Consider the following 72,089-nt stretch of genomic DNA (forward strand, 5'->3'; position numbering starts at 1 on the left):
TATTACTTTTCAGCAGGGATCTGAGGATCATGCTGGGTTTTCCATCTCCAACATCACCATTAGTAATAAAGGCTATGTTGGCCAAGTTATGATCACAATAATCTGTGTGTAGTCCCTCTGTTATCAAGAGATTTGCTCAGACATTACTGGTGAAGAAGCCCCTGATTGGTAAGTGGCACACATGGATACCTTGGTGCACGAGGAGGATGAGTCCTACAGGCTCCCAGGGGTTTAAATGAAGTAGAAAGCAGCAAATGTTTCATTTCTGTCATTCAGGCAGGCAGATATGACTCTGAATACTCAACAGCTTGGTTCGTGCAGCCACGCACGGCAGCAGCACGCCCTGAGAAACAGGTGACAGTCAGTCAGTTATTCCTTACCTTGGGGCAAAGTCCATAGCACTGTCTGGGCAGGTAAAGCCCTGTTGCTGCTTTCAGGGCAGTTTAGGGGCATCCCTCCCCACTGCTCACACAGCCATGGTGTGTGCAGAGGGCACACGGGGCACTGCAGGAGCTGCCCATCGCAGGCTCAGAGCAGTCTTCGCAAGGGCATAGGCATGCAGAGCAGCACAGATGCCCACGCCGAGGCGCCAGCCATGGGAGGTAGGGACATATGGAAACACAGCTTCCACTGTGGAGAAAACATGGCCACATGCCTAGGGCACAGGGAGGAATTAACTCTTAAAGGGTTGATAAGAGATCGGCACTCTCCCATTGTTGGAGGCCACTCTTCGGACCCGCTGTCAAACTGGTGTGGAGGCACGAGCACCACTGGCAAGGCAGGACCAGCACAGCTGCTTGGAGGGACAAACACAAGCCATGTGTCTGGGCAGTGTGAGTTCCATGTGGCTCTGCATGTGCTGAGTGACACAGGGGCTGGAAAGCATTAGAAGAGGTTTTTGAGGGGCCAGGTGTAAGCAGGTTTGGGAGGTTTCCCTGTGACCCCTTTAGACACTCTTGCCCTTCGCTCTACATGACTACACCAGTCCACCTCCCTCAGGAGCTGCTTCGTTGTCCACCAGCCTTTTCCCCCTCTGCAGGGACATGCTGAGCCTTTGGGTGTATGGCAGCACCAGTGAGGTGGAAGGGCCGAGTTCTTCACAGAAGCGACCTCTTTTACCTGCCTTCTGCAACATCAGCATGCCTAAACTGGCAGAGTCACGAAAAAGACACAAGGAAATCCCACAGGTCTTTTCCCCCCTACCAGCTCAGGTGGTGCAGTCTGCCAGGACCCCACCTTACCCCAGACAAGCCTGTGTCAGCAGGAAAAGGTTAGCTGAAACCACAGTGTTAGGTCACCAAACCAGCACTTCCTGGCATGATTTCTCCCCCAGGAAATATTGAACTGCCCCGCAAATACCTCTTCAAAACAAAATCCTCCCTATCTTCCAATAAAAATTAAAGTACCTAAGGAAGTAACTTTGTCCTTGTTATCCATGACAGGCTGATACAAGACTTATCTTTTAAATACAGACTCGACTTTTCTCCATATTTAAGACTTAAAGAGCAGGCTTCTTTATAACACTACATCGCACAGGCTTGAAGTGTGGAGATGGGGACGAGCTGCCTACCTTACTCCGGTGACAAGGGACATCTAGCGGCATTGTGGCTCCCAGCACCTCTGCCACTGCTCGGCCTTTAGGGGCAGCAGACACAGCCACCTCACCTGTCCCCACGGTATCCCACCCCAGCGTGGGAAAAACCCATGGTTGGTACAGGGAGTGACAGCCCTCTGCCTTCCCCAGCCTCACATCCCACCTCTGTGCACAGAGCTACACTTCTGTGCATCCTCCTGTCTCCATCAGGTCTGCCCAGCTTTTTCAGCCTTGGTCCCATTAATTTTCCCAAATGACATAATCACGTGTTACACATATAACAATTTATTTTCAGTAAGAGGCTGGTTATCTCAGTGGCAAAGGCCTGCCATGGATTAGAAAGCATGGAGCCTGCTCCCTTTATTCAGAGAAATAAACTGCTTCAGAAGAATACCTGTCTGTGTGAAAGTAAAACAAATGAGGGCATGGTTAGAACAAGACTCTTGAAAATTGAAACCACATCTCCTGGAAAAAAAATATTTTGTTTAATTTAAAAAATAGTAAATAATGACATTACATCCAGCTTAAGTATTTACATCAGTAATAAAAAGTCAAGACATTGTCATTGGAACAGACCAGTACATACTGAAAGATGTGGGTTTATATTAGAGAAGAAGAAATTTTTTACTGAGGTTTCAGTTGCACAGGAAGAGTTTTGATGGTCCTGTCTATCAAGGCAGCATCAAAATGCTTTTATTTATTTATTTATTTATTTATTTATTTATTGTTTTTGCCTGGTTTAGATTTCTCTATCCAAACCCCAAAATACTACATGATTGAAAACTACATGATTGAAAGAGTAACAGAGGGCTGGAAGCAGTGCTAAACCTGCCAGCTATCCAAAGTTCTGCAACTTTGATTTAAGAGACCTCCTGTGGTTGTGGTCCACCTGTGCCTCAGCCTGGACTCGTCACATATGTTTAAGAATAGCTGATTTATTAGTTTTCCTTTCGTGTTCTGTTCCAAAAATAATGAAGAACATTTGTGGCTGAGAGGAAGTAAAAAAATGGCCTTTTTGGAGATGCAAGAAACCCACAGAAACCCTGACTCATCAAACTCACTTTTAGTTTGTTTGGCTGCCTCCTATCCCTCCCCCTTTTTTTTTTCCCTCTGCAAAATTCCCCTGATCATCTCTGCCAGGTTTATTGCTTTACCCGTTCACTGTCTTTCTCCTTCTTCTAAAAAGCTCTCTTAATTGTTTCCTTTTATACTTTTTTCTTCCCCAGTTTCCTGTTCCCCATATATGTGTCCCCTCTACCTCCACCTCCTGCAAACATTGTAACCCCCTTCTCACAGGAAACATTTGAAGAAACAAACTTGTCTTTCCCATTTGCTATTCCTCTTGGGAAAAGAAAAACAAAACACAAATACAAACTATTTTTTCTATTAAAACATTTCACTGAAATTAAATTAAAACTATGGTTATATGTACAGCAGTAGATTATCTCCTTTTTCTTACCCTCCCCCCTTTTTTTTGCTTTACTGAGTAAAAGTGCTGGGTGTACTCTGTGCAGAAATACATAAATCACCATCTTGTTTTCCCCAGAGTCCATTGTGGCTATAACAATAAGAGTGTCCCAAATACAAAGCTGGCAAATTGCTGCCACAACTGAATGAATAAAGAGCTTTCAGGCCGCACTTCATGGCATTCCACTGCTCAGAGCAGAAACCTCCTCCCCTCTTCGAGCAGCTGGTCCTGGGAGATCAGGAGAGACACACAGCTTTAAACCAACATGAAACAATTAGAAATGTCACCAGCAAAGGTAACCTGAGGCTTACCTGAGCTCAACAGAATATTATTTTGATATGGAAAAAAGGACTAACAAACTGAGATATTATTGCTAAGCAGCCAGACGGTCAGCAGAGGGGACACTGATGTGTTTTAGGCAGCACTGGCCTCAGAATGACGCTTGGGGGATGGCAGGCCAGGCGCAGCAGCCAGCAGTTGGCACTGTTGCTCCACTGGAGAAGGGATGGGCAGCAGCAGCAGCAGCAGCAGCAGCAGCAGCAGCCAGGAGCGCAGCAGTCGGGGAGTGCAGCCCAGGGACAGATGTCCCGAGGAGCATCACCTGCAGACACACGCTGCCTGCACATGAGCACACCCACGTGAAGCACACGTTCTGTGAGGACATGCCACAAGAAAGGAGAAAAGATTTCCATCGTGCACACAAATACCAACCTCACTTGCTCAGGCACTGCAAGTGCAAATCTAAATCTAATCTGTTGGTCAGGGCAGCTGGGAAAGCAGCGATGCACTGTGAAAGAGTTGGGAAATCCAGACTGTGTCACAAAGCAGCCAATGACAAAGTCCTTCACAAAAGCAACAAGATACTTCCAAACTCACAGCTTCTATTTTCTGGTCTTGCATTCTTCCAAATAAGAGGAACCAGCCTCTCCTTCAGGGATTTGCAGTTTGCAGCACTGCCCATAGTAGTGTCAGGTGGTGTAGATGAGTGAGGCAAGGCCAGAAGAGGGGATGTGACAATGGAAAGACAGCCCTTGCAGAAGACATTGAGATGAATAAAAAGGCTTTTGGTAATTTTTCCCATCACACAGCCCTTCAGTACCTCACAAGCCTTGGAAAAGTCACAGAACAGCAAAACATAAAATTAAATCTTGTGGCTTTACAACTACCTTACCTGCTCTCCCTGCCTCCTTCCAAAAACAAAATAAAACAAACAAAAAAACTCCAACTATGCAACCAAACAAAAAAGGCAATTAAACTACTTACACCTGTATGGCAGGGACAGGGAGAATCTCACTGGGGAAAAATACTACCTCCATCCACAGAATTGCTCCTCTTGGATTTCAGTACCTGTAGTACATGTTTCAGCAAAACTGTTAAATAACGAAGAATATGTAAATAATTAAATAGGAACAAGTTAAATTTAAAGACATGAGAAGATAATCAATTGGAAACATCTGGGAGGTGAGAAGAAAGGAACTTAAAAAACCAAACTGAAACAAACCCAACCACAATTTCATTGTGAATCCATGGAAAAGGAAACCACGTCAGTACTTCACACTGGGAATTTTATCCATCTCCAAGTGCAGGAGCATGAAAGCTTGTCTGAAGAAAGGGTAGGTGTCTGAGTTCTGCCTGAGCTCCCTGCTCAGCACCAGAACTATTTCATCACTGAGAGTTGCTCTGAAATCATGGTTTTGACTGGGCTTGAACACACCAGACAGGCAGGCAGAGAAAAGTCTGGTCTAAATGGATTAGATGGTTAAGGGCAAGAGGTTCTTAGTCTTTCTGCTGGTCACTGGTTTGAGGAGGGGAAAAAGACTTCATGATAGGAAAGAGAGATAAAGAATTGTTAGACAAAGAAGATAAAGAATTGCTGAGAAATAGCGAAGAAACATTCAAATAAATTAATTCGGATTTCCAAAAAGAAAATTGGCAAAGGTGCTAGAGCAGAAGTTTCCCAGTGCATTAAAAAAAACATCCAAGAACAAGAGACAGCTTTGTCTAATAATGTGCCACAAGAAGAACTTGACAACAGGAGCACCAAAATCTTTCCCTGCTGTGATTGCAGCAGCAGCAATTCCAGAGCACATTCCAGGGGGGCATGTATACACTGCATTTGGTTTAAAGCCTGAAAAATAAGTAATTAGTACCTTTATATTGAGAAAACTATGCAATTCCTAGAGAGGAAAATAAAAGGAGGCAGTTTAGCAATGCATTACCATGTCTGCCTGTTGCAATGATCCTCATCAGGGAGGAGCAGCCCCTTGAGAGCTCCACCTGAGTTTCTCTACCTGCTATTGGCACAGCCTCAAAGATAATTTTGCCAGAGAGTTGTCTTTGTGTGAGTACATTCCCTCATAGCAAGCTTACCACCAGCCATATAATTTTTACCATTTTGTAAATTCTAAAAGAAAATAGGATGATATTAATGATCCTCCTTTAATCTCCCTTCAGTATTTATTTACTGGGTTGTCTTGCACTGCTACCTATACTTATATTCATTCTCCTTAGTCACAGCAGCACATGAGCATCTAAATAAAGGTGATACAGTTTTGTCTCTTTTAGTTTTACCTGATACCAAGGCCCCAATTATTGTCTGAGGGGAGGTGATATATTACTGCAAAAATCAATGCACTGCATTGAGAGACCAGAGCTGTCTTCTGCACGTCTGTGTCACACAGCATTGTCTAAGCCATGGATGCTTCACATATCCTTGGTATTCACCAAAAAAAATTCAAACAACAAGGCTTAAATTCCTTGTGGTTATTTTCTGGGGTCTCCACTTACAGAGAGAGAGACAGAATGAAACCCATCAGGGCTGTCAGGAAGACTACATCAGTTTCACGCCAGTTATGTTCATTGAAGCCCCACTACCATCACAGGGTTTGCGGTACAGACTGGCACAAGCTTTGCCTGTATCCAGTAATAAAATTTGGCAGTTTGTTTCACAAGGGAAAAATGACACAAGATGCCTTTAACCTCATTTCTGACTGCCCATCACTTTCAAGGAAGCATCAGTTTTCTTAGTGGAAAAACTAGATGCCTCTAGTTCAAGGGAAACCTGGATCCTAAAATACCACCACTAGACGTCCTCTTAGCTTCAGCCAGCCAAGCAGAGGTGCTCCTGTAGCCCTGATGGCTTCTTCCAGCCACCCTTGGCAACACCAGCATCCAGGGAAGGAGCAAGGACTCTCCAGGACTCTACAATTTTATAGTCTCTAGACCACATTAGCTGCACCCATTATTTATGTGCTCCAATCACACCCCATGCTTAGGTGAGACATACCTCAAGTGATCACAGCTGGCTGAGGAGAATGGGTCCATTCAGGCCTGGTTGCAGCCTGTCTTTGCCTTTTTGACTGCCTGGGGAAAGCCACCAAGATGGATCTGCCCCAATCGTGATTCCATCAGGTCTAGAAATTTTCTCTGATACCCTAATGAAGAAGTAGACGTTCAATGGGTGTAAGGCAAAGCAGCTGTCAAGGAAGCAATGCCTGTGTATGCTGTCTGTGAATGGCTCTTACCTTTCAGAAGAGAAAATCCTACATTCCCCACATCCTGCCTGTGACACGAGGTTAGATAAAATATGTTTAGGAGGCATGGCCTGGCCTGTAACCCAGCTGTCTGACCACAGTAACCACACTCTTTCCTTATAAACAGGACACAGTTTATAAGGGTATATGGGTATATTCTGGGTATCTGGGATTTGCCAGTTCAGCTTTATTCAGCTCACTAGAATGATTTTTTGTTGTTGTTGTTGTTGTCATTGTTGTTCTTAATGAATTTTCAAAAATCAAAGCAATGGCTGTGGAACACTGTTCAAAACCACTGATTTTTCTGCAGCTTTGGTGAAACATGGAAAAATCAGCTTGAAGTGGGTTGATTAGCTACCAGAAAAGGTTCTCAAGGAAACTTCTCTGAGAAATGCCGTCATCTTCTGAGACTGACACTCATTTGCAGCTTATGTCATAGCTCACATAGCGAAATCATCACCATCACTTCAGGCATTTCAAGCTGCGATAGAAGGACAGTTGAGAGCTGAGCTAAGTTCTGCTCTAGCGGAGTGTCAGGAGAATACAGTTAATGACCCCAGGGAGGATTTTCTTTCTGGTCCCCAGTTAAAGCAACAACCACTTACCTCCTGCCTGATAGTTTTCACTCCCCATTCAAAAACCTCTATGTTTACATAACTCATCATGTAAGGTGCCTGGACGCAGTTACAAATTTTCCATTAATAACCACCACAAGATCTCCTGCTCTCTTGCTGTGCTCAGGTATTAATTCCACAGTTGATTCTGGTCCACACCCATAATTGCTCACCCTGACCTGAGTGAGGCTGCAGAATCACTGCTGCTCCTGCTCTGGATGGATGGCAGATCACAAGCACCCACTAAGAAAACACAATTTGTTTGTAATAAACCTTCTCAGATTCCTTCCTTTCTCACATAGTGTCCAAGCCTTGCCACCTATTAAATACCATCAGTCAGGACACTCTTAGGTGTTTCTAATCTGTTCTGGTATGGTAAGAGCAGAATTTTTTGTCTTTGGCCAGAAAGGCCTCTGAGTCACTTTCTGAGGCATGAGTTGGCTTTCTTCTGTGTTCTCTCAGGAATTCAAACATTCTACATTAGAGCGTATATAAAGTATACACAATGGAGTTTTTGGGGGTTAGAGCAAAAAGTAATAATCTTTAAACCGCAGGAAGGGAGGTTCAGAAGGGGTATAAGGGCCTTTTTCCAGCAGTAGGGATGATGAAGCAGAGAACCTAGGGGTGGTGTGGGACCTTGAACCCTGGATATCCTTGAGGACAGGTCATGAAAACAGTCACAAGAGACATCTGCCTGCAGTTGATTCTCCATCTGAACATATGCCCCAGCCCCATCGCCTGTCTGTGATACCTAAGTGTTACAGAGAGAACAGTCATGCTCCTCGAATTTAAAATGAGATATATTCCTCTGGGTACTGTGACAATAGCACTTCAGGAAGATGCAGAAACTCTCTCTCTTTCAGACCCCAGCTGGGGTTATTTTACAAGGACAACTTTCCAAACAAAAGGGGGGCAGATAAACTATTTCTCTGCCAACTCCACCCTCCATGAGCATATGCCAATCTCTCTTTGGACTTTTTTGGACTTTGTCCCTGAATTGAAAAGGTAACCAGAAAGCATCAGATAAGAAACTGGACACATCAAAATAGTCAAACAAAGCCTGAAGGACTTTGACAATAAACACACATGCAGTGAAGACACTTTCACACAGATTTCTTACTGCGGCGTGTAGGAGGATCTACAGCAGGAATTTCATTTAGGAGAACAAAATACAACATTGACATCTTTATAGCAATCCCTAGCCACTCTCTCTGGTATTTTTTGTACCACACAACGACTACAAGCTTACAGAAGTGTCAGCTTTTGGGCACCATACCAACATGGGATGAGTGCAGGAACACCCTGAGTTGTAACATAATACAGAGATAAGGGAAGAGGAGCAACAGTGAACAAATGCAAATGCACTCCTGTTGACCAGAAAAATCCTGACTTGCTTCCTAGAGAAGCTGTGGAGGCATCTGAACCAAAAAAGGCCTCCTGGAGCAGAGTTCAACATAGTGTTATCCAAAATGTGTTGGCTAAATAAATAGAGTAAGAACATCATCAACATGACAAAGCAAAAGATATCCAGAGAAGGACAACTAAAATGTTCAGTGTACTCATGCCACTGCAAAAGGCCACTTAAACAAACTAAACGTAAAACAGTTCAGCAGTTTTAGCTTGTCAGAGGATTCATAGAGCGGTGTTGTGCCAGCCCTGCAAGGCCTGCCCAGGGCCTGGGAATCATCCCAGCCCCATCCCCTCAACAAAATACCTCCCCTAGCAGAAGCTGGGTCAGAGATGCAGTGGTGGTGGTGGAAATGGGCTCAGCTGTCTCAGCCTGTGTCTCTTGGAGGTGATGCAGCTTTGCTGGCTTAGTGAGCCACAAGGGCACAGCTGGGCTGCTGCCACGTGAAAAACATCAACACACAGCCACTTACACCAGGTTCCTTCAATGGACTCAATGAACTCCTAAATCAGTCTGTAACCACAGTCCCCTCTGCATTCCCTCCTAAACTGAATATGGTTTGTGTCAGGTCCATCCTTCCTCTTCCTTCCTGTCTCTCAATCACGTCCACGCAAACAGACACACTAGAAATATATGCAATTCATAGTTTGTTCAGTGTGATTGCTTGAGTTCCACTACTTCTAGTGGCATTCCTCAAGACTGCTTGCTCTTCTTAAGGTTAAAATACAGACTTCCATGCTGGTCAGCTCAGAAATGATAGAGTTACTGCTTTTCCTCCAGCTAAGCAAACTAACTGAATATGCACACTACAAACCCCAGGTAGGTTTGCAATTGTAGCACTAACACGTGGAAAATGGTGGCTCGGCCAGGAAGCCTTTTAGCTTGTGGTGTCAGAGAGTAACTCTTGGCCTCATGAAAGGAGTTCTTTTCTTTCACTAGATCTCTTTCCTACCACTTGGATACCAGGCTGCTGTCTCTACTCAAGTATGCAAATCTGAGCAATCCACCAAAACAAGCCTTAAAAATCTCCCTGGGAATAAAAGTACTGTTTGCACAAACTCTCACATCCTTCTCCCACCTCCCAAGCAAAGGCTGCTCTCACAGCTGGTAAGATGAGGCTCTCCTGGTGAGGTGGGAGCGGAAACACCATGGCTTATCATTACGCACTGTCTTCGGTGTTTTGTTGAGTTAGGAAAGGACAGGACACCAAGCACATTCCGTGGCACTCTGCCAAGCAGGGCCCCAAAGGGTAAACAGAAAGTAATGTGCAGGATGCAAGAGAGTCTTTAAAAAAATAAGAGGGGCACCAGATGGTCACTGAAATGATCCACAACAGGGGAATGTGAACGAACATTTCAGGTTCTGTTCTAACACCTTATTAAACACATATGGATGTGTGTCTTAGGAGCAGGCTGCATTCTGGGAGAGCCATGTCAGGCTGAGATTTTGCAAATAATCCATCTCCTCCATAGTCCCCGGTGAAGTCACCACCTCAGCGCCCGGCTGTCCTGCTCCTTCCGGCACTACAGTTGAGCATAATCACCTCAATAATTTTTTTTTTTGCTGATTAAACTCACTTCCAGTGCCATTACAGTAAATTACCACAAGCAGCTTTTGTTCATTTGCTTTTTAACTGCGGACTCATATAACACAGTGTGCAAACCTTAACGAAGGGCATTTGTACACCAGTGAGGGTTGATACTGCAGTTTAACAGAGAGCAGCTTTGTAAAGGGAGAACAAGGCTACTGCAGTGTGCTCTAGGGCTTTTACTTCCTATGGCCAGCACCGGATCTCTGTTCCCTGTTAATGAACAGCTGCTGTTCATTCAGCTGTCGAGGTGGTCCGGTGGGACAGGCGGCTGTGGGACAACTCAGAGGGGATGCACCGCATGCAAAGTCTCCCCTCTTATCTGAACGCTTGGCGTGAACAATGCTCAACCATCCATGTATAACACAAAACTCAGGAAGTCATACAGAATCCCTTAGGTTTCATGCGTCTTAGTTCAAAGGTAGAATGGGCAAGAAAAAGGCTCTGCCTTTCAGAGAAATGAGCTCTCTTAGAGCCAAGATGTGGCCATCACAAAAGCTGTGTCCCTTCAATTGGGGATTCCAGAAGAGCTTTTGGGCTATTATGAGGTCTCCCCATCTGGTAGGACGCAGAAGAAATCACTCTCCCATACAACAACCTAATGTTCCTGGATTTTCATTCAGGGTCAACAAACTCTTAATTACTTAATAGAAATACATTTCTAAAATTTGAACACTGAAATGAAATTTCAAATGCCAGAAATTTTCATGCTCTCATCCTTGAGTTTCTTTACAAAGAAGCATGCATTTGTTCTTTAAGAGGTCACAGGCTAAAGTCTTGGGAACTCCTATAAGACACCACACACTGATATAATAGGAAGAAGCCTGGGTTCAGTGAGGCATAGCAGAGACTGCCTGGAGTTCACTTTGAAAAACCAGGTCCAGGAAAAATCTTTTCCTCTTCACCGTTCTGGAAAGGAACCAAAGTTTATCAAGCTTTGTCTACCATGATTTTCTACAAGTCTAAACACTGTATTGCACATTTTTTGAAGAAGGTGTGAAAATGGTATATTAATTGCAGTCTTCTCTTAACTGCTTTTCTTAAGCTAAAATAACACAAAAGCCAAACAAAAAAAAAAGCAAAACTAAACCAAAACAAACAAAAAACCCCCATTCCATGCTGAAATAAGAGTCCAGGCACATGTACCAGTTTACTGGAAACCTGCTTAAACACACAGCTTCAATTAAAAGGGTGTACCTCTTTTTTTACACAAGCCTCGAGAGACAGCCTTGCCTAGGAATGGTGATGGGGACAGTGGTTGAAGGCCAGCCCAAGGAAAACCTAGCCATGTGACCACATAACCTTTTGAGTTGTCATTTTCCTCCCATCTAGCTGTCCATCCTGTCTGGGAACCTGGCTGCCTCCCTAAGCACACGTGAAGAGTGAGCCATGCTCCCAGCTGGTGTGCTGCAGCTTCACTGACCTCACAACAGCCACAGTCAAACCCCCCTTATCTTTTTTCTCTCTCCCTTGAAAAAGCAAATAAAACCTGCCAAGCCCTTCCAAAGCCATTTGCCAAGCAGAAATGAGGCAGAAACCCCAAACAGAAACATTGCCACGAACTAGATTATTTACGAGCTCAGGGGAGAGAAATGCAAATACATGCATGGCAATTGCTCTATCCCTTTAGTTTCTATTTTCTCACCTTTTTGTTTTGGCATAAGAAATAGCCAGCATGTGACAGTAAGGTCAGGGTATCTCTGGTTACAGCAGTGCCTAAGAAGCGTTGTTCTAGTAAAATGACACCATGCACAAGCCACATTATATAAAAAGTGAAGGAGGCACAGGCATGGGATACAAAGCACTTCAGTGATGTGACCACTGCTACAGGCTCTGCCCAAAACGCAGAATCTTAGCCCATGCCAAACTTGGCACTGCCATGGCAAAATAATTAGGGATAGCTGAAGAAGCAATCCCACTTCTGCAGCTGCTGAGCTCATGCAGCCTGGGTCCCTATGCAGAGCTGATCTCTCCCACTGTATTGCAGGGTGCTCACATGCCTCACAGACCTCTAGTTTAGGCAGATAATGGGAACAGGACTAGGCAGCACTGTCGACATCAGCCACAGGGTAGGGGGAGAGTGAGTAGGATGTCCTTACCCAAAAATTTGTGAGGCAACCACTCCTCCTCCTCTGCACAGCACTCCTGCCAGTGCAACACAGCAAACAGCTGCTTTCGTTTTTGCAGGTGTCTGCACAAGATTTCACATCTTCAGTGTCCTTCTCTCCTCTTTTCTGTTTGGTCTGAATGCTCAAACTACTGATTTTCACCTGGTTTCAAAGAATCAGTGAAAAAAAAATCAGTGTAGGCTGGACAAATGTAGTAGAGGCTCCCCAGAAGGTCCATAAACTTTTCACTAAGCTGGCCAGAGCTTCAATTTTCTACCTCGGTGCCTGAAAACAACTTGTCTGCTTTCCCATTTCATCAGGAGGCTCTTGCACAGCTCTTACACTGATATTGCAGCAAGGACCTTTTGAAGCTACTGATTGGCATGTCTTTTCTGTTTATTTTCTAATAAAAAAGGGCCATATGCACTAAGCTTTCTAAAAAGCAACTGTGCCGGCACTCAGCCACAGAGGAAAGTCCCTGATGCTTTTACTTAACAATAAATTCAGACAGCTTTGTTTACAAATGGGACTGACCTTTCATTTAACTAACTTCTTAAAGAAAATTTGGGAAAATTTATTAGCCCAGAGTCAAATATATTCTCCGAGCTACAAACAGGCCTCTGATCCCTTTTTCCAGACATTTCAAAAGCAGTTCAGTAGACATGTTCCAGTTTTCATTTAGTGAAGGCTTATCATGGTTTATACACTGATCCTGTTCCCACTAAAATTAACCACATCCCCACCAATATCACTTGGAGGAAAAGTCAAAAGGAGTGCTCAAAACTATGTGCTCCTACCAAAAATCTCAGCTTTTTCCTTCACAACTTAGATTCTCCCTGGACTCATGAATCAAGTTTCCATGGTATCAACACAGTAACAAAGTGCAAGACTCTACCAAAATCCCTCCAAAAAAATCCCAATTTGCCTTCCCCCCCTCCCCCTCCATTTTTAATACAAACTTTGAACTATACTTGTGCAAAAGAACAGAAGATGTTGCTAAAAGGTATAATCAAATGAGAACCATCTTCTTCAAATCCTATTTGCATTCTTGCAAGTGTTGAAAAGCGATTTATGGGACCTTTTTCCCAGAAGAAGGACTTGAGTGGCTGCAAGTTCCCAGCCCCAAGGAAAGTCTGGCCAGTGAGAAGCAGGATGAGCTTTAGCAGTCACAGGGATTACAGCACTGGAGGAGAACATGAAGAAGACAGTTTAATTACTTTTTGTCACAGATTTCACCAAAGGCTTGAACTTCTGTCTCCTACATCACATTCAGGTGCTCTCCTCCCATGATTAAGTTAATCACCATTTATTTTCTCATTTTTCTTCTCACTTTTTACATCTTTAAACATTGGTCAGGAGGGGAGCAGCCCCAGCCAGCAATCTCACAGAGGCAGAGCCTTCAGGTCTACATCCAGGTCCAGCTGAGCTGAGGCTTGAAGTCAGTTGCTCCCTTCACCTCCCTCCCCAGCAGACAGGCTTTCATCTCCTGAAATCTCCCCTCCTCGGGTTTCTTCCCACCATCATTTACAAAACTCTGCTTTTGCTTTGATGAAAAATGAAAACCAGACTTGCCAATCCTCACTTTTTCATGAGGAAATCTTCCATCACCATGCCCTGCCAATCCCAGTTGCTGCCTTATTAACAAGCAAGTACTTCAAGGGTACAGTCTGTCTCATCAGTACTGGAAATTTAGGTAGGAATTGTGGAGCAAGGACACAACATGCAACACAATGAGGATCTAGGTGAGGAGAAAATTTGGGCTATCAAGATTTATACAAATGTGTTTCTATAGTACAGATGATGATTCCTGCAGAACGGAGAGTATTTCAAAAAATGAAATTGTCCTGAAAAGGACAATAAATGGAAAAGTACAAATAGGAGAAGGAGACAAAAATGAAGAGATTTGTAGAAGAACAGGACCTTTAAAATACAATGATGGAGCAGGCTACAGTGAATTTAAATACCAGCCTGCAATAAACTCCGTGTAACATGATCCCTGCACACAGCCCAGCTCTTAGGGAGGTTTCAGCTACACTTTCCAGGCATATCTCTTCGACCTTGTCTCTGTCACATAAACGAACTGAAATGAACATATGTTTTTAAGTTTGTTTCTAAAATAACCAGACCGAAGCAGAAATACTGCACTGCCCACACTAATTCTCCCCCCACCTTCCTCAGGGGAGAGAGCAGAGAAAAACCATGCGTGTTAGTCACATCAGATGAAGTGCTACAGTGACGAAGATTTATACAAAACAGAGACAAAAAAAGCCTGTCAGGTCCCAGCTGCGGGTGAGCAATGAGCTGTGAGACCAGGAAGGTGACATTGTGCCAAGCCCCGCTCACCTCCAGCCTTGATGGGCTCCCCAAAGCACACACATCAGCCCTGCAAGTGTGCAGGAAATCACCAGGCACGCTGCAGGGACATGTCAGCTTTCTGCAACGCACAGAGCTCAGGATGTGCGCCAAGAGCACCCTGGAAATGGATCAGACAGGGAGGAAGGTATTGCTGCCCCAGCCTCTGCTGCCCTCTCACAGATAGAGGCAGATCACATCCAAGGCACAAGGGTAACAAAGAGATGCTTTTGTCTCTCAGAGGATGCTATAGGCCATGAGGTGCCCTGACATCTAAAGTTCAAGGATTCTGGAGTTTTAACCATAGTAACAACTGAATAGGAATTACCCCTGGTATGAACAAAGGCTGGTGGATGAAGGGATAGGGAGCAGCCCTGAGGAGGACTTTGGGGTACTGGAGGAAGAAATGCTGGACATGATCCAGCAGTGTGAGCATGCAGCCCAGAAACCCATGTGCATCCTGAGCTCCATCAAAAGATTCATATTTCTCACATGAATGCAAGTACAACGCTACCTAGGAAAGAAAACTGTGACTGCATCTACATCCACCCATCTCCTTTCCACCCTGATCACTGAGCCTGGCAGATCCTTTTCCTGTCATGGGCTGCTTGCTCCTTGAAATGTAGGCTGAATGCTCTCCATGGGAAAAAAAAAGGACATTTTACACTTCACGATAAGGGAAACTATATACCTGAAATGGAAGCTTGGTTTTTATTGAAATTCAAGAATTCAGATGTGTGGATTTCCTCATAATCAGTATAACTCTCAGAAAAGGTCTCACTTCTCTGTTTGGAGACTTGAAGGTTTTAAGAAAGGCTTATCTGAAAGACACATCACCAAACTGGTAGGAGAACCCAAACCTTCCTGTCCAAAATGTCACTTAATGAGGCTTCAATTAAGATTTAAAATACTTCTGTAAATGAAGGAAGATAGGAAAGAATAATTTCTGCTTAGGAGCATTTTATTCCTTGTCTGCCCACAACAGTACTGTGCATAACTAGTTGAATTTTTGTCACAGTATTGGCTCAGCATCAGCAGAGAATATATAGCAATTTGCTTCTTAAATGGTTAAAAATTTCAGGATCTAGCACTTCAAAGGCAATTTGACTACAATGGAAAAAATTTACTTTGTAAAATCTTAGAAAGCTCAAATTGGCAGTGTCTCTTTAATTGGCTTTAAAACATTTAATAAAAGTCTTATGATACAATCCTACCCTACAGCCACCATTAATCCCATACGGCTGTGAGAGATACCACACAGCCTACGAAAACTGAAAGAGAACATTCTGTTTTGTTTCCCATCTATTAGTGTTTACTAAACCAATTACAGGAGATTTAACAAATCATCTCAGAAAAAGAAGCTGCTGCAAGCTCCCTTTCTTGTTATGACAGGCAGTTCCATGACTTATTCTGGGTTCTAGCCCCAGCTCTGCCCCAACAGTTCTTCCAGTCTTATGCAAACAAAGAATTGTTCACATCTTTCTATTTCATAATCCCAAACTGGATCACCACCATTTATTTGCAGAGATGCTACACAATGCCTTGGAGAGAGGAGGTTAACATCATGTTGCGTCATTGCACAAGATGACAAAAGGCATGGAAAAGTGGTAGGGCAGAAGGATGAGGCTTTCATAAAATGTAGATATTTGGGTTCAGGCTTGAGTAGACCTTACAATGAAGTGTCAAAAGCAAGGTGGCAGGGAAGGTGATATGGAAGTGATAGGCTGGTAGAGCTTGAGCTAGAGAATATAGTAAGGACATATCACAACACATGAGGAGATTTCTCAATCTGCCAAAGTACATACAAACATCAAAAATTCGGTGGCAATTTGGGGAAAAAAAAAAGAAGATGGAAAAAAAATTTCTGTCTGCAAAGCAGACAAAAGAAATGGCCACTGCAAAACTGAGAGCCTAATGAGAGGAAAAACGTGCCCTGTGATCTACATGCAGCACCTTGGAAATGTGGAATGAAGAGCTGTGCACAGCTGTACATCCCACCAGCCCTGATCTAACCTCTGCTCATAAAGCACAGATGCTCAAGTGGGACTTCACATCCTTCAGCAGCACTACTCTCCTCCCACCATCACTGCTCTCCTCCTGGGCTGCCAGCTCCAGGACAAGGACTAATCCACACAAAGATGAGCTTACCTGGCCCTTTAAAACAGTCTGGCACAATTTAAAGAGCATGCAGGCAAGCTAAAACACATCAATGTGATGTTTTAAAGCCTACTCTTCTAAATTCCCCGTTCCTTTTGACACAGAGCATTGCCCACTAGCAGATGGCAGCAGCAAAACCCACAAACCCATCTGTTTTTAAAGCATCCACAGGAAATACCGGCAAGCAAAGAACCCAGCAGGAGGTCAGACTTCACCTGTGAGGTTCTATTTACAAGCTAATAGCTTCCTCCTCCTGACATTGGCTCCTGCCCACGTGAGATGTACTTCAAAGGGAGAGATTCCCCAGTAGGGACTTGAAGCTGGAAGCGCTGTGGGGACTGGCCACTTTGGGACGCTCATCTCCAAGCCTGTGTTGCTTTCATTCTTTTGAATAGTAAAAGATACAGAAAAGAGACTGCAAGTGCCTGCTCCCTGTTATTTCATCTTGCAGGCAGTTGACGTGTGGTGTGCTGTATGAAAATGATGTGTGTTTTTCATGTTGTCCTGACTGCAAGAAGGTGCTGGTGCAGCCCTGCTGCAATTAGTCACTTGTGTCTGCTTGTTGCTGGAGGCAAGGAAAGAAACAATGTGCCAGTGAGGCTCCTAAAGCAGGTAACATGGAAAACAGCTGTTTACCCAGTGCAAGGGAGTAAAATGATCATTAATCAGAGCTGAACTAAGAACGCCTGTACAGCCCTGAGATGGACCCAAGGGAGCTGTGCGAGGTTACATGTCAAGTAATCATGGGAGTTGGCAGGAATAGTGGTGGTGCACTGAGGTGAACCCTGACCAAGTTCTGCATTAAAAAGAGGCAAGAGAAAGCTCACATTTTTGGAACATGCTAAGATCTGGTGATGAGTCTAACTCTGTCCCAAGAGCCTGATTTGAAGTAAGGGACTCTCAGTGACTCCCTCCCCATGAATGAGGAGTTAAAAATCCCCAAACCTCAAACTCTCAAAATGCCTTAGTTGCATGATACAGACAGTATCCTTCCACAGTAGCTATCCCTACTCTGGATGAGAAAGAGGTTACACGGAGGGAGCCATCACCACTGTGTCCTTGGGATGCAGGAGGGGCTGTGAACACACAATCAGCTCTTCCTGAGCTGCCCCTTCTGCCACTGCTTACTCAGCCCTGGGTGCAACACACAGGGTATCTCCCACCAGCATCAGGTGAATGGCATGCTGGAAATCATCAAGATGGGGCTTAGATTTGCAGGATGCCAAAGGGAAGGGGTTTATAATGGGCAGGATCAAATAGCAGGCCGCGCTAACTGAGGTGAGATATAAGGACACTGACTCAGAGCCAAAGGTTAATGCCTCCCCACATGACAAGGGTCGGTATCCAAGGAATCCAGAGGCCACCGTGCAGCTACTGACCTTTGGCTGGGGATCTGAGAGGCAGTGCTCACCAGCTCCCAGGTCGGTCATGTGCCAGAGCAGACAGTCAGGAGCAAAAACTAAGACACTGTTGCTAGAAGAAAGTGATAAATCAGTAAACAGAGTGTCAGGGGGAGGAAATAAAGCTGGCTTCTGGCTCAGTTTGCCACAAGCCTTGCTAACACCAAACTCGAGCATGAAGATGGAGCCCAAAAGCGAGCAAGCTCAGGAGACATTGCCTGTATAAATGACACTGGCAAAGGACTAGAGCATTACCTTCCCAAAGGATTAGGAGGATTACCTTTTCAAACTGAGCATCTTTTCCCTTTCCCAGCAGCTTCTGGTCTTCCAAAGGAGTTCCTCATCCTCCACAGGGATTTTCAACCCATACGTAGCAGTCTCTGGATGCTAATGGAGCAACTCAAGCTCCTGAAGCAGACATCAAAAGGGGAAAGGGCACATTTTAGGGGTTGTGCTAGTGCCGGCCCCTCTCCTGCTGTGCCATGGGAAACATGGTGGTGGTGTATAAACAGCCTGGCTAATTTGGCTCCTATGTTGTGAGATTTTGCTTCCTCTACTGTGTGTGTGGCTGCTGCTTCGGGTACAGCATCCACCACAGCTTCACCCAGGGACTATAACCCAAACCAGAGGGAGGTTCAACTGCTGAGCAGGCTCTGGCTATTTGCACAGCCACCCCCGCTGGAGGAGCACCCCACAGCACCCAGCACAAGGGCTGTGGCAATGGCATTCCAGAGGATGCCACAGCCCAGCACCCTGCACCTATCCCAAGGTGGCACAGGGATGTACCAGGATGGCCATGGGAGGCTGGTCCCTGGGGAAGCCCCTGTGCCTTGGTGCAGTGTGAGCACATCCCCACAGCCACAGGAGTGGTGGGAGCATAATCTGGAGCAGCTGCTGGCATTTTTCTTGTACCCCAGGAGCGATCAAAGGCTTGCAGTGGCTTCACTTTTCCAGTGTTACTACAAGCAATGGAACAGCATCAAGGATACATTGGAATTTCCCTTTTATCGCAGCTGTAGCCACAGAGCATTTATAGGAAGCAGAAGGGGTAAGTGACCCAGCCATCAAGTATTTTCCTAAATCTCTCCACAGATACAAGTGGTAGGCACATTTTCTCCCTGTCCCCATGATTCCTTAGGGATCCAGCAGAAGTGCTGTACCAGTGCTGGAAAAGTCAGGCCAGGTGAGGTCTTTGGAGGACAGATACTGCTTTGCAGAACTTGCAGTGAAGAGTTTCACTAAAAGTGTACATATATCATATTCCCATCACTGCCAAGCTGCAAGTCTTGAAAATTTGAAAGCAATCTTTGGTCTATCAAAGAAGAATTTACCAAGAACTAGTCCTTAGCAGATATAAAAGTTATTGAAATAAAAAAATAACACGTCACTTAAGTGTTTCATTGTTTGCCACACAGTTTACATGGACCAGTGGGAGCTAGGGAAAAAAAAGGTGTTTGCATAAAACCTGCTAGGAATGCCCATTACATCACACTTCCCAACAAAGCCCAGGCTGTTATCCTGGCAGTGATCAGCCTCATTGTGCAACAAACATCACCAAAGGGAAAAGATCACAAATGCTTCCATATGAGGAATCCTTTGGTCACTAAATGAAGGAATCATGCAGGCAGTGTAAAGTACCACTCATCAGGTGCCCTCTGCCCTCGAGAAGTATATTGAGATATATGTGATGATTATTGTGATAATCTGTGAAAATAGAATAAAAAGATTCTACAAGTTTGTTTTTTTTTACCAGAGAAGTGTTCTCCAGGTCAGCTTATATCATTCGTGGCAGAAGTAGCAAGAACTAAAAAAGCAATCTCACTCCATGTACAGGCCCTCTGCTACACAAAGCTTATTTTGTTAGAGTTTAAAAATGAAGCTAGAAGTTTTCCTTTTTATGTGCTAGTTTATTACAGGTAATGGCAAAATAGAAAATAAATATTAGTCTTGACACATGCTACCAAAATCTCTAAGCTAAATAGTTGAAAATACATCAGTAGATATTCCACATGCAGGATGGACACATGCTATTTTACGTGAGTTATTAAAGGACTAGGCTGAAAAATATGCAGACTTTAAGACCATGTTTTAAGAAATTTTAACTAAAAACACATGCAGAGTATGCATTCTAGCAGATAATTACACAGAGTGGAGCACGACTCATAGAGAAAATAGAAACTGTAGCAATATGCACTTTTTATCGAACAAATAGAAGTATTATAAAAGTATTTTCAATTTCCTTTTTAAAAAAAAGTTCATTTTTAGGCACTAAAGGTCACCCAACTCTAGAATCTCACTGATCTAATCTACAATGTGTAACACACCTAGATCAAGAAGATTCAGGAGAATTTTATTTTTAACATGTTCTCTTGTCGAAAACAAGTTAAAAAAAGAAAAGGGGAGGGGGCAACCCATGAATGTCCAAGGGAACGTGAAATCTGAATGATGACAAGGCCAGTCCTTCTCAATCAATGACTCTTTCTCCTTCCTTCCAAGAACTGGGGATTCTATATTTAAAGGCTTCACACATTTTCTCCTGCTCCCAGGATACTTAGCAATTTGAGATAAAATGAGTAAAAAGGTGACCTCTTTACTTCTTTAAAAGATCCCTTACCAGTTTTGCCCAGGTAAGGAGGCCGTTAAGTACTTTCTTTACCTGAGATTTCAGAAAATTTTTAACAGCAAGAATCCTCAAATGTCTGACCCACTTTTCCTACAAAAAAAACTTAGATCTAATTTTTCCTTTTATTTTTTTAATCTACCGTATTTGTGTGGAGGTTCAGGGGGTGGGGAACAGAACACATATAAGATGTTGCTTTTGAAATCCGTGCTCTTTACTTAGGTCTGAAATGACTAATGCAATTCTAAAATCCTGCACCACCAAGACATGAATCACAAACCTACCTAAGTTGCCTGTGAAGCTGTTTTTGTGTGATTTAAGAGCTTCACTAGAGAAGGCAAACTTGTGTTGATAGGATGGCAGCACTCATTACTTGCTAGTCAGGCCAGGCTGGAACTTCATTGTTTTTGTTTCCTAGAGAAAGAACCAAGATCACATCTGCATTTTATAAAAGCTCCTGAATTTTACTGATTGACAACAACCAGCAGCCAACACCTTGCCTCTAGAAACTTACGTTGTTTTGCAGTCAGAGTTGCTAGATACCGTGTCCTCGTAAAAAGCCTGGTTAAGTAATTTATGCTCTGAAATTGAGAACTGTGCTTCCCTGAACAGCTAACAGAAATTATTACTAATAAAAAATACATGTGACAGGCTCCAGGCTCCATTATTTAGCTTCCTTTGTTCTTTAAAGGATATTCATTATCAACTGAAAACCTGCTAGTATTTCTAGCTTCTATGAAATAAGTGGGTTTTTTTAGTTAGTAACTTGGATGTAAAGGGGGAAAAAATGCATTTTCTCATCTGTTTTCTGGGGTTTCATATAAAATCTGCAAAGGGAGTGGAACAATAGGGTAGGGAGCTAGAGCAGCTATGGGACTTTAAATGTCTCATTTGTAAGAGGTGTTCACACTATTTGCTGTCAGTTATGGTGTAGGAGTGGAGGGAAGGACTTGTAAAACCCTCTGCCTCTCTCCAATTTCTGGGGCAAGCACATTGGCAAGTTTGGTAAGGACCAATCTAGCAGTGAAGCTGGAAGTGAGGCAACTTTTGCCTGTAACCCTGATGAGTGCTGGGAGCTCGTGCTTGTGGCAGGGCAGGAGTGCCTGGTGTGGCTGGCTTGCCTCGCCAGTGGTGGACCACTTTGCCTGCCTGTTCCTAGAAGCACAAGTCCTTCTCCTGCCCAAGCTCCCCCACTCTGTGAATTACAGCAAGTCCATCAATCCTTCTTTCACAGTTGTTGTTGAAGGCTATCACATATCAGGCTCATAGTACTCCTGCCAGAGAGGGTCCTTGCACTTGCTCTTCTCCCCAGGACAGGCACTGCAGACACAGCCGTGCTTTGCTTAGCTCGGAATCACGCGCAGCTCTGGGCATGTGTTGCTCTCTTGCCAGAGCACATGAGTAAACTGGATGTGCTCTGAGCCCAAAGCAAATGAGCCAAAACTGTGCCTTAAAACTCCCCAAAAGATGCTGGATTAAGAGGAATTATGGAAAACCAGGTTGTGGAGTGGACTTGGAGCATAGAAATTAAGGGATAGGAATCAGCCCCTGAGCAGCAGATCCTCTTCATGGAATGCTAGTGTGGGACTGGAAATAAGTAGGTCTCTGAATGTCCTCTGCCACATCAAACTCTTCTCTACTCACTTTATTTCCATCTCTCCATGTGTTTGCTCCTCTGTTGGAAATACAATAGAATGATGGCTATAGCTTAGACATGCACTTGTCCTCCTACAGAGTGTGCTTGGCACAGAGAGAGGAGATTGGAGATGCTCCTGTAGCAAGAAAGTGGTAATCAGTTACATGGGAACCACAGGGGAGCATGGAGGTGGTCACTGGTTTTCCTTTCTCCTACAGGTACCCACAGCTCCCAGCAATGCGCGGAGAGGGTCTAGCAGGATGAGCCTGCCCACAGTAACTACAGTCAGGCTGCAGCCTGCCTCAGCTTCCCCCCTTGAGATGGAACCCAGCCACTTCAGAGGTAGCTCTTTGCACTGCGCTGTCCACATAAAGCACAGGCTCTCAGAAAACCTCAGTCACACTCTGTCCACTTTCCAAGGAGTGTTTTACACACACCACCTTTGTCCTGCAGGACATCCTAACCAGAAATTTTTGGGTTGAGATCTAGTTGGCTTGCACTTAGTCCAGAACTTCTTGGAACATTCCTAAATGTGGAAGGGGCACTTTTCCCATCTTCTCAGGGGACCCTTGCAGGTATCTAACCAGTAACACTGGTAGGGTATCATCCAGGTAGTTTCCCAGCCCTAGCAGGAACTAACCCTTTCCCTGAATGCAAACTAGTGCACACCTCTTGATTTCAAGAACTGCAGAGATAACTTATCATGATGGATCCATTAACCCCTCTTGGAGTTGCATAACCTGATGAACTATTACCATGCACAGAAAGCCAAGTAGGGTATTAGAAGAGATAAACTGCCAGGCAAAGACCATTGTTATGGCTCAGGAGTAATGTTCCCTGAGGGCTTAATACAGGTTGATCTAGGAAGGCATAAAAGACCATGCACTTCCAGATCAAATGAGGAGAACTTAGCATAGATGTCACAAAGCAGGTGGCTCAGAGTGGTGTAAAAGCATGGCCCCAAGTGTTTTATGAGGACCAGAAAAGACAGTAAGAGCTGTGTGATGAATTTCATAAAGGATATTGTCTCCTTCTGGGCTATCAGCATTAGGAAATACATACATTTTTTACACTGTGGAGCAGAACCAGACCGTGAGGAACTTGAGTCCATTCACTGTAATTTGGGACTCGCATTGAGGCAGAGAAACTATTCCATAGTCTGGGATTTCCTTCCTTCCTTCCCTCCTTGCCTCTACAGTGGTGGGTTTCAACCACTGGAATGGAGCGGTGGAAACCGTTCCACACCTCTGTGGGGAAATTTCCAAGACCTGCCACCCCAAACCACGGGAAGCCGGTGCCCTGCTGCCGGCAGCTCCGGGTAGGGCAGCCCGCGAGGGCTCCCTGGCCCCTGGGCAGCAACGCCCTAAGCCGCTCAAGGCGCTGGTGGCCCACGGGCGCGCCTTGAGGCTAGCACGGAGCAGCCCTTCCCGTGCGCGCAGCCCCCGCCGGAGCCCCCCGCGGGGGTCGCGGCGGGGCCGTCACCGCGCGGGGCGGTGCGCGGGGAGCCGGTGGCCGCGGGGCCGGGGCGGGGCCGGGGCGGTGCGCGGCGGGGCGCGGTGCAGGGCAGCCGCGGGCACACGTGGCTCAGCCCCCCAAAAAGGCGCTCCCCGGCGGCGGGAGAGGGCAGTTCGTCCCTCGGTCCCCCCAGAGCCACCGCCGGTCCGCTCCGTCCAGCCGTCGGTGGGTGCCGGTACCAGGAGCCGCCGCTGCGTTGTTTGCGAAGAGGCGGCTCCCGCCCCCTGCGGAATCAGCCCCAGGTCCAGGGCTGCCCTACCTGCCGGCACGATGAACCTCACCGCCGAGAGCCACCGCATTCCGCTGAGCGACGGCAACAGCATCCCGCTCCTGGGACTGGGCACCTACGCTGACCCGCAGAAAGTAAGTCCGGGGGTGCCAGGATGCTCCGCGCCGCGGGCGGGGGCAGGTGCCGGCTGCCCTCGCAGCAGCCCCCCGAGCCGCGGCTACCCTCCTCCTTTCCTCCCGTCCCGGCTACTTCTCTCTTTGCTCCTTTCCCCGTGCGAAGTTAAATACCCAGCTCTACCATGAGCAGCGCGGGCAGTGCGCGGCTCGCAAATGAGGAAAAGGTGGGAAGAAATAAGAAAAAAATCCCGCCTAGCTTGCGGTGTGAGGCAGCTTCCACTGTCGCCCACTGCCCGGCGCCGCTGGGCGCACGGGTAGGGGCGCGGGGGACCTGCATTCGGGATGGTGCCGTGCAATGCCTGGGTCGGGAAGGGATGGGACCCCCGGCAAAGGCGGCCGGGATCCCTCGGCCCCCCGGAGTCAGGAGGAACGGTGCCGTCATCTCCCCTGCCTAGACCCCTGCGACGAGCGTAGATAAGATGAGGGATTTCGGACCGCCTTGCGGCTGCCCCCGACACTTTCCAAGTAATGTTCCTGAAACAAAGACCCAAATTCCTGCATCCTGATTCCTGCGGCTCCCACAGCTGACTGCCAGCGGCCAAACCACTCTGAAATATTCTGCATCCTTCGGTTTTGCGCCGGGCAGGCATCCCATCTGACCGTGCCGGTCGGCTGCACCCGTGGAGGATGGGGAAGCACACCTGATGCTTCTCCCCTCTGCGGACCTGGGAGCGCAAAGGCAATTCAGTAGCCGCTGCCTTTCAAAGCTCTCCTAAACTGCCTGATCTTTCATCAGTTCTCTTTTTTGTTTGTTTGAAGAGTTGGAAAAGAGGCACCGTGGCCAGAGCCCTTCTCTTGTAATAGCTGCGATGCAATGTGTGTGTATGACTCCACAGATCACAAGGTATCTAAAAGTACCTTTGTAAAGAAAACTCTTGATTAAAGCCATTTACCAACCACTAAATGTACCATGGTACATCAATAACGGTGTGGAATTTTCAACAAACACTACTGCAGGCAATGCATGAGTGATGCAGAAAGGGTGCAAGACGTCCACAGGGCTGCAGATCTCACCGGTTAACGATGCTGGTTTACATGGGGAGAATCAATAGGAATTAATGACATTAGAGCCCGGGCATCGTCCCCCACATCTCTAAACTTTCAGGAGATATTTTCAGCTAGTGCATTCTTTGAATAATGGTTAGTGAAACAAAATTAAGGTCTCTAACAGTTTTGATATAGCAAAGCAGAATGTTGCATAATTCAGTGTCAAAATAGCTCTGAGTGAACTTGAAGCATCTTATTCCAGACTTGAACCATCTTATTCCATCATGCCCCCAACCCTCAAGTTGCAATTTTTGCCCTAGTTTTAAGAAAAATGCAGCTGCCAGCACAAGAGCTCCTACCCTGCTGCACTTCCTGCCTGCAGCCCGGACAAGCCGTGGCCCAATACGGTGGCATCAGGCAGGGAGTCCAGAGTGGCAAGTAACCTGAGGGAGCTGAGAGGGGAGTTGGATGGGATTGCCCTTGCAGAGGCAGCTTCTCAGCACTGCTGTTACCCTGCTAAGAATTCATTCTGCAGGAATTCAGCTGTCCCAAAATCAACAGAGCAACAGATCTGCTTCTTCTCCCCTCATCCTGCAAAATCCTGACGGTTCCTTCCTTTGCCCTCCCGTGGTGTGTGAAGTGCACAGCGAGCCTTTGCATGGAGCTCAATGAGCCAAAATGAATAATTTTTAGGTAGGGCTGGTTTTCAGCAGAATCAGCCCCAGGTAGTGGCTTTTTTGCTTTTTGCACATATGTCCCTTGTTTTCTGCTAACAAAAGGTAGGGAGGACAGGATAATGCAGGCAGGGCAGGCATTGCTGGGGCAACTCCAATTTAGAGCAATTGAAGCCACTGTGTAACTGTACCCTCAGTGGGGATGAGTGCACATATCCAGCCATCCTTTCTCCTTCCCCCTGAATTTGTAGGAGTTTGATTTTCTGAGCTTTCTCCTTCTACACGATAAACATGTTAGAAAGTTATGAAGTTATGAGTGGGAGGAGGAGCTGAGGAGAGGTAGAGAAAATAGCCATGATAAGGCACTTGCCACAGTCTCATTTTCACAGAAGACCAGGTGAAACAATGTGTGTTTATCTGGCGGAGCTGGGCTGGGTCTTTACGCGCGGATTAGGACTGCTATTTGAGTCAAAGAACTTGTCACACAGAGCAGCTGGGGAAACGCAGCGGCAGCAGTGTGCTGTGGGATTTGTTGCAGAATTGTGCTGCTGGTCAGTGATGGGGCAGGATGTTTAAATAGGTCACGGCTTAAAATTTGCCCGTTTCAAAAAGGCTGCTTTGCTGATAAGGGGGGTGGGAGTGGGGGCTTCTGTCAACTCCTTGCTGTGGCAGCGGAGTGCTACTTGGCTGGGACAAGCTGCTTTGCCGAGTGCTGACTTGTGCCTGTTGCAACTTCCAACGGGATGCCTGGCGAGGTGTCTGTTCCTCCTGCCTCAACAGCTGAAAGGCTTTGCGGCAACCCAGGACCGTTTCAAGGTTTATCTTGAGGAGTGAGGCTATAAACTAGCGCTGACACGTTTCCCTTAAAATGCTTAGCTGTAGCCTTTTGTAGCTGAATTGCTCAAGAAGCAGCATCTGAGCCACCCATTCTCCAGCGGTGGGGGCAGGCAGCTTGTGGTAGCGACAGCTCAAGCCAGCCCCAGCACTCTATTTCTGCTCATGAGTCAGATCCCTGCAACTTCTAGCTATTTTGTGCTTTAATATAAAATACAGAGCCATTCATTTGTCAGATTATTCATCTTGCTCTTGGAGGCAGGTTTTTGATTTAAGCTGTTTTGTTTTGATTTTTTTTTTTTCCCCAAAGGTTATTCACCCTGGCACCTCCATGTCAGAGCAACTTGTCCAAAACAAATCTGTTTTCTTAGTGTCAGGCTGTAGCCCAGAAGCTCATAATGAGCCTGGAGTTTTCTTCCTGAAGTGCAGGAATGTGCTCGCTGGTTAAGCCAACCAGGCAGATCTAGTTAGCCATGGAACAGGGAAATCTGCTTCTCCAGCAGTCAGTTAGAAGAAAACAAAGGCAGGAGGCCAGCTTTCACGTTTTAGGCTTTGTCTGCATAAACTGAACAGCAGTGTCTTCAAAACTGAAATGTGTCAGCAGCTTGCCTTGCTCATCTTAAATAACTTAATTGTTCTCCCAAAGACAACTTTGGGAGATAAGTCATGCTTCTCTGGTTGTGAAACACTCAACAAAAAAATATACCTTTTGACAGAAAGTCCCCCTGTATAAGTTCACTGACTCAAAGTAGTACATGACGCAACAGGAGCAGAGCTGGACCACTGTAGAAAAGGTCTGTTCTATAATCAGACTAATTTAAATTGAATGCTCTTTCCCCCTAGATGTAAGAGAGCCTTTCTTCTGACTGGGTAGAGGTTGGGATGACAATTCAGCTAATTCTTTGAGACTGAAATTCTCTGAGGCTGGGGGTTTCTTTTCACTTTACTCTCCTACCACAGCAAGAAAGTACAATGAATCCATTAGCTATCAGTTCGTCTGCTAACAGGAAGGAGTCTTCACTAGATCACAGAGTAGAATTAGCCATAAACTTGGGCTATTTATCAAGAGAAGCACATAAAAATTTTTGACAGGTTTAATTCATATTTCCTGTCCTTATTGAAAATAAAGGAATGTAATAATTGCATAACTACTAAGCTTAATTTTCTTTTGCAGGCAGATTTCAGTGTTTTGAAGTTGGTTTTGCATTCTCCTTCATGCAAGGAAGGAAATGTATGATTTGTATTAGATTTTTACCTACGTAAAAAAATTAGGCTGTTAATCCTACCAAAGATGGACAAAAATGAAAAAGTGGAAATCTCAGTCACTGACTCCTCCCCCTGCTCTTTCTTCCCTTCCCCAAATACTCCTTCTCCTCATGGGTTTGGGTGGGAACCACAGTGGGAACTGTGAATCAGGGCTACCAATACACTCCAGACAGATTTAAAATTTGAGGCCAGTTCTACCTCTGTTTGGCTCTGTGGATCCTTCTGGCAAAGCCCTGCAAGAGCAGGAGTGGCTCTGCCAAGGCTCCAGCCGATGCACTGTGTCCAGCTCCCCCTCCCTGAGGGCCCCCAAGCCGTTGACCCAATTCTCCAGGGTATTAAATAGATGGGTGGGAGGAGGGAGAGGGCAGTCCCACAGGGGAGGGTGGTAGACCAGAACAGGCCCCTGGATGAGCCCCTGAAATTGCCCTGTGCTACAGCAGAACCAGACCAGTCCATGGCATGCTCCCACCACCTCCCAGCACAGCCCATTGAGTGGTACTGGTACCCATATAGAAGCAGATGAAGTGTGGGGACGAGCAGTCTTAGAGCGGAAAGGTGCTAAAAACACTCCTAAATCCTGGAAATCCTATGCCTCGTTAAAATTGCACTTATGCCTGCTTCACTTCATAACTCATCCCTGTCAACACAGCTAAGATCATCAGTCCAGTGTCTCCACATAAATACTCGCTGTTTCCCTGGAAGGTCAAGGGGCCTTGGCCACAACTCCTCTCCTGCCTTCCTGTTTTGACTGAGGGAGGACAGGGCTTGGAGAGAAGGTTGTAGCAACCGCACTGTACACAGGCGCTGCTTCTGAAACATAAGGTTGGGCAAAGTGCTCAAGAATAGCACTGGGTGAGGGGTTTTGGCAAGTTGCAACTTAGCTAAAAATGAGGTTCTGAGGTAGCCAAATCCATTCATAAATTGGAAGCAGTTTTGTGGAATAGTTTCAGGCAAAACAAATGGCAAAGCATTTCATTTTGGGCACTGGCAGTACAAGCTGAGGAATCAAAGAATTATTAAAACACTTGGAGGTAGCAGTTGCCTTTCCCTGAATAGCCTGCTGGTAAGAGAATCCACATGGGCGGTGGGAAACCAGATTCAGTCCTCCTCTCAGCCTCTGGGGATATCAGACAGCTCAGGGAAATAACGTGATTGTGGGGTAGGTGATAGCTAGAGAAAGGCAAGAAGAAACATGCACAGGCTGGAGCAGAAGGAGCACCCTGCCCATGGGAAAGCACACTGCCCACCAGCCCCACAGCCCTGGATGCTGAAGAACTTGGTATGGCATCCAGCCAGGAGGAAGAGAGACCCATTTCCCCAAATCTTTAACTACCACAAAGTAACCCTTGTGAGTGCCCAGACAGTCTGGGTTTTGTTTAAGAAGAAATTGCTGGTTTGAATCAGGGAGAGGAAAAGTTCATCCAGGGCTCCCAGATCCAGTCTGAGTGACCAAGTTAAAAAAATCTGGTTTGGATAAGTAAAAACACTGTTTTGGCACTCTGAATTACTTCTTACACCCAAGAAGCTGAACAGAGTAATTTTTCATTGTACAGGTCTAACAGCTTCTAATGCTCTCATAGGAGCATATATGCCAAGAAGTTCCTCGCGCAAGGATGTGCAGGCACAAACTTTTTCAATCACTCTCAATGGTGCTGGCTGCACCCCTGCTGCAGGCTGCCTGCCTTTGGAGCTGTCATAGGCTGCTATTAAGTCAAAAGAGATAAGAAGTGATTTTGTCCCCATGATGGAATCTGGATCTCTGAGCTGCAGTAAGGGAGGAATTACACACAACTTAATTACCCCCTGTTTTCCTCCTAGAAAGCCACCACTGGCTTCTGAAACAGGATTGTCTGGAGACAGCAATGATTTCAGGTGACTTGTAAAGAAAGTCACCTGGCCTGACCCAAAGCTACAAAATGAATCATGTATTGAACGTTCCTGGGTGAAGTTACATTACAGACACTGTTGAGCTTAAAGGCTTCAGCTTCTTGATTTCTTACCTGTAAATTTACTCTGACTCAAACAACTGTCTTCCTCCTGAGGTAAACTTGGCTTCTGGATTTTTTCTCGAAAGAGATGAGAGAGGCAGTGACAAGAGCAGGAACTGTTCTAACATACAAGTGTTCTTACAGCCTTATCCAATTTCCCATGACATGCTATTAAAATAAATATGTAAAGAAAATACCTTGGTCCTCTTAATGTAAATGATTACACATGAATATGTGTTTGAACTCAGCAAGTATTGAGTATGAAGTTAGCTCTCTAATGAAGTGATCTTTATGAACCCACATGAAATTACCAGAAATGTAGGCCAGGGAATTATTTTTTTCAGAGGTAAAATATTGGGATTTGAACAGAGCTGGGGGACTCAGTTGGGATATTTGGCTACAAAAATTCTTATTTATGCTTAGAACTTAAGAAGTAAATAAAATTCCTGAAATAAAATAATTTTTTTAAAGGTTATTGGGTTATATCCCCTAACCAGCATTTCCAAAAGACATTGTGTCCATTCACATTCCCTTTTGGTAACCACCACTGGCTTTCTCAAGCTCTTTGTTTTTTAAGCAGCAATATTACTTCATGCAGTACTAGTTCTTCTTGTCTTCAGGGAGCGCTTTGGAGCGGTGCAGCTACGGCTGGTCAACATGTAGCAACATGAGGTCTCTCAGGGTTGGGATTTTCTGAGGTGTTTCAGAGGGTAGCCTCATGCTCCCTCAGTCTCTGAGGATATCCTAAAATCCTACGTCCAAGTGGAGATTTGTACACTTGAGTCAGGGGTTAAAGGAAGGAGACACATTACTGCAGCCCAGAAAGACAATTGTGCCTGATCTGCTACATGTGCTGAAGGGCTTCTTGCCTGCCTGTTAGTAAAATCTTAGCCTAACTTCACACTGAACAATATTTATCCTGAAACCCAATATCTGCAGCCAGATCGCTCATGGAGTCGTGACTCAGTTAGTTTCGTGCTTGAAGGACTAAGCCATACTGAGGCAATTCTGCTTGCACAGACTGCAGATGGCATACCTTTCCTTTGGTGGCTGGTATCCTGGTGTTGAGTGATGCCCTCATTGATTAATTGCTCAGATTTTATTCCTTAACTAAGCCAGTTACTGGCAAGACCCAGTTGCCAAGAACAGATAAAGGCAGGATTTCTTGATATTTGGTGCCCAGATGCCTTGAGGAGGTGCAGCAGCGGGCATCAGCTTTTAGCAGGCAACAGACCAACTTGACTCTTGGGCAAGAGCTTGTGTGAGGAGTTAAGAAGCTGCAATGATTGCCTTAATTCAACCTTGCTGTTTGCTACAGAGGTGGCAAATATTCCAGGGAATAAGTGGTTTCACACATGAAAGAGTGCTTTCACAGATCAAGCTCCTTATAACAAAGAGGTGAGGGTACACACTAGAAGGTTGAACTAAATCAAAAGGGTCTCAAAACAAGTTCTGATTTCATTGATGACTTTTGCTAAAAAGCTTTCTGTTGTGTGACATTTTAAAATTCCCTTTTTATATGCTCAAGTGGCAGGTTTACTACCTGTGATTTATCTTGCGTTCTCCTTTTTTCCTCAACTGTACAACTTTTCTGTTCTGCCACTGGAGCAGTCTTCCTCCATTTCTTAAACACTTCCTTCTTCATGTTTAGCCTTGACCTCTCCTCCTCTGCCTGTGACCGCCTCTTGATGCCTCAGCTCCTGCTAGCTCCCTGTTATCTTGTGTTATACAATGGAACATTTTTGGCTTGCATAAATGCAAGATTGCATCTTTATCTCATTAAGAAAGGAAACCTAAGTAATATAATTAGAAAAGTCACATAATTAGAAGAGGTAGATGCCTTATTTCCTGAAATGAAGCAGACTCAGAAACTCCTAGCTTTTGCATAAGAACTGTACTTAAACCAGATTTTAAATTTGGATTTGATAAAATGACTTACCACACTCTGTCAATCTGGAGGAAAGATTCTTGCACACAACTTTTTTTTGAGACACAAGCTTTGTTCTTAATACTTTGATTTGCACCAAACCCATGGTTCTAAGACATTGTTGAATTTGCAAAATGCCCTTTTACCTCCATGTATCTTCTCTGATGAAATCTCTCTGGTTCTTCATTTCCATGAAACCTGAAGCTTAGTAGAAAATAAATTGATAGTATTACCAATCTCTACTTTGTGCTAATGGCTTCTGTTTCCAGTTGTGAACACAATTAGTGTCTAATCATGTGTACCAGATTAAAAGCTGTGTTTACTGTAGTGGTTAACATGTAAAATTCCTAATGAGGAAGAGCCCAGCCCTGTAGATGAGTGTGAATGAAAGACTAACTTTCTAGCTACAAAGTTCATTAACCAAGGGAGGTCTTCTGAGTAATGGACACAAAATTGCTGGTCTTGGAAAATGGTGAATTTTTTAGTTTGCTGTAAGGAGCAGATTGTGGTCAGGACAACTTCTTCCCCTCTCTCCCCGGCCACCCCAGTGTGCCTAAAACAAAAACCCTTCTTCTTAAAATTATAGTACCTCTAACCTATGATGACATCTCAGCTGCTACATGAAAACATTTTCAGACTGCTCCAGGACCAAGAGAGGTATCCCCACACAGAGGCAAGGACTTGCACTAATGAATCCATTGATAGCCAGATAATTGCCTGGCCCTGTGCTGTGATGCCTGCCTCATCCAAGCAGAGGGGCTGGCTCTTGCAGCCACCCTGGCACCGTATCATTTGGCTCCCAAACACAGTACCAACACGTGCAGACTTGGACACGGCAGGAGCGCTCCACAGGAAAATGCTCTCAGAACAAGAGGGCCATTAGAAGGTGACAGCTTTGTCTGGGAGTCAGGACAGCTTTTGGATGGTGGATATCAGGTACCAGCATGACCCACCAAACTACGTGTCTGTCTATAACACAGGGTAGAATTGTGTTTAATCAGTCCAGATCCAAAACTAATAGAGGGTTAATCCAGATAAGCTTTTAGGACAGTAGCACTACTCAAAACCAGTCACCAGGGATTCTTCTTTGAAAAGTAACCAAACAGAAAACAGACCTTTTCCATTCCATAGCTGCATGCTGCAGTGACAAGCACTAGCTGTTTCAATATACCCCTCTTCCAAAAACTACAAAGTTAGCTGTTACTAGCGCAATAATACTAAGCCAAATATTGACACCCAAAAAATAGTACTTTTATTCTTCTCTTTTCCTATGGCTTTCTAAATATGCTGGGGGTTTTTTTAAGTCTGCTCAAAAGCCACAGGGAAAGTCTATCTACCTAAATAAAAGTTAGGAAGATTGTTTTACAGAAGATGAGACAGGGAATCACTGGCTTTGTTGAAGAGGGGAAAAACTGAACCCCTACGAGTGAGTAATCGGGATTACCACAACTGAAAGATACGCTTTTTGGCAAGAACATTTAGAGCCCAATTTTCCAGGCAAAGCTCCATTTTTAAAATGTCCCTGACCGACTCCATAACGTTACACATGGCTGTGCACTCTTTTGTGTCCCTGATTCCCCACAGTTCTCCAAAAAACAGTGTAAGCATGTTCTTGCAGCTCATGTGGGAAGCTAACATCTGGATTGTCTTTTTGGTTGACCTAGGAGGCCAGATTTGTCAAAACTTGAAAGCACTGTGTAGAAAATGCCTCTCTAGGCTTCGAAGCCAACTCTTGTTGGTTCAGCTAACTAGGTGGTGGAATTCCCCAAGTTTTACATTTGCCTTTGCAAACACTTCTTCGAACTGGCGCCAGAAACCTCTCCCCTTTAACTCTAGGGAATGAAGCAGAAAAGCTACTGGCAGCCTTTTCTTCTCCTTTATTGCACAAGCCAATGCTTTATCTTCCACTTGTACCTCATGCATCCCTTTGATTGCATTGCTTGTCTGAAGGGTATTTTGATAGCACCCACCCTCCCAGATAGATCCATGCTTTCCAGGGCCAGGCAGCTGGCTCTCATGTCCTCCAGCTCTTCAGGAAACATTCCCAGTCCACCCCCCTAGCACTGTGAGCACAGGGATGCAGGTGTGCACATCATGTTCTTGGTTTGCTTTAATCCTCTAGCTGCCAGCAGAAAGGTATGGCAGCTCTTTAGCTTCACCTTGCATTAACTGACTTTGTGTTGAGTGAAAAGTTGCAGAGTTCCTAAAACTGAGGATTCTGCAATCAAGTGTTAAAAATAACTCCAGCACCCTCTGCCAGCTACAATAATAAGCCTTTCCCGAAGACAACTTTGGCTAAATCCTAGAATAACTATGTCACAAGAATTCTAGAAATGCTAAATCTGCAGTTATGCAATCTAATTTCTGTTGTATGGACAAACCCCATGCTTCAGGCCCCTGATAGAGCATCAAGTTAGAGGAGAAAGGCACCCCTTTTCCACATTCATTCATGGTATGACACAAAGCCACAAGTGACACCATTCTCCCCATCTTCTCTGCAATTATTTGCTGTCCTCCACCTCCCAAGGCTTCACAGTGCATAACATAAAGTTCTGGGCCAGCACAGCAGCCTGTGGCTCTTATCTGTGTTCTCTGTCTCCATTCCCAGCTCTACCTGCTTTTGCAGAGAACCCTTTGCTGGGTTTTGCTTCCTGGATGGTGCCTGCCAATGCTTCCGGAGGATGAAAGCCAGATTTTCCTGTGTACGAGAGAGAGGGATGTGCTGGCGGTTGCATTTTCCAAGAAAGAGGTGTACAGTACAGCTTCTCTTTTACAAGATTAAACAATTCTAAGAATGTACCCTTGTGTGGCTCATATCCTCTGGCTTTGTAAACTCAACCTGTGCTTTCCTGCAGGGCCTTCAGTACACATGCTTTCTATGCTCTGTTCCTAACATCTTAAGCCAATCCTTTTTGCCAGTTTGTCCAGAAAACAGGCAAATGGAAATAAGCAACTGGGCTTCTAGAAACTTGCATAAGAATCTGTGTGTGAGCGCTGAGCTCTGATGAAGGAGGCTCTGAGCCCAGGAATGTACCTACTTTCTCCTTCCTGTATTTAGCTGACTAAGATTCCTAAACAGCGGCTCCACATCCTAAATTACAGGTTTGGACTGGAGCACTTGGCCCATGGCTTGGATATCTTGTGTAATTCTGCTGCAGCTAAACTCAGATTTTTCCAGAAGATGGCCCTGTGTCTCCTAACACTTCAGGCTTTTCCCGCCAGGATCATTATACCCAGCTAAGAGACTGCAAAGCACTGCACTAAACAGGTGAGATGCTCAGGACTAAGATAAAGGGCTTCTTCCCTGAAGTGCAGCTTCCTCTGCTCTCATGTGCTGCTGATACTCTGTAAAGCTGCTCCTGTAAAATAGGGCAGAGCAGAATCTGGGAGCCTGAGTCAGACTGTTTTCCTTTACCATACTCACTAATAAAGAATAAATGACAATACTGATGTTAAGACATAAAAGCAATGACTAGAGTAGCAGTTCACATGGTTTTGCAAGATTATAATCTACTGCCAGTGTGTCCTGTTAGCTTTGTCTTTGGAGATAACCCTCATAATCAGCTGGAAAGCCAATGGAAATTGCTGACCAGAAAAAGATGCTATAGAAAAAGCAAAAGAATTGGAGGGCAGCTGAACTGCGACACTAAATAACAGTAATAAGACAACCACTAACACTGCTGAGCAAATACTGTTCTGCTTGAGTGGGAAGAGAAAAACTCATGGGTATGCCTGCACAAAAATATTCTCCTGTGGCTTGGTCATATGCACTCACCAAAGAAATTGAAGCTGAACCATTTGCTACGGTAGGGAGAATAGTTTTTGACAAAATGGGATGTGACAGAAGGTGTCTGGAATAAACATTAAAAATTAGGGAAGTTTATGGCCTCAGAGGAAAAAGAGAGCAGACCCTTTCAGACAGACAGAACTGATGAAGCACATTGCTTTTTCAGACTCACGGAAAGCGGTAACTGGCCAGTTGGCTACTTCATCTGTGGGGAAGGGACCAAATTGCTGCTTCCTTTCTTTCAGTGAAGGTGCATATCTGAGTCTATTGGATTTATTTATCATGGAGCCTGAAGGAAACAGATACCAGTTAAATCTGTCATGCATGATGGTAAATCAGCTGGTTTACAAGCTATAGATTGATAGAGGGAATAACTGTGTCTCTTGTTTCGTTAAAGTTTATGATCTTAAAAAAAACACAGATGCTATTGAAGAAATTTATTAGTGATTGAGCAAGTCCTCCTAGTCAACCAAACAGTTATTCTTTTATCATAAAATGTGCAATAAATTTAATATGGCTCTTTGGCACAAATTAGTGACTGTCTGCAAAAGCACTGAAGATAAATATCTGACTTACAGTGCACAAGTGGTTATAAAACTCCTGTTCTAAAACAAGTCCTTGATCAAAGTAGCATAGCTGCAAGGCACGCTGATTAAAAGCTGAAACATTAATTATGGCGAAGGGTCAAGAAGACCTCTTATCTACGAATAAATAAAAAGTAATAAAGAAGCAGAGATTTGTCTTAAGGCCAAAGCTAGAGAGTCCTGAATTACTACTAACAAAGCACAAAGGTTTATGACACAGAGACATTTTAGTACCTCATCTAGTATTTGTACTACTCTAAAAGTGAGCCCTGCTCATTCAGGAGGTGCAAGAATAAAGCCCTGTCTGGAGTGAGCAGGCAGCACAGGCAGCTGCGTTTTAGGTAATGTACTAAGTGAGTATAACCTTCAGGAAGGAGGGGGAAGAGGTTTGGGGTTCTGAGTAGAATAAGGTGGTTGCCCATGGCCAAACAGCCTGGAAAGTGCTGTTCCATCAGCTGCTATGATTAGTGGTGCCAACCCTTATACAACGTAGACGTATCACAAATTCCTATCCGCACTTAAATAAAAGCTGGTGTTCAGTTAGTAACCTTTGATCTGGTCACTACTGAAGACCAATGAAAGACAGAAGAATTTGAAACACCTCAGGCTGAGCAGCAAAGTAGAGGGGAAAGATCCAGGTTTGTGCCTTCTCTGATGGAAAGATGGATGAGCAGTGGTGGTTTGAGTCACCCAACTTTGGTACAGTCTGTCAGGAAACAATGGAATAAGATACGACACCTAAAGCAACACTTCTAAAAAGTGGCAATACCACAACACGACTAGCCTGTGCAACTCATCAGCACAGTTTACCACAGCCCATTACTGCAGGATTTGGAAGGATTAAATATGTGAAATTCCAGAAATGATAGTTTCTCCATTAGAATGAAAATAAACATATGGTATAAAGTTTCCAGACTCACAGATGTCTCAGACCTTCAGCTGGGATGGTTCAATAGAGGCAATATTTTCCAAAAACTATTCCCTAGATTGCTTTGCATTTTTATATGAAGCACCTTAGACCAGAATCTGTCAGAACTAATATACCACATCAGATGAAATGGACTAGTGCAATAAAAACATACATATATAATGTAAACCCATCTCCGGCCATTGGTAATCAAGACCTGATCCAAAAAAAGCCACCCTGAGCCCCTAAAGAATAAGGTTATTCCTTGAGATGGAGGAGTCTTTCAAAAGATTATTTGTACAGATGTAAGTCCCATATAAAAAAAATTAAGACATACACAGAAGTTCAGCTCTAACACAAGTCAACTGATTCAGCCAAAAGCAGATGCAGTAACTGCAAGCATTTTCCTCTATTCTACCCTCCATCGATGTCTGAAACTGTGCTCTTCCCTGACCTGTGAGACTCTACCTTTCCTCACCTTCTGCTTTTCTTACTGACCAAACTGGCCCTGGTGACTGAGAAAAGATGCAACCCAACAATCAACATTTCCTTGCCTGGTAGAGTTTGGTTTACAGCATCAGGAAACAACAGGGAACTGTGTTTGTGCAATCTCTCAAGAGTGTGAAGAGGGGAAATTCCAGTACTGGGTTCATATACCATTTTCAGTCTCTTCAAGAAATGGAAAAAAAAATATTTTTTTTTCCAAAATCTATATTATGGTAATGCATCATTGTCCTCTAAATGCTCTGCATTCATACACTTGAATGGTAAAAGTCAAACAGACTAAAGAAATCCAGAAGACACATTGTTTACAAAATCACACTTCAGAGAGAAAAAACACTGATAACACTTTTGGAAATATACTTGTCTTTCAGATAACTAATAATCACTTAGGCTTGAGCTCCCCAGACCTTTCAGCTGAGCCCTGTTACTCTGTGCCAGTCAGCCGGAGCTTTGCAACAGCGGCTCCAACCGCGTGCGGCTCGTTGCTGGGGCAGAGGTCTGAGGTTACTGTCATCAGTCACCTCAGGCTTGTAATACTCATGTCAGAGCTTTCATCCTGATGGCTCTCTCAAATCCTCTCCTGCAGGTTCAGGCAGGGACAAAGCAGAGAACATGTTGGAGGTTGTCATTGCTCCATGCCTGGCACTTCTGTAACGCTGCCCGGCATGCCCCAAGTGAAAAGTAGCCATTGAGTGTGCCTGAAAAGCTGGTAGCTGCCACGGTCTTCATTACATCCCACTAACAACCAGGAAAGGGCCCTGCCAGGGCCCGAGCATGCTTTTGGGAGGCTTCCACAATGAAAGCAGCAAAGCACTGAAACAAGTGTTACATTGTCTTCTTCAATTAAGCACACAGTATTGCATCATCACTGCTGTAAATACTCCAGAGTGCCAAATTGTGCCGTTTTGCTTCTAGGCCCTCATTCAGGTCTGTAATAAATCAGGGCACGTGTGAACAGTTTTGTATTTTAAGTAACCTTTAGGCACTGCATACTGGAGCAGAAAGTTCCTCCCAAGCCCAAACAGAAGTTGGTCCATTTTGTGTTCCTCAGAGTCAGCCAAGATGGGGCACTGAGCAAGCAGGCTAGAATATGGTCCCATTATCCCAGGATGATCTGCCACCAACCCACAGCTCTGGGACTGAAAGACAGGGATGAAGACATCCCCAGGTGTCTCCAGCAGTCTTTCAAAGACTTTTCTTTCATATGCATGAAAGGGAAGACCAATGTCCTTAATCATTGAAGCATCCTATAGCAGCTATGAGTTTCACACCTTCTAGTTCAGCAGGTAGTGGAAGAGAAGCTGTGTCTTTCATGACAAACTCATGGACAGCCAGGCCAGTGGTAGCTGTAAAAGGACAGCTAGGAGAGAGAGGAAGGAGAGCTATTGCTATGGTGGAAAATGGTCCTTCCCAGCAGCACTTACTGCCAGTCTTGCTTCTCTTCTTCCTTTGGCATTGTCAAAACCAACAAATTTGACATCGTCTCTTCATACTACCTCATTTCCAGATGCCTCTGGCATCTGTTTTCTTCACAGGAGAAGCAGTGTGGTCTTGGCCCTGCACTTGCAGATAGCAGAATCCAACTCTTACCATTTGTTGTTGACAGACAGCAGCACAGCAGAGCAGTTTGACTTGCCCTACTTCAGTTTTTCTTAAAGTGAATCAGATATCCCCGTTGCAGCCAAACAATGCCCATGAAAAGGATGGGAGAATAGCATTGCTGTACGCCCTTGGCCACAATGACTTAGGCCTGCTCTCTCATTATAAAAAGTGTAGGAACCATAAGTTGTTTTCAGTACAATTTTAGTGACCAGACAAATAATTTCAGTAACCAGTTTTGTGCTTTTTTGCTTAGTTTGACCTACATGTAATTTTGCTTGCCACATTGGCTAATAGAAAATATGGAAAATATGACTGTTCTGAAAAAAGGAGCTTACTCTGAATTTTGGCAATGATGAGCAAACAGTACAAAAATGTCACTTATTAGGAGGTTTCCTGGGATCATCATAAACTGAAGCAGTAAAATATACATAAATATACACTAAAGCAACTACTGTTTTTTAACCACACAGTAAAGCAGCTGTTCAGAACTGGGAATACCAGTAGATAGTCCTAACCTTCAGATTCTGATACCAGTGACTGTAAGCTGATTTGAGAAGAAAGAAGTCAAATCCAAATTCCTGCACTGCTGAAAGGTCCAAGCTACTCAAAGAGCCTCTGATCAGTAGGTGGTTGACCAGTTCTGCTCAACCAAAAAGTCATCTTCCCCTTGAGTAAGCCTTTTTATCAAATGGGCGTTGTAGGTAAGCCCTTGCTTGCTAGATAAGGAATTCTGAAATTATTTTCATATCAAATGCATTTGATTCTACTTCCTGAGGACACTAGCATTTTCTCTTTCATGGAGATAGTGAGACAATTTTTTGCTTTGCTGCCTTTTCCCAGTCTAATCCCACATGCTCAACAGTTTTGAGAAAAAGTGCACAGCCCTCTCTTATTTAGAAGTTGGAACGTGGTTGCCTGGGAGGTAAGGGATGGTCACTCAGGATGAGTTCCACCACGAATCTTGTGCATATCTCAGGGACGCTCCAGCACTGAAGGAGAGGTAAGGAGTAGGCTGACACTATGTTCATTCTTTTCCTTCTCCCACCAGACTCCCAAAGGTTCCTGTCTGGAGGCAGTGAAGATTGCGATCGATGCTGGTTACCGCCACATCGACGGTGCCTTTGTCTATTTCAATGAGCATGAAGTGGGACAAGCCATCCGAGAGAAGATTGCTGAAGGGAAGATCAAGCGAGAAGACATATTTTACTGTGGCAAGGTGAGAACCTGCACTTAGATTATTTACACTAAATCTAGGATTTCTGTGAATGGTCTTTCTTAAGAGTGCTGGTGGTCAACATCTGGAATGTTTTCTTCCAGATGCAACATCCTTTATTCTTCTTTCCTAGCATTACCAGAATGCTGCAGATCTTTATGAACACTAAGTTTGCTGTGAGGCACAGGAATCACTGTTCTCTGTTTAAATCTCTGATAGCAGTGGAAACCATGCAACATTTCTGCTTAGTATTGTCGGCACGTGCAAGTGAAGACCACAGCTAAGTTCAGCCTAAAGTGCTGCCTAACCTGTTACTGTGCCACATGTTGTGTTGTCACACACAGAGCCCCAGCTGGACAATGATCCTGCAACTGAGCTATTTTCTGTTAGAGCAATTCCCTGCACAGGTTTGCCATGAGGTTGCACAATGAAAGGGGTGGGAGCAAGCACATGCATGCCAGTGTCTGTGTATGGAAGAACAGCAAGTGCCTACATTGGTACTACTGCCAGAAAATTAGTCATCAAGCTACACCCTTAGTTACTGTATCACTTGTAATTAAAAAGTTCTAGGATGATGAATCAACTTACTTGGAGAGAAGATGTCATTACACTCTGTTCTAGAGCAATGAGGCTGGAGTAATGCATGAGCTATTTTATATATCCAAGTCTTAACTCTATGACTTGACTCTCTCCTAAAAGAATGAAATCCCTTGTCCAATGAAGCGTCTGACAGAAGCTGTCACAACAATGATGAGTTACTCAGGTATAAGAGATGTCATTGCACATTGTAGTGCAATGGTGCCTGTCCAGTTTCTAAGGGAGTTTATGGCCTCGAATAGTCCTTTCTGCAGTGCTTCTTTGAACACATAAGCCTAATATTTTCCCTTTCTTCTTTCCCAAATAAGACGTAATCCACAATTACACAACTGACTTGCAAATAAACACCACTGTTCCTAGAGTGAAAGATCCCATGGGATGAGAGGCCTGGCTTACTGTGAGCAATTTAGTGAAGTTCTATGATCTGGGGAAATTAAGCTTCATATTGGATAGTTTGCAGACCAAGTGGATTTTCAGCAGCTATAGACCAATTTCCAAGCACAGCAATTTCCAATCTGTAAGATATGCACCCCTTTTCCAAGTTTCCTGCTTGGTTCTACTGATAACAACCTTGCCATTCTGAGAAAAGCCTCACATTCCCAAATTTTCTGCCTTTATCAGGGGAATTTCTCAGTTTCTTATATGCCAAATATGTTGATTTGGATGAGTGAAAATATTTGGTTTCAACAGTTTTATAGCTTCATTACTGCAAATTATCAGTAATATTACAAATCAAAACCACCAAGTTGTACCAAAAGATTAGAAAGAGATGTCCTAACAATTTTGAGTATTTTAACTTTCTTAACTGTTTCCCCTGCAGTTTATTTGCCCATAACAACCTTTAGGTTCTATGAAAGCAGATCTCCTGGTAAAATTTCCAAACTTCCTTTATTTATTAAGCCTTTCTGTATTCAGTTGTCTGATCTGATCACCAGATGATTTTCCTAGTCGATAATCACTACTTAAACATTGAGTCATTTGGAAAACTGCAGGTCCTGCAAGCCACAGGGCTGCAACACACGGTACCACAACAGCCAATGCCTGTGCTCCCAGCCTGCCGTGTGTCTGTGAGACAACACACACATGGATTTCTCTTATAGTCATGTCCTGTTTGTGGTTGACAAAACGTTAGCTGCTCAAGGTGACAGTCCCTTATAACACTTCTACAATCTTTAAAAGAGTTCAAAGGCAGAAACAGAAAATACTCAGCAACTAATTCAATCCATCACAATCAAGGATTTTCACAGGTTTCACTCAACGGTCTCACAGCAGCTCAGAACTTCCCAGAAGGAGTGGGAGTGGATCTCCCTTGCCTTATGTATCTTTAGTTTAATGCACCTCACAAACTTCAGTAGCTTACAAACTACAGGCAAATCTCAACCCAGTAGATACTTTGGGCATTGATCAGCAACTGATTGATATGAACTGTTGCATCTTGTAGGAAACACAGATCATAGATACACAGATCATTCTTGGAAGCACCAGGCACTACACAAGTTAGTTATATTTTCTTCCTTCCTGACATCAGAAGTACTGGAAATTCCCAAGAGCCTTCAGACTCAAGCCCATCGTGCAGATCTTTCATGAAGCAAAGATGCTGCAGATGGAAGGCTGATCCATGAGCAGGGACTGACGAGAGCAGCCCTGCTGAGTGGCAGCGTTACTGGAACAGTGACCTGGTGTGATCGCGCTGCATCTGCCAGTTGAAATCATCAGCACTTGCACTTGGCTCTCGCTGCTGGCTGCCTGATCAGGCAGAGCAGCTCAGCATCCAGAAATTTTAGAGGTTTTATATCAACTGCCAACATCTCATTTGGCTTATACAGCAAGACCTTTTTGGTCTCCTCTTTCATCCCAGGATATTTCTTTCATTAAACTAGAAGTAACATTTCCAGGAAATCAGGCCTGCTACAGTGGTGTCCTAAAATGCCAAAGCCAGCTGGCAGCTTTAACTGCTAAAACATGGGTTCTACTTAGGTAGATAATACAATAACTTGTACAAATCATGAGAACAGTTATAAAACTCTCAAGTTTCCATGGCATCAATGTATTGACATAGTACAAATGTTTTTAAACATAGTACAGCTGTTTTTAAAGGCTGGTTCTTCAGAACCTCTGCAATTTTTAGAGGGAAGTGTATTCACTGGCAAATGCTGAGCTCAATAGAACTGGTCTCAAAAGGGCACTCAGAAAAATTACTTCTAGACAATATATCTCAGGTTACCAAATTTCTAAAACACAGTAACAACCTAGACATGAAGCATCTACAAAGTCATTTTATTACTTAAATACAAGTTAAGCTCATTTTTCAGGTAAAATGCTTAAAAAACACATAGACCAAAGGTTTTCAGTAAATCCAGTGGAACAACTTAAACTCTTGAGAGCAGGACCTTGGTCCCTTACTGTAGTACACCTTATCCTCTCACCACTGTCTGCTGATCATAAACTCTTCACATCTTGCAGCATACAGCTGAGAAAGGCCTAGTATGAATTTCCAGGTTTTAGTTTGTCACCTTAGGGCAGCATCAGATGCCCTGCTCTCAGTACAGCTTAACATGTCCTTGTTTCTGTGGGCAGAACTGAGCAGATTATTTTCCCAGTGAACAACTATAACACAGTTTAAAAAAAAGGCATCTAAAATAACTTAAAACTTACACAGGCTATGCCCTTTGACACCTATACTCAACCTGTTCTCTCACAAACCACAATTCAAGTTTTGTGACCTTAGAACAAATCTATTCTATACCTCTGCATGCAGTGGCTGTCAGCTTTGGTGGCAGAACTGACAAGACAATGACCGTACCAGCATACAGCAGGTTTTTCCAACCAGCAAAAGTGACAAAAACCTACATGTGACTCCACACGTTTGTTTTGTAAGTTGAAAAAAAAAAAAAGAAAAGAAAATAGCCCAAGTGATTGTGTGCATTCAAATGGTACTTAAAACCTTCTATTGTGTGTTAATTCTGCTGCAGTTAAAATCGACAAAACTCCATCAGTTTACAAAGAGCTCTTAGTTACTAATTACCATGCCATGGTTTTATCCTTGCAAGAGACTTGCATCAGGAGAGTTCAGTTAGAGATAGCGCTGAACACTCACCAGCTGAGCACACTCCATAGCAACCTCGGGGCATAACCCTGAAAGGAAGCAGTTTGCATTAAAGAGGTACAGAAGACTGTGCTTTAACTACTCACACCTGCATTACAATGACTAAACACAAACACATCTTCCCGTGAGGACTGGGGAATAAGAGAAAACTCGCCTAGGTCAGGCAGTCTCTCAGGCTCCCCGACCACAGGAGAAAGCCAGAAGATTCTCTTAGTGCTGGGTGCTTGGCTGTTCAATAGCTAACTCACATGATCTGAGCTTCTGCCTTCAAGCATAAAACTGACCACAGATTCCTTGTGGGAACAAAGTTTTTCAGTGAAAGCATATGCTTGGAAAACAAAAGGAATCTAAGTTCATTGAGCAAGAGTTTGCAATATACTCAGCTCAGAAGAACCTGTTTTGTAATAAAAAAATACATAATGGTTTTACTGGGTCAACACTTCATCAGTCCTGGGCAAGAACTCCTGTCTTAGCCTCTGCACGAGCCCCCACATTGGCTCCTGTCTTAGCCTCTGCACCTGGCTCTGACGGAAGACAAGGTAAGGCACTCACCTCTGCCTTGCAGGGATGGAGACCACGATGTCTCTGCACTCTGCATAGTGGGCTCTGTCAGAAGGACAAGAGGGAGGGAGTGTGTGTTGGGGGTCTTCAGCTGTGGCTCTCTGCTCCTCCTGGCACCCAAAGAAAGCCTGTGCTTGCCTCCCCAGCTGTGGAACACCTGCCACCCCCCGGAGCTAGTGCGTCCCACACTGGAGAAAACCCTGAAGATCCTGCAGCTGGACTATGTTGATCTCTACATTATTGAGCTGCCAATGGCTTTCAAGGTAAAAAGAAAAATTGCTTGGAAATAGCACATGAATTTAACTTGAAACAAGGCCTCCATCTAGTATATTCCTTGCAGCTTCCAGCCTAGATTGTCAATAGCATTTTGAGCAGACAACATATATATTTTGATATATACTGCGTACATGTATTTCTACTGCCCACCCAAAGAGAGGCATATATCAAGTGGTGTGAGAACAGGTCAGGAGAGATGCTGCTTAGAGTGTTTCTGCTGGAAGGACAAGTCTCCCAACTGTGGTCGAGCAGTTCCTACTCTGAAAAATTACTACAGCTGAGCAGTACATGTATCTGAATCCCTTCTGAGCCATGAGGAGAGAGTCACTGGAGGAAAGAGCTCATACAAAGCAGCAACAGGCCAGGGGCAAAGTTCAGAGGGGGAAAGGTAAAAAGTCACCAAGTTTGGTTTCCTTATTCTGTCCCAAATTAAAGCTGCTGGGAAAATGGTGGTTATGGTCTTAATCTCTGTAACTGCAGCACTCAGCTTCACTAGATCCCAGCTGGTGCCAAACATGGGCTGTTCATCTCTCATTCCCTCATACTGATGGCTCTGGGCAAATTGTAGACAAAACCTTTGAATGCAGGGAGCTCACATCATAGTTGCATGCCTCCTTCTTGCAAGTCCACAAACTTTCTGCTTTCACAGCTGTTTATACCTTGCTTTACAATTTTCCTCTACAAGTACATGATATAAAGGCAAATGAAATGAATTATATTCAAAACATTTAAGTGGTTTTGAACTAATTAAGTCTTTCTTCTAAGAGAGAATGGGGTCAGGCAATTACTTGGTTAATTGTTTCTGAACAAGGTTTGAGCTCTAAACTGGCCTCTTTTTGCAATAAAGGTAGATCTCTGATTATTAAAATAATATTTTGCTGCAGACTCCAAATTACCAGAACTATCAGATAGGAAGCAATTTACCAATGAGACTATCACATTACACTTGCAGCCCCTTTTTTCCCCCTGAGGAGGCCATATCCTATTAAGACCTGTATAGCAGTAACCAGATTCTGATAGTAAAATTTTATTTATACAGTCACACGTATGGAATCCTTTTGGGTACATTTCTGAAAATTTCCCACCACTAGCAATTTCCTGTTTCCCTTTTCATGTGTTTGTATTCTTTAGTAGTTCATTCTCCCACATAGTGAAGGTCATTGTCTCACAAAATAAAGATATAGACAGCTGGCTTTAAAGTAATGTACATCTGACTCCCTGAGGCTTGTATCAACAATCTTGAGTTGTTAAAGGAGTAGCAGACCTAGAGATTCATTCATGTTTCTCATGAGAGGAGAGAAAAAAATAAGTCACTTTCTTCCTGAAAAATATACACTCTTCTATGTCAAATACAAAATGAAAAAACCCCGTCCTTTCGCAGTGGTGACAGGTTTCCTTTCTTTGCTCTCTCTCTCACAAATACACCCATCCTGCCTGTGATGCTTGCCTTTGATGAGGAGCATGCAGGTGTAACTCTAAGAAACTCCTACTCCCCCCTAGTATGCAAGCATTGGTGCTTTCCTCCTCAAGAGTCTAGCAAAAGCAGTCTCTGGTTGGTGACGTACTTAAGACAGAACTTACAGTACCACCCTGAAAGCAGTAAGAAACATGCCCCTGCAGAGCCCAGCCAGCAATTTGTCACAGGGCTTTCAGGCAGAGCAAGAGGACTATGGTTTCAGAGAGCTCAAGAACAGCCACCATGTGGGGTGCGATTATTCGCTGACCTACCAACATTAGCCTATACCTCCCTGTATTTTCTCCCCACATGGATTCCTCATTCAGGACTTTTTCCTTCCTGCCTTTAGCCCCCAGCAGTGTTTCTCAGCCCTTCCACCCTAGCAAGGGAGTAACCAGCAGAAACAGGTCTCTTCCAGGCCACCACGTGTCCTCCCTCTGTCTGGGGAGCTCATACCCCACAGGTATTTTAGGGGTAATAAACCAGCAGGTTTTTGGGGGATTCTTCTCAGAAGACTGATTCATCAGTAAGCATCAACTTGCTCACTAAATGATCTGCAGATCTGTCCCAAACTAATGGTTCTGTCATCTGATAGGAAAGCAGATATTTTAGTGTTACGCTGAACAAGTCTCACCTACGCATCTTGTAATTTCAAAAGAATAACTCAAACCAGACCATTGGCATCACTATTTGACTTCCTGTTGCCCTTCTGTTTATAGGACAGGCATTCACAGGTTGTTAAAATTACTTTCTTGAGAAAGCCTGTTTGTCAAAGACCATTTTATGAAAGCAAGGGGATGCGCAGAATTGTCTTCCTGCATGTGTGTTGGTGAGAAAATTATAATGGGAGCAGGATTTTTCGTCTCAGTGGTTAAGAGTTGCTGGGTTTTAAACTAGCAAGTAAGCTGTGTGGTATCTTTTGGAGTGCCTCCAGACTTCAGACGTGACATGGTAAGGTGTGATCCCATATAATGGCAGTGGCTGTATGGTGTTGCCACACTAATTTCAGTGCTCATGCAGCAGCATGAAAGCATACCTTTTATCCAGTGTAAAACACAAAGCTATCTCCAGGAGAACTGCAAGAGAAGACACCAGCATATCTAGGATCACTGGTGCGGTGTAGATCATGAGAACCCAGAGCTAAAATACGTGACCAGCTTCTGAAAGACCTTGTCACCACCCTGTCACCATCAAAACACTGCCTTTCTCTCAGCACTTTATCCATCTGCGGGCAATTCTTCCATTCAGAAATTCCCTTTCATAAAAAGATAACTTGGCAGAGAAAGTTTTGCCTGAAAACTATTGAGCAGAGACAACTGCACTTCAACACCTTGCGGAATTCTCTGCAGGTAGGGGGAGGAATTGATCACTAGAAATCCACAGTAATTCACACCACGTCTCAGTCAAGAGAAGTTAATCTTCAAGCACTATTCATCCTGACTTGGTTCATTTTTAAAACACAAATGATAGAGGAAAATAGGAGGATGGGAAATTAGCTGATATAATTGCTGCCTATTCACTACTATAAAAAAAAAAAGTCAAACAGAAGTGAGGGAATTAGAAGTGGGGCAGAGTAAAAAGGTCCTGAATTCAGACTCATTTACTAAAATTAAACAAGTCCAATTGTTTAATATGTTGAACTTGCAGTCCTTGGAAGTGTGCTGGGGTATCACGGGATGAATGGTTTGCTCCAAAATACCATGGGGTGGTTTTGCAAATAAAGCTTTTCCACCTCACGTTATGATGGCAAACACTTTGCCTTCTAATAGAAAAAAAATGTACCCAACAGCCACCTACCTCCTTCTAGTCAAGATACTCTCTTTTTCCAGCAAGACAGAGCAACAAAAGCAACAAGTTGACTGTGTGGAATTCTCTGAGGAAAATCAGCACATTTGGAGGAGAGAGGCTTATGTCTGTAACTGAGACCTTGGCCCTCTGAAATCTGAGGCTGTGTTTTCCTTAGGCTCACTTCTCCCATTAAATGCCTTGGATTTGAACTCGACTGAATTGGGAGGTGATAGTTACTGATCATATTAGTCACAGCTGCATGTTCCCAAGGAGTTACCACGTCAACATCTTGTACCCAGGCCTTTGAAATGTAGCGGTTTGAAGTCAGATCAAATGTCAAACATCAGTGAAGGGTTTTTGTTCAAAAAAAAGAAAAACCAAACTCCAGCAAAACACAAAAGTGAAATTGTGATCAGACATAAGGGAGGGAGGTGTTAATGCATTGCCTGCAACAGCAGTGAAATAACCAGCAAATAAGAGAAAGCTGTGCTTGTGAGATATCAGCTCATAAATAATCTCTGAAGCCTACAGAGTACAAAGATTGGAGGAAAGAGTTTCTAGTGCCCAAAGAAAGGTGGATAATGCACTTAAGAAGTCAGCTATGCCAACAGCCCATTACCGCCAGTAGCTCCTGGACCCTCCAGCTGTTGGGGAGAATACCAGCTCAGTCCAGTTCCCAAGTGCCTCGGACACAAGCAGGAGGCAAGGGAAGGGCCAAAATGAAGAGGAAAGAAGTAGAAGAGAATACAGGCTGGTACTCTAACCCAGCCCTTTGGAAGGAGATGAGTCTTCTGGATGCCATAACATAAAGGTCAAAAGTTTACTGAAAAACAAGGCCATCCAGGAACTCCTGAGTGTACTCTCATGTGACAGTTCAGGAGTGTGTCCAAGGACGATCTAGCAGACGAGGATGTGGTAAGCCCAGCATGAATGACCTGCTGAACTTAGGGTGTTTCAGAAACATACTCAAATTTTTTTTGTTGTTTACTAGTAGAAACAGAGTCCATGAAAAAAAATTTTGCTCTAAGGACTGAAAAATTTTTCTTTAAAGCACAGCAATATGGTTTTACTTTCCAGCCTGGAGATGCACTCTACCCAAAAGATGAAAATGGAAAATTTATCTACCATGAGACAGACTTATGTGCCACTTGGGAGGTAAGCAAACACAACATCCATCCATATATGCTTTAAACCCACAGATATTCTCATTTTTACTTGTGGTTTTCATAAACATAACTGAAGCAAATTGCCAGGGCAAATGGATCAAATTCTACTAGCTCCATGGATAAATTTTACTTCTATCCTTAAGCATTCTTTAAGCATGTTTCTTTTTGCTGTCATTTAATTTTTTTTATAACAGCACACTGTTGAAACATCAGACATCCACATTCCCTCTTTAAGAGAGTGCACTCTACATTCACTACTTGAAGGTTTTATCATTAGGTTTTAACCAATCCTTCCCCTTTATCAGATCTTCACAGAAAGGGAAAGCTGGAGCCCTCAAAGAGACTAGGTTGTCTTGAAAAAAAAAATCTTTTCACTTGCAGGAAAAAACAGATTTTGCCCTGAAGCTCACCATAAAACAACAACAACAACAACAACAACAACAACAAAACCAACCAAACAATCAACCAAAAACCCTATTAAAAAAAAAAAAAAGAACCAACACCTCCCCATTCAAATTCCCCCACCAAAAACAAAGCCCAAGACCTTGCCATCACTTGCCATTAGAACAAGTTCACTCACTTCTAAATTTACTTATCAGATGGGAACGCAAGATTTTTCTGGTAAGAAAACTTGGAGGGAAGTAGCATTTGCCTAAAAGATTGCACCCTAAATTTGTTTGTGATGTGCTCTAGCCCTTTAGGCAGATGTCTCACTAAGCCTAGTGTCACTTGGCTTCAGGATCTTGGGTGAGAGAGAAAGTGAGACTAGCAATCTCCTCACATTTCTGCCTCTCAAAGCCATGGACACCTCTTTAGTTAATGGCCAGAGCTGCTCAGCTCTCCCTCTGCACCAGGCCTGATGAAATAGCCTCACTAATTACATCCAGTTCACACCCAGAGAGATAAGAGGTGCTACTACGCGCTCCACTTCAGCTTGCACTGTCCAGATCTGGATAGTCATGTCCCAATTTAGCTCTACTTGAGGTGTACAGCAGATAAAGATGAAGAATGGTGAAATTCTGAGTGAAATTTTGAAGGGGAGAGAGCCCAGAGGGGGCTTGAACTTTCCCTTGGCAGCTGAGCCATCCAGGCTGGGTCTCAGAAGGGAGAGGGACTTCCACATTAGCTGTTTATGTTACATTTGAATTTGGCTGATGCAGTTCATTCCCCTCTTTTCACAGAAAGGTTGCTCAGATGTTAAAAGCAATAGCTCACCCAACACTGCTATATATTTATCTTTGAGCTGGTGTTTAATGTAAAGGTTATTCTAGAGCAGGCCACTCTCTTCAGCTACTAAGCCAAGAGAAAAAAATAGGTGGTGGGGAGCGCCTACAAATAGCAGCATTAATGTGAAATAAAATGGCTCAACTCAACCCAGATAATTTCACCCTCTCAGTGAAATTAAGCTAGCTAGCAAAAATTAATTCAGATGACTGTATTTGCTGACTTGTCACTGAGTGATAGAAGGCATATGAGGGCAAATAGAGGTCATCAAACACAGTGCCTCTTACCTCCCTGTTTTCAGCTCCTGTAAGACAGAAAGAATAACAAAACCTGGAAGGGCATCCAGCTCCATGGTGGGATCTGCTCTGCCTCAAACAGTCAGTGAGTTATTTCTGTGTAGAATTTCAGGCAGAAAAGGGGAAGACCATAGGAAAGGACCCCCTTTCCCCTTAACAACCCAGCAGATGAAGCAAACGAAGACCAGGGAATATATTCATGTCCAGTATTCATAAGAGCTTCTCAGCTACTAGGATTTGTCTAAAGCATAAAATATCTAGAATGCCTCTCTCCCATGCACATTTTTTTTTCTGCTTGATATTGTACTGAAGTTTTCTGTGCAGGTTTTGTGATGTGCCTTGCCAGATATTTAGGGGATTTCACTGGACAGAGACTTCATATGAAAAACTGTCTTACAATCAAAAGGAGTGAATTGACTTATCAGGAAAGCAATCTGTTTTGCTCACTTTGCCTTCTCCAGCTTTGAGGCACTGCTAAAGCAGCATAAAGTAAGCAAAACTCTCTAAAAGCAGTTACCTGGCACTTAAGTATCTATATCTCAGGTTTAATCTTTCTGCTCTCCAGACAATTTCTACCCTCACAGGAGGTAAAAAACATTAGGGCTTGGTCTGGAAAGCAGGTTGACATAGGAATAGAGTTTGGTTTTAGAGTTGCTGGACAACACCAGCCCTCATGCTAATAGAGCTTTTAGTTCTGCTAAACTAAAAGCAGCAAACTGTCTCAATAATGGTCTATCTTCCACCTCCCTCTAAAATGCACGCTCCAAGAAATCAAGCCAACATGTGGGACTCCTCTTGTCTTTGCTTTCTTTGCAGGCTCTGGAGGCATGTAAAGATGCTGGCTTGGCAAAGTCTATTGGAGTATCCAATTTCAACCGCAGGCAACTGGAGATGATCATGAACAAGCCAGGACTTAAGTACAAACCTGTCAGCAACCAGGTATGACTGCAAGCCAAGGGCAGTGCCTGCCATGGTGCCACTACCCTTTGGGGAATGCAAACACACACCCTAAGCCGCCATGTACAGAAAGGTGATGTGTAGTTTGACACAGATGCTGCCCTCCATGCTTCCACTTCTAGCTTGAAAATATTACTCTTCCTATGTAGGCTTAAGAGCAATCGCTTTCCTCAGTTTCCGCTCCAGGACTTTAAAACCGGTGCCTCTGTGCCAAAGCTCCATAACAAGATTGAATGCTGAGTCAAAGCAGACCTCAGATTTCTGCCGTGTACCTTAACTCAAGTCCAAAAATTCCCAAGAAAGCCATTCAGAGCTAACCAGTGCTCAATGAAACCATGTCTACCTTAGTTAACACCAGCACAACCCTACAGATCCTGAGTCACTCCAGGCTTCTCAAGGGTAAAAGCCATTAGAAGCAACTCCTGGATTTCCTGTACTTGCTCTCTTGTACTTTTCCTATAAGACATTTGTAAGAGATAGAGAAAACATTCAATTAAAGGAGACCCTGTTACGTGACTGACCCGAGTGGAACAATACCGTGAGGATGACAGGCACATCCGAGTTAAATTACAGCAGCAGGGCTCTGAGAAGGTGACAAGTAGCAGTGACCCATCTGAGTGCCCAGTACCTTTGGCTCTGGCATTTGGCAAGTCTCTGCATTTCCTAGAAATCTCTGGGAAGCCCTTCTGACTTGTCTGGCACAAATATCCACATTAGCAATAATAGAGATGAGGCCAGGGACCAACTGGGACCAACTTCCCACTCCCAGTGCATGGCCTGGAGGGCTGGAATGGCCATGAGGCAGGGCAAGGAGGCTGGTGACAGCTTTCATTTCTGTATTTGGCCTGGAGGGAAAGGCTGCCTGTGAGAATAGGAAATTCCAGTACCCTTCCCTGGTATTAACATGCCCAGCGGGTGCAAAATGCAATTGCTGTTTCTGGCGGGCCCCTAAGACTGCACTAAGCATTGCTGATGCTTCCTGGGGTCAAAGAAAACCAGGCAAAAGATTAAGCTCAGCTTAGGGCAGCTGGCCAGTAAGCATAAAAGTGCCAGATAGCTTCAGACTTGCCAGATAGCAACCACTGCAAACAGTGGTTGCTCTGTCACCTTTTAGACATCCATTTCCCAGAGTCTGAGATCACAGCCAGAATATCCATGCCTGTGAGGGAACAGTGTTTGCCACGTGGGAGGGCACTGCTCGCAATAAGGTCATAATCTCACCTTTTGAATACCCCCCCCCCCCCCCAACTAGGACAGTTTATGCTAACACTTCCCTAAAAACAACATCAGATTAGTCATCCTGAATGCAAGAGGCAGAGAAATGGAGAGCTGACCCACATGAGATGGGTTTCCTTCTCAGTCTACTTGTCTAGTGAGCTTGCCTCAACTCCATAATCCCCACTTATTGCCACCTTTCCACTGCAGGCCAATAAACGTTCCCTGCAGCCAAATTATGGTTGCAGATCCTAATCTGCTGTCCACCAAAAAGAAAAAAAATAATAAAAAAATCAATCACCCAGCAATGTACAATTAGAATAGTAACCAAAGATGGTGTTTCCCTATTCCCTAATTAACATCTATCCTTTCCTGAAAGCATCACCTGGTCTGTAGCTCTCACAAATATTGGGATATCTGCTTCTGTGTCTGGTCCTGTTGATTAGTCATCCTTTCTGTGCTACTCTTGCAGGTAGAATGCCATCCCTATTTCACCCAACCCAAACTCCTAGAATTTTGCAGACAACATGACATTGTTATTGTTGGGTACAGCCCACTGGGAACCTCAAGGGATGAATCATGGTAAGTCCCCATGTTACTTTCAAATAGAGGGACAATATCCAGGGAAACATAGTTCTCCATTGCTAGGTCTCCATGCAAAATACCTCTGCCCCCATTTTTTAAAGTGGTTTTGAACCTCAGTGTCTAAATATTACTGTTGTGAGTGTAAACTTTCAACACTCCTGCTGCATGCTGTCATCAAAGAATGCCTGGTGTCTGCATAGGAGGTTGCCTTAGGTCTCCTCTAACAGAAGGCAAGTGTTTGGAACAGGGAACGTGTGAGGCTTAGGTGAGGAAGGAGAAATGAAGTCAACATCAGGACATCACACAGGAAGTTGCCTTTGACAACACGCCAACCTAAGAGCCAAAGCTTTTCTCCTGTCTTTCACCCTACTTGTCAAAAGGTGCAGTGCTCTGTCCACAAGCAAGTAGATGCCCCTATGTTTTGACATGAAAGGTGAGGAGGGTTTTTGTTTTCTTTTTCTTCCCACTTTTTTTTTCCAGGGTAAATGTGTCCTCCCCTCCTTTACTGAAGGATCCTGTGCTGAATGCCATTGGCAAGAAGTACAACAAGACTGCGGCACAGATTGCTTTGCGTTTCAATGTCCAGCGAGGAGTGGTGGTGATCCCAAAAAGTTTCAATCCACAACGCATCAGAGAGAATTTCCAGGTAAATTCATACCCCAGTAGTACATGGACAAATCCACTTACCTTGGCTTAGCCCCTATAGAAGGTAATTTCCCTGTTTTTTCTGTAGACATATGTAAGACTTGACCAGTGACAAACTTTGCCACATTTGATGCTTCTTGTCCTCACCACTAAATGGTGACAAGGTCTGACAATAATAGAGCAGTTCTCAGAGGAAATGTTGGTGTCTTTTAACCCTCTGGAGCAACTAAAGCTCCAGCGGGTGGTATGTCCCAAAGCAGCAACTGCTGCAGTGAGCAGGACAAGTGAGATGAGGTAACTCAGTAGGTCAGCAGCCCAAGGCAGCAGGAGCTCAGGAAGGACTGCTTGTTCTGCTCTGTCTTCAGGAAGGGGACAGCTCTGCTAGGGAAGGGTGTTGCTGCACACAAGTGTGACAGAAAGGTTCACAACTACGCCACCAGAAAACATTTAGTTTGACTACCACCCAAAAATAAGATTATTTTGTTCTTGCATCCTTTGCAGCACTCAGTACTCACAATGCTCCCTACTTCCCCTGGAAATACATTGCTTTCAAAGCTGGTGTCTCAGTATTGCCAGACTACCTTCCACTTCTTGCAAAAAAGGTGTAGGCAAATGTGACTGGGCTTATTCATGTCCTCAAGACTCCCGCAGATGCAAGGAAGCATGGGTTTGTGGGAGAGATACAGGGAGAAGGAGGGATTGTATTTCTGGAATCTGGAACATATGAAGGTTGATTATGACAAGAAATGCTAACTAACGCATTCCTAACATCTCTTCCATTAGATCTTTGACTTCTCCCTCACTGAGCAAGAGATGAAAGAAATTGAAGCCCTGAACAAAAATGTTCGTTATGTGGAACTGTTAATGTAAGTACAGGAGAAATTCTAGATCCTCATAGGGCATTCCTGTTCTTTCAGAGAATTATTTTTAAAAATCTCTTCCTTTTAATATTAACTTTTGCATAAACAACCCTATTCTAAGGAAAGGCTTGAACATGAGGGACTTTTAATGCAGCCTGAACATGCTCCTGGACCCATTGCAAAAATAAGTGCACAATATTTGCCTGCAGCTCAAGTTCTTAAAGCTCACCTAGTAGAAAGTGAGTGTATCTTGCTATTCCATCTCTCTTCCATTTCCTTAAACTCCTTCTGCTATGTGGTGAATGGTGGTCTCAGACAGTGATAAGGCATAGCATCATCCCTGTCTAATCCCTGTCTAGAAGTGCGGATACTGGAGTTGAAATCAAATAAAATTTGTACCTTCTTCTAAGAAAAACAGAAGAACAGAAAGCTTGTTTGACTGCTAGACCACTTCCTAATTATCTCTTCTGAGACCTATCAAGGCTTGATCTCTTGCTGCTTGTCACCTAAAGCTTACCACCAAATATAGTTTTCTTCACCTGAAAGCTCAGACCTAGCCAACAATCCCTCTCTTCCAGAGGATAAGGCTGTTTGTTTATCCTTCACCTCAAAAGCATCTACAGCTTATGGCCAAACTTTGTTTTCCCCTTTTCAGGGCACTCAGTAAGTAGCCAAATGCTAGAGATTAATTTCCACGCATTTCTCTTTTTACCTTAGATTATCTGTGTCCTGCTAAATTGTAGCGTGAAATGAAAAGCATTGATAACAGCATCAATAGCACTCTAAAATGTTGACCATTGCTCAAAAGATACAGGAAAATGTTGCAAAGAAACAAACAAACCACTTACTGTGCTGAAAAAATCTGATCAAAAATATGCACTAAGTTAAAAGCATCATAATGGAGTTCATTTTTCACATTTAAGATCAGTCAGGTGCTCTGAAGCATTTGTTTCTTAAAACTTAAAATAGCCTTCCATCAATTAGCAGTACTTAGTTCCAGAAGGCTTCTCACAAATGGCCTAGGAGATTCTTAAGTGTGTTTTGGTATCTGACACAGTTTGGTTTTATATAGCAAAACTGAGTTATAGTGACATTTAAATTCTGAAGATTATACACATGAAATGTAACCTTGGTGCAAATTCAAGAGCCTTTCCCAGAAGCAAAGTCAAAGGCTGCAAATGCCCACAGGGGAAGAACTTTCTAAGCCACCAATCTAAAAAACTAATAAGTTAAATGCTCTGCTTTATTAGACTGAATTTGGTCATAGGAGGCCACCAAGGATATAAGGAAAACAGGATGCCTAGGAGGGGCATTGGCAGCTCTAGTTTTCACAAGAGCTCCGTGTTTGGGGAAAAATGTTTAAGTACAATCTGATCTCAGCTATGAAAAAAGCCTTATTGGAAAAGTGGTGTTACCATGTAAGGAGCAGATATATAGATTTATATATATAGATATATATGCCTACTCTGCGTTACCACACTGAAGTGTCTGGAATTGACACTGCATCAGACAAATTACTAGCCTAAATACATTTCTTATTTCATCCAGCAATCTGTATCTGAAAAAGTCAAACCACGATACAGAAAGACTTCTGGTTAGTCAACTTCGTGCAAAACCTTTGACTGCTGTGATACACATGCCAGCAGGAATGGAAAAATCCAGCTTTTCTCTGGTTCTTCCCCTTATCAGCTACCATAAGGGTACTGTGTGCAAACCTGTTGTTCCGATGGTATGAGTAAGCCCATGCAAACAGGATAACGCAATCAGTGGAATGAATTAGCAAGTTAAGCATCTAAGAAGAAAATGGAGGTTTTATAAAAACATTAGTACTTCAGGAAATCTTAATCTGAAGTTGTTTCTTCTCCTCTTGGAGAAATCTGGAAGCATTGTGCAGGGCAAATTTTACATTAATGTTTCTGCTTGATTTATCTTATGCTCCCATTCTCTGCTATGGATGTTTTTCCTTACCAGCTATGCCAAGCTGCACTGACTCCTCCAAGTGAATAATTTTCGCTCAAAGGACTCAGACTTTTGAATATGTGAGACCTGATTAGCAAGCATGCTCAATAGATGAAAAGTAGAGATAATGACACTGGCAACTCAGACATCATTAAATTATACTGAAGTCAAACAAGCCAAAGTGTTGTGGCTTGTTTTGTTTTTTGGGATTTTTTTTCAACCAACTCAATCTGTTAATGTGTAAACACTTGATCTTGGCTGAATATTAGAATGAAATGTTTTGACACAACCAATTCAAAATGTTTGATGCCTTCCAGTTAGTTATCTTCAATATTGTGAAATGTGTCCTTCCCAGACTGGAAAGATTCACAGCTGGATAAATGCCAGTATTTGTTGTGCTGTGCTGTAAGGCAAGGCAGCCAGCTGCCACGGTGCACCTGAGAATGCTCTTCAGAAATTTTTCATTTAGCTAATGGAAAGTGTTTGTCAAGCCAGGGCTTGTGATTTAGCATCAGCTTCTCAAACAAACAAGAAAACCCACAACAGAAAACAGCTACATCTCTCTCAAGTCTGCCAATAATGGGCAAACACAGTGTTATTTTTTTCACCTGAAGTTGACCCTGGGAATTTTCTTTTTGTCTTTTACAATGATCCTGGATTGTGCATCTTCCCCGAGTGTGCAGTTTCTAAAACGAAGCCTGAAATGTCTCTTTGTTAGGATGCACCCATCCCTTTCTCCCCTGAACAGGGTCATCCCAAAGCTTATTTGTGAATTCTCTGCCACAGTAGATACTGGCAGAATATCTATGTGTAGGCTGAGCTAGAGGACAGCCAGACCTAGTTTAGGTATGGCAGCTGCTTGGGGAAAGCACCACCCTAGACCCAGAACTGTTCATGCCAGCTCTAAGGGCATAAGACAAAGTAGAACAGTCTGGTGTCTCTACCTCTTCTCCAGACACAGCCCTTATTTCTAGGCATCTTTCTAGACATCTGAACAAAGTCTTCCCCTTCCACAGTACAGCACACATGGTGAAGCCATCTCCCTTTCCTAAAACACTTCTCACCTGAGTTAAATAGTGAGAATAGTTGACATCCAGAGTCCTGTTGATTTTCCCCATCTCTCCTTAAATATGCAGTCTGTAGGCCTGAAAAATGGTCCTTCACTGTCTTCTCCTAAAATGCACAGGCTTGCTTCCAACTCTGCAGGGGCAGTTATTCAGAACAGAACAGCTTCTGGATAAGTAGGAGAGCCTTTCATGAAGGCCACATATATATTGCAAGGAAGAGGTTTGCTGGGCACAGATTGCAGTGATTTGATAGCTTGCTTCACCCAAGGAGCTCACTTGTCCAATCTGACCTTTCCACAGGTGGCGTGACCATCCAGAGTACCCCTTCAATGATGAATACTGAAAAGAGGTGGCTCTGGACAGCCAGCCAATGCTGTTCGGCTTTGCTGAGAGACACTCAACGTTTGGTGCTTTGTCTTCATGTCAGGCTGTTCAAATCAGCATTAAAAACATGAAATTTATTTCTTTTTGTCTTGTCAGTCTCTTCTTGTTATTTGTGATCAAATCTATTTAATTAATTGAATTTCTGGTTTTGGCATATCAGGCTTTAATACTGAACACTGAATGTTCAAGACTGACTGCTGATAAAACTGAAGATTTCTCCTAAAAACAAGCTAGTTCAAGTCAAATCAGTTTCACTTTATGGAATATTCTTCATTTAATCTGCAACAAAACCCTCCACTTCAGTAGGTGTGAGGCAGAATCAGAATCACAGAACAGGCAAAGTTTGAAGAGGCCACAGAGTGGTCATGTGGTCCAAACCAGTATCATTTTCTCTTGCAGCTTGAGTAAGAGAAAGTCAAGAGTGGTGAACTAACTGAATCTCAAATATATGCACATAATTTTGCTGATATGGACTAGGTATGTCCACTGCTTCATGCAATGAAGCCCATTTAACTCTGACCAGAGTGTTCTGCAGCTGTATACATGAGCTTTATTCCACAGGTACATCCCAGCTGGCTCCACATGGAACTAGTTCAAGCCCTAAAGCATTACAAGCACATTCATATTCCCACACACACACCCCCCCTCAGCTGAGGACCTCAGTAAAACACAAGACAGCGTATGACACTTGTATTACATTGTACTTGTTATTCAAGGGTGGCATTAACTAGCATTGCATACACAACCTGCAGCTACAATTAGGGAGGTCCTCATCTTGTGAGATTAAAAATCCCTTAAATTTCTTTCTTGCTCCGCTAACTGATATTAACCCAAGAAAATTTCGGTTCACTTACAAATTCTGATGAACATGAAGGCAGAAGCATGTACACCGGGGTAAGAAAGACTGACTCCTTCAGCATGAACTTCTTTTTCAGACCACTTTTTTGTAGCCTATAGGTGCATCTGCCCATACCCAGCTGCTTTGCCTCCCTCCTGAGCCCAAGAACCCCAGTTTCCTGCCACTGAAGGAGTACACTGGAGAGGTATCAGAGAAGAAACTAAACTATACACTCAGAGAGAGAGAGTACTTCATGTACTAGAATATACGTACATTGGAAAATGTGTCATACATAAGCTTCAGTCTATAGCATCTGCTTTTATTTATTACCATTGCTATTTATTATCCCTGGAGTGACTGGAGCAGGAAAATGCCAGAGTGTACAGTTCACGGAAACTCTTCTGTATGGCCATAGTGTGCTCCTCAGAGCTGGGACAAAGAGGGACAAGGATGACCACAGGAGCAGCAGGGAAGGCTCCCAACAGGGTCAAGTGCAAAAGCATCCCTGGATGAGCTCAGTGGGCACCACTAGAGAAGTCAGGCCCCTTCAGCAGGGGTGGCCTTTATGTAGCATTTATAAATCCATTCATAAATCTATGCCAACAAAGACTAATTCTGTTTCCTGGCGGTTACCCAAGGGCAATTACCATTTTATTCTATTACCCACTTAGACTAGAGGGAGATATAAGAAATAAAAGTGGGACAGATGTGTCTTCTTTCTCCTCAGATACATTAGAAACCTCTTGGTGTAGATCTAAGGACAACCCCAAGGTCAGGTGGAACTCTGCTCCCAGGAGTGTTCAGAAGCACGGTCGCAAGTCCTGCTTTGCCCCTTTGCAAACAGCTGAGGTCCTGGTCAAAAAACGGAATAAAATCCAAGTCTAAATTCAAGTGCCAGAGAGGAGGAGTTACCACCATACCCAACATGCTATTCCAGTTGCTTCATAAGTACAAGCCCTAAATAGAGCTCACAAGGCTCAACTGCTTAACAGTAGCACTGTACAAATTTTTGCACTGTAACTTGACCAGGTGCCATTCTCCAATCACAGCCAATATTCAGGCCAGGTTTGGCAAAGCTCTAGTTGTCTACAACTGAAAATGTCAACTAGTGCTTAGCTTAAATGCTCTCACCAGCCCCTTTTGCAGCTCACTGCTCTTTCCAGGCATCCTCCTCCCTGAGGTCAGGCAGCACTGGAGATTCTAATAAAGCAGGTGACCTTGTACATGTGAGTAAGGAAGACAATACAGTGAAACCTCTCTAACAGGGAATACCATATAATCAAATATTCAACCTATACTGATTAAATAATGCAGGACAGATTGTGAGAGTTCCTCCTGCCCAAGTCATGCCATCAAATTCCTCCCCCTTCTAATTTTAATAGAATCCTCCTCCTCCTCCTTTGCATTGCCTCATTTGTATCTGATGAAAAAAGATTTAGCCTCTTCCCAGGGGCAAATGCTCCCATACTAGTTTCCATCAGTTATGAAACTGCAACTGACATGTAGCCTACTTCCCCCCCCCGCTCAGTTCACACCATTGCTCCTCATTGTTCTCCAATTTGTCCTACAAAGAAAAGGTTTAAATGGGGGACATAAATGGGCCTGCAGGTGGGAGCTTGCGAATCCCATTCTACCAGCAGCTGCACAAGAAGAGAGAAAAGCCCAATCTGCAGCCCCAAATATTATTTGCTTCCGTCTAGCACATTTCAGAGTCTTATTGGCCTCACTGCCTGGTGTGAAACACATCGCTTGGAATGGTCACGTACAGCCCTGCTCCAACTGGAAGGGTCCGGCATGGACAGAGGGGCCTTCAGCACCTCCTGCTCTGACAGGACTCACACATGACAAGAATAGACCCAATCATGTACTGGAAAATTAACTCACCTTTATGGTAAATAACCTGAATTGTTTGTGACCCTTTGTATAGCTGCAAAGCAAAGTGAAATCCAAAAGATATTTGCTTCAGCTACCCACAAGTTACTTTACAGCAAAGAGAACAAATTATGCAGAACTTTAGATTCCTTTAGCAGAATAAGAGCTGGTGTGGTCAGCAGAAATCCAGGTGATGTGCTAACATCCCTAGCAGCATAGCAGCTGCCACAGCAGTTGATTAGAGCTTGGGTTTACCTGGCATTCCCTGCTGTTACACAAGCTCAGGGCAGAGCACAGGGCTTGGGATGCAGCAGCCATGGGCATATGCACGCTCACGTTCAGCAGGTGAAGCAACAGGAAAGCACTGGCACAGGTATCGTGCAATGTGCCCTCACCACCCCACCCTGCACTGCATGGGGAGAGGAATTTGTTCCCCCACAGGGAGGCAGGGCTTCCTCTCCCCGAAGACTAAGCATCTGGAATAGGAGTCTGTTTCAGAAAGGACATGCATCCAATTTTCCCTAAAGTTGTGCAAGAGAAATAGGGAAAATAGTAAGAGGCATGTACATTTACATGCAATAGTAAGTGGGATGTACATTTTTACACTGTACATTTTTACAGTCTTACATTAAAGAATGCCCCTTGGATTTATATCACATTTTCGTACAACAAAATTGCCAAGAGACTTTACAAGAGTGTGGAGGAAAGTGCAAGTGGCCATATCAAGCCATCAACCAGAATTAGGATGCAATTTTGGGTAGACAGAAATGGACACAGGGAAAGGAAGGAAGTACCTGTAGTACTGTAGTTTTCATCTGCTGCCTGCCTGTAAGGCTTGGGTGCAACAATGAGATCTCTTCTCCTGGTCAAAGTGTAATGATAACTAAGGGCAGATAGTGAGTTTTGCAAACAGTCAGAGGGGATAGGTGACCACAAAAAGCAATGCCTTTGGCTGCATGCAGCAGGGTCCTCATTTAATGACGCTTCTTCATTTCATTCTTTTCTGGAATCCAGCAAAGCCCAAAAGCTGCTCACCTCCAGACTGGCAGAATATTTAACCATTACCACTTTCTTGGGAAGTGCAAAGGTATTCAACAGCAGAGAGGCTGGTACATTCCTTAACTAATTAAGATCATCTTGTAACTAGAATCAGAGTTGATTCGTCAATTTGGTGTGTGAATTGTTTAAGTGTGGAAGCAAAGCCAGTGTTACAGGGACTCTTAAAGGAAAAGAAATCACATGCCTGGGATGTGCAAGACATTTCTCAAATCTCCACAGCAAGCACTGAGGACAAACTCAGATCCCTGATGAAGGGCAAGTCAAATTTGAAGATTTAAGATGAGAGACAACCTTTCTACTGTGAGCAAAACCAGTGTCTCCTTGTTGCTATCTGCCAGACCAAAACACTTTGACATAAATCAGTTTCGTCTTTGCAAGACAATTTCCTTTTTTTGGGGGGGAGATGAAGGGAGGGATCTGCTGTTCCAAAAACATTTTCCCCAGCTCTCAACAAGAAGACTCACATGTCTAGAGGTAAGCACTGGGGTGGAGAAGAAAGCCCATAAGAGAGTGACATGTTAGAATGAGATTCAGCAGGCTTATTTCACTTGTGAGCTAAACTGCCAACACATTTGCCTTTGGGGGCAGAGTAATCAGCACGTAGTTGGGTACTAGAGCAGTTGATCACTAATTGATTCTCAGCAGTGCCATATTTCAGCTCTTCCCAACATCCTACTACCCTGGAGCAAAACCCCCAGTTTATAATAAAGGGCTTTGAGAGTGCAAAAGCCAAAAAAAATTAATTTTCCAATGCCAGACAGACTCCTTGGGGAACCCTAACTCAACATGCATGAGCAATACTCACAACAGGACAACACATTGCAAATAAAATGCAAAGCAGAACCAAATGGAAAAAGAGGACAGAAAGAAGGAGCTGCAGCACGTGTGTATAAACACTTACACATGGACACCAGGGGCACCACTGGAGGAAGCCGCTCAATTTTTGCTCTGTATACTGCAGAGCTACCTGGGTGGAGGTCTCAGATCAGTCCAAGATCACTGGATGCAGCAAAGACAAAATTTTGCATCAGGACAAATGTACACTCAATTAAAAAATAAATGAGCGCTCATGATGACCCAGAATATGTCTCAGAGAAACCTCACACATAACAAAAGTCTGTGCTAGGATAGGGTGCTGAGGACATTGGGTAGGATCCTGCTGACATTGCAGCACATAAAAATCAGGAGTGACTCTGCTGACACAAGGTACAGATGCACAAACCAGAGGTCCCATGCCCTCACTGCAAGGAAACTCATTCCAAGTTTTCTCTTCCCCCAGTTAACCAGACAAGGGTTGTTGTCCCAAGCCAGGACAGACCCTTGGGAAACCTAGCCAAGGGTATTTTGCCTTTGTGACCTCTTCAGAAAACTACTTTGCTCCTCAAGCCACTACTTCAGCTTCCACCTACAGGGTGACACCCTGCCCTGTATGTGAAATAGGGAGGTTTCCTAGAAAGGTGATCCCACCATCCCACATGTTCAGCAGTGATGGATACAGACAGTCCAGAACAGCCCCAAACAGCTGTTTGGCAGCATACCTTGCAGTCAATCCCTGCTTTTCCACTGTGGTAGGACTGCAGTCCTGCTTTTTTTTTTTTTTTTTTTTTTTTTTTCTACAGGATTATGAAAAGATTGCCTTTACATGTTATTAGTTATATTGATCTGTACTTGAGGCACTTCATAAAGGAATCTCCAATATTCAGAAAGGTTCTTCTCTGGGGATCAGAAATCCACACCTACATTCAACATGCTATCTCTCTGGTCCCTGTGAAGTACAGTCCTTCCAGAACAGAGTGGGAGAAAAAAAGCAGAAAAGTTAAGCACTGATTTAGGATTTCTACTAGTTTTTTTTGAGTCGTGGCATTTAGAGCACACCAGGAGTCATGAATTTCTTTGGCAATCTACACCTCTCCAGGCCCAAGACCACCAAGTTACTTGACTCACTGTGTTTCCAGAATTGGTCTTTGAGTGTGCAAGAGTTTGAGGCCATAAAAGCAATTTCAGAGTGCATGGTAGGAGGAAGGGGGGCACTGTAGTTCCCTTTCCTCAGTACTTAGAACACCGAGAAGTGGCCCACGAAGTCAGGTCCAAATCTTTATGGGGGTTTTAACAAACATACCTCACCTTACCCAGTTACCAAGCCCTACAGTCTCATGGAAGGCATCTGGCTCCATCTACACTAAACTTTTCAACTTTGCATGAGCCACTCATCAGGGTAAAATGGAGAAATAGCTGAAAAACATCATGTACTTTCTTGGGAAGGAGGGCACTTGCGGTCCAGACCTCACCCTGGTCACTGGTGATGGGAAAACACAGAACGGGGATCAAACCTTTCCCCCTTTGTACTATGGCTCATCCCAGTGCTATGCAAGTTGCTCTCTTTGCTGTTTCTTTTGGACACAACACCAGTTATGTCATCAGAGAGGATCCTCGGAGTTGGAAAGGATGACATGAGTATCAATTCCATCACAATACGAGTAAATGTGAATTTCACTGCATTTCTGGCATTACTACAGTGACAGCAAGCCCTGCACCATCCCTCAAGCAAACACATGCCCTAGCAGGCTGCAGAGATATGACAGAAACAACTGAATTGATTTGCACCTCTTTCTCACCCAATAGTTCCAGCACTCCACAGACATCAGTGATTGACCTTCTGTGACTTTCTTTGCCTCCTCCAAATCTTGTTCCTTGACCCTCTTTGCAGCTAAACACATCCATTCTTGTTCTCTCCCCTCCCACAAGTTTCTTTTTGCTGCATGTATGAACAACTAAATCAAACTTGGCTGCTGAGTGAGGGTTCCCTTCACTCACTCTCACTCCCTGCAAAGATTACTTGGATGCTTGCCTTCATTTTTCTGGATTCTTCCTGTTCATTGAGGAAAGAGGCCTTGACCTGGCCAACCTCCAGGGAAAGGTTACTCACTAAGGTATTTCCCAGGTCTGGGAAAACCCAGCATTTAAAAACAGTATTGAGTGTGAAGTACATCTTTCCAGTAGTGTTTATGATGGAAGTGTGCATACGGCTGTACTAACCATGAGAAATTACAAACCAAAACTAATTAGGAGAGAGAAAGCACTAGGAAACACATTAAAAATACTGCTTTTTAGTAATTTTGACCCTGTGAAAGTTTATGAACTTTGTGTGGAATAAAGTTCTGACATGACCCACAGAATTCATTCTCTGGCAGAATCAAGACTGGAAAAGGGTAAAAATGGTGGTGAGGAAGCCAGCTGATGGATTATGGAGACTGACCTGTTTAGTGTGGTATGGAGAGAAACAAATATTTCTCCTATTGCAAACCATATAATAAGGGAGCTGTACTAGCCTCTACATTTATAGCCTATATCATGGTACACGAATGAGAAAATATTCATATATTTGAGGAAATATTTAAAAAAATTTGAAGACATCAAAGAGCATAATATTTTCATATTTTCATAAAAAATCTTTTTTTGAATGAATTTTTAACTATGCAGGGCCATTTTCTGGAAATCATGGCTACACTTATTAAAGGATATTGTGGTTTGAAGGTAGTGGCTCCTGTAACGGCCAGTGCACAACACCTCCATGTCAGATACTGCCTGGTCACCCGGACAGAGGAACATGATGAGAAGAACTTTCCCATCTTGCCCTGCATGCTACACATAGGATTACATGACCGAGGACTCTAAAGGGATTTTTGTAGTGCTAGGGTCATGTGCTGCTTGGGGCTTAATACTTACAAGTTGTATTTCATTAAAGCACCCTTTTAAAAAAAAATGCTAGCGTTCCAAAAGGAAGACCAGAAAACAGAGATATTTGGAGATTTTCAGCCAAGAGTTTGAGTGTATTTATGATTGCATGTTTCTACAGTTATGCGCACACACACAGGCTGAGAATCTTGCCCTCTACAGAGTCCTGCCTCATGTTCCCACAGGCAGGTGCTGGGATGAGGCACATCAGGCTCCATAGGCACCCAGAGCATCCCAAGAAGTACAACGCTTCACTGGCACTAAGGAATCACAGGTTGAGAGCAACCCAGCAGCCCAAACACAGCAGCGGCACTACAGACAACCTCCCATGGAATATCACTTGCAGTCAAAAGAAATGTAAAGATTCAAACAAAATACTGAAGCCCTTTGCATTATCTTAGCACCAGGTTGATATTAGGCATGGTTTAACCAGTTCGTCTGCAGCAGATTGTTTCAAACCCACTTTGCAGTGTAGCTTGATGCTTTCAGTTTGCAGAAAGGTCTTTCACAAACAGACCTGAAGCAACAACAAGAAGCACTTTTCCCTCCACATTTATCCAGTCTATCTTCAATTCCTCAGAAGTCACTGCAGCCATCTCACAGACTCATCCTCTGAGAAGGCAGAGACAGGTTCCTGCCTCCCCAGCAGGAGCTCAGCAGCCCAAGCTACCAAAACAGATTTATTACACTTGACATTCTTCCTTTTCCTTTCCACCTGCCCTGCAAGGCAAAATGTCTTACCTGAGGGAAAGAAAAGGTGCAATAAACACAGCAGCCTCCATCTCAGCAGCTTGAACTTCAACAAAAAAAGGAAATAGGCCACCCCAACCCTCCCATCTGAGAGACCTAGCAATTGTGGTGAGCTTATGTGCTGCTAATTTCAAAAATCACAGGTGTAGGTAACCTCAGATAGCCCAGATTCCTGAGATGAGGAAGAGTTAGAAAAAAAGACAAAAGCCCCTGAGCAAATTTCTGTGCTATATCTTTGGTGTAGGCCAGGGCTTGTACTGGGAGGTAAACCACTGAAAGTAGGAAGATAACAGTCTATACATGGCTTTTAACTTACTTTTCCTTCCACCACATGTGAAATTTGGCTCTACTGTTTCTGGGTCATCAGCCTGCAGATCTGCCTCAGTCATCTGGCTAGGGCGTTGGTAGAAGAACAAATAACTGAATCACAGTCTTTGCAGGAATTGCTGCGAAGTAACTCCCTCCCCCCTTGCCTTTCCGGTATTTCCCAAGTCGAGGAAGCTGAAGCTCATAGCAGTAAGCATGCCTGGGTCAGCAACTGGCTCACCACACAGCTTTGCAGGAAAGCAACCTGTGCACAGCTCTGCTGCCCCTGCCTTTGGGAGCAGCTTGTGCTCATGGGCAGTGGCACCCCCAATACCTGGGCAAGGGCTTGGGTATGCCCACACAGAACCAGGAAACAGTGGGAGAATTCATCCTGTAAGGGCTGCACAGTACAGGAGCACCTCACACACGTCCTCTGCCTCTGGGGCTGGGATGTTTATATATGCAGTTTCCTCAGACCCTGAAAATTAAAGCAGGCAGGCAAGAAAAAGCAAAAAGAGAAGCTTGAGATAAATGACACTTAAAACTCCAAATTCCTCATACATGTGGGTCCCAGGGGGGTTAAATCCATGCTCTGCACTGGGCCAATCACATACAATTTTGTGAGTTATCCTCCCCAGTGTAGGAGAGCAGTAGGTGGAAGATCTGTTACAATCTCTATTTCCAGGGTGAGGGCCTTGGATGTTGTAGGGCCAGCTACTGCAGGGCTGACATTTGATCCCACGGGTTTTGTGACTGTAGGATTACACCTGGGGCTGTGGTGGGCCGCAGGACCTCAGAGAGCCCTCAAGGGACACGACTGTTAGAAGAAAGTTCAGAGAGTTGTAAGGCTCAGCCTACTTTCAGAGTGAATTAAACATTCATGTTTTGATTGTAGGAAGGCTCCTATTTCCAATTTACCTTGCTTCTTGAGAAAAGCATTAAGGTTTTCCCTCTAAAAATCCACAGGCTAAGTAAGTATTTGGCCTTTCAGAAATTCAGTGAGAAGAACAAAAAGAAATTCCACCACCTTTTAACCAAATCACTTCTCCAGTCAATAAGCAGAGCAGGGCATTAAGCAAGACTGTAGAACATCTTGGTTTCCACCCTTTTTTAAACTTAAAATATCTGCTCTCCTTGACATTTTTGGAGGAGGTGTCCTGCCACAAGGTTTCAGGAGCTCTGTTAAAGCTGTGCTTTCGCAGCTTTTTCAGTTCATACAGTTTACACAAATGACAACAGCCTCTGCCAGAGAACTCTTGCAGCCTTATGAGCAACTGAGTTCAGTGCTTCAGTTTATGAGGAAAGTTAAACTTTGTTTGTCTTTAATGCCTACTGTTTATAGCAGGAGACCCAAAGAACTCTCCCAGGACCCTACAAGCATGGCTCTCACCTATTTGGAGCTACTATTACACATTAAGATGGAACTTTCCATCCATCTGGGAAACACTCCACTTTGCTGTAATTTCCAGAAGATTGCTTTCCTGCTGGGATCAGTTTACCCACAAAGGTTCTGACAGAAGGAGCTACACAAAACAGATTTTGCAAAGCAACAGGTTTTTTTTAATACTGGTTTCTTTTTCTATGCCATAAGTGATCACCATTAAAAAATGTATTTTGCTGGTTACTGAGTGTGAAGTTCAGTGTGAAATGCCTGTGAATAAATTTCTCCAAACAAGTTCAGAGACAAGTAATTCCTTAGGATTTGTCCACAGTTAATTGTTTTCTGGATTTCTAGTAATTCACAAAATAAAATTACTTGGCCTTTTATGTTTTAAAAAAATTTTCCCCTTCCAAACAATATGTAAAAGTTGTCACTATGTTGCTACAGCTTCACAGAATTTTCTCCTCCAGTGGAAAACTACTCCTCTGGAAATATTTTGGCTTTGGTAATAAATCATCATAAAGTTATGAAATTTTATTTATGTATGTGTCTATGCTTAAATTTGTCACTGATTAACATGTTATTTACCCACATTTCTCCTCTGTGAATTTGTGTTGTCCTTTAATATAAGGAAACATTATACTAGCACAATGTAGAGAGCAGTGCATTTACCCAGTGCCTTGATACTTACTGCTATCTTCATTCAGGACAGTCACAGAAATTTAATTAATACTCATTGTAATTCTAGCAAGTTTTTTTTTTTAAAAAAAGCATAACTGAAAGTCCATGAATCCTTACGTATAACAAACATGCCTAATAGCCTAAAGTAAGCAGTCATCTGTCTTTTCAAATGATCAAACAGAACGAAAGACAGCTAGCCATAACACATCCAGTCTTATTTACTTGCTCCTCTTCCTGTTCCCAGCAATAGGCACAAATGGATCTCAAACTTTACCACAGTGATTCGTTTTGCTGGTGTCAGAAGAGCAAAATACTCTAATGTTCCTCTCAGAGCTGCAGCCAATGTCATTGTCCTGCCTGCACTGACCTCCACCACCATGTGGATGTCTAAATCCTCTTGGAGTCACTTCTGTGTCATTGGCACTCATGAGTCCCTGTGCATTGACCTTATGCCCACCAGCAAACTTCTGCATCAAGCATCACAGGGAGCTTCCACCTTCATGAGAACTAATAATCAATGCAAGGTTTTGGAGACTGTATGTGGACAGTGGGATAGGTTTGAGCATGGCTGGAACAGATGTGCGCCCAGAAATAGAAAAGGTGGCACACGGGCTAATTTGGGATGGTTACAAAGATGAGGTGTGAAGGCATGTTTCTGCTAAACTCTTGGAAAGCCATAGTTCCAGGAGATCCTCAGGGTGCTTATAACTTCTGAGGATTTCCTCTGCCTGTGGATATGATCTTAGATAAGTGATCTTCCAGCTGTTATTTTTGTCCTCTTATTAGAGGCTTAGAGTGTTAACAGGCAGGGAATGCTGTTTCCAAAGAAATAGTGGAAAATTGCTTCAGAAGTGAATCTGAATTTTACCACTGTAGATAAGTCATGGCAGAAGAGAACAAAACAGCTAACAAATATTTAATGAATCATAGAAAAAATACAGAGAAGAATCTGGGCAGGACCAGAGAAAGACATCCAACCCCAGGATGAAGCAGCCACACCATTCTGACAGGTATTCATAAAGACTTTCCTGAATGGGATCCTCACTCCCCAGCTCCCCAGTAGCGGGGCTCAATTGTCCTTATTGGTACAAAACATTTCACCTAAGTGTAAAGCAAATCTTCTTTTACTGCCCATCATAGTCTCTGCCTCTTGCTCTGACCAACAGGGACACAACCCTCCAAGTCAGGATGCACTCACTCTCTCCTCTTCCCATCAAATAACACACAAAGGTGCCAGGTCTTTTACCACAGACCTCCAGGTTTTCTTGGGGCCATTGGGAAGCTTTCTGAGCTGCTGGAGTGCAGATTTCTGAACTAGACATTTACAGCTTACTAGTACGGGGGGGATAGGTCTCAAGGAGATGCCCATTCTCCTTCCAGCACCATGTTTTGGCACTGAGCAGCTTGAGTTAGGCATCATTTCCATTTCATGTCATCTGAGCACTTGAGAAAGCTCTAATTCTAAAGCATACAAACTGCCACATCAGATCAGGTTATTTAGCAAAAATAATAAGAGAACAATTATGGAAAATCTACTTCTTTTTCTAAATAACCAGCAAGTATTGGGCTGAAATTGTGAGGGAGTCATACTGAAAGGTGGGTGATAAACATGAGAAGGGAAAATAATGTTTTGGATTAGCCAAAAAAATTAATTCTTTCCAGCAAGAGGAAAAAATTTTCGTAGAATGAGTTGTCAGGCTTCCCCAACTTAAAATGAAAGGACATTCCTTAAGGGAAAATTGTTTCAAAATAAAATAAAAATTGTTGTACTTAGGAAATCTAAACCATTGTAACTTTCCCCAGCTTGCTTTGTTTGCTTTAGCTTAAGGCAATCTGGATTTGTAGAACATACGCTTCATCACCTACCTAGGCTGTCTGTTCTTTCTCTGCACTTTTAGCTTGGTTCAGGCCATCTGCATATGGTTTCCAAGGATCTCCCTTCTTTTTCATATAGTAGGCACTCTGGACATGGCTTGTGGAAGATGTCCTAGAGAAAGCCTCCAAAGACATAGGAGAAAATGGAGTTAAAACCCCTTCCCCAGCTCAGGACCTTCACATCCTACATTTGCTGCCAACAGCACGTGGACCCTAGGTAAACCTCATACAGACTGAAGGTGAAAATTTGTGTTAGGTCATTTGTCTTATTCTTAACAAACTGATCATCACGTTATTAAAATTCAATGTCTGGACAATATTCCCTATTTTCTGATCAAGTCCTGGAATTCAGCAACAAGATCAACACTGAGTTACATGACACAGTAACTTTTACAGAAGCAAAGAGGTGTTAACAGTCCAGGCCACTAGGTTGGGTGGTTCTTCATTACTGCAAAATGGATGTATCTCCAAGCATTTATCCCCAGAGCATTCATCTGGGTCAAAACAGCAACCCCACTTTATGATACATATTCCCATTAGTTTTTTAAATTGTTGGTACTTACTAGAAGCACACAGTTGTGGATGGGCAATGAGTTTTCAGTGCTGACTTGTAGCTGGCATAGCAACAAAACACATACTCCTCTGTCCCTGGGGTAGCTGGAGGACACAACACACACTATTGCTGGGTTGCTTCATCCCTGGTTTTTTAACATTGATTTTCACTGCAGCAAGCCTTGCTCTGTGCAAATATTGAAATTTTCCATGTTGGAGAGCTGCTT

At 43.8% G+C, this 72,089-nt stretch overlaps 1 protein-coding gene across 1 annotated transcript; it reads left to right on the forward strand.

Moving 5' to 3' along the window:
* The first annotated feature begins 24,005 nt into the window (after nucleotides 1-24,005).
* Nucleotides 24,006-58,890, forward strand: AKR1D1 (aldo-keto reductase family 1 member D1). Its single transcript, XM_038154036.1, has 9 exons — nucleotides 24,006-24,356; nucleotides 40,507-40,674; nucleotides 45,082-45,198; nucleotides 49,533-49,610; nucleotides 51,958-52,080; nucleotides 53,786-53,895; nucleotides 54,379-54,544; nucleotides 55,327-55,409; nucleotides 58,730-58,890. The coding sequence occupies exons 1-9, from the start codon at nucleotides 24,264-24,266 to the stop codon at nucleotides 58,770-58,772; spliced, it is 981 nt and encodes a 326-aa protein (XP_038009964.1). The 5' UTR covers nucleotides 24,006-24,263; the 3' UTR covers nucleotides 58,773-58,890.
* The last annotated feature ends 13,199 nt before the right edge of the window (nucleotides 58,891-72,089 follow it).

Source organism: Motacilla alba, chromosome 1A (genome assembly GCF_015832195.1).
Source record: "Motacilla alba alba isolate MOTALB_02 chromosome 1A, Motacilla_alba_V1.0_pri, whole genome shotgun sequence".
Classification (NCBI taxonomy): Eukaryota; Metazoa; Chordata; class Aves; order Passeriformes; family Motacillidae; genus Motacilla; species Motacilla alba.

Excerpts from the sequence above, each read along its gene's own strand:
- AKR1D1 (XM_038154036.1), top strand. The coding sequence starts at position 24,264 with ATGAACCTCACCGCCGAGAGCCACCGCATTCCGCTGAGCGACGGCAAC. Across the intron at positions 49,611-51,957 it reads ACTTATGTGCCACTTGGGAG|GCTCTGGAGGCATGTAAAGA; the intron begins GTAAGCAAACAC and ends CTTTCTTTGCAG. Across the intron at positions 54,545-55,326 it reads GCATCAGAGAGAATTTCCAG|ATCTTTGACTTCTCCCTCAC; the intron begins GTAAATTCATAC and ends CTCTTCCATTAG.